At 43.2% G+C, this 59,591-nt stretch overlaps 1 protein-coding gene and 1 long non-coding RNA gene across 3 annotated transcripts; one reads left to right on the top strand and one right to left on the bottom strand.

Annotated features, from left to right (window-relative positions):
* The first annotated feature begins 2,432 nt into the window (after positions 1 to 2,432).
* LOC132396947 (CMP-N-acetylneuraminate-beta-galactosamide-alpha-2,3-sialyltransferase 1-like) lies at positions 2,433 to 59,350 on the top strand. Of its 2 annotated transcripts, none has more exons than XM_059975098.1 (7): positions 2,433 to 2,972; positions 34,346 to 35,077; positions 46,494 to 46,687; positions 48,389 to 48,568; positions 49,106 to 49,151; positions 54,389 to 54,508; positions 54,928 to 59,350. In XM_059975098.1, the coding sequence occupies exons 2-7, from the start codon at positions 34,817 to 34,819 to the stop codon at positions 55,099 to 55,101; spliced, it is 975 nt and encodes a 324-aa protein (XP_059831081.1). In that variant the 5' UTR covers positions 2,433 to 2,972; positions 34,346 to 34,816; the 3' UTR covers positions 55,102 to 59,350. The 2 variants fall into 2 exon arrangements, with proteins under 2 accessions (XP_059831081.1, XP_059831092.1); XM_059975109.1 differs by lacking the exon at positions 2,433 to 2,972 and adding an exon at positions 13,081 to 13,545.
* LOC132396973 (uncharacterized) lies at positions 16,438 to 33,688 on the bottom strand. The gene is made up of 3 exons (XR_009513204.1): positions 33,645 to 33,688; positions 21,695 to 21,797; positions 16,438 to 17,238 (listed from the first exon to the last, which is right to left on the bottom strand). It is a non-coding gene; the product is annotated as an uncharacterized LOC132396973 (long non-coding RNA).
* Positions 59,351 to 59,591: the final 241 nt, after the last annotated feature.

Here is a 59,591-nt window from a genome sequence, read left to right as displayed (position 1 = left end):
TTCCACTGTTAAAAAAAGGCTCTAAACATAAACCAGGAAATTACAGGCCAGTGAGTCTGACATCAGTGTGGGGAAGTTATTGGAAGGTATATGGGACCAGATATATAAGTATTTGGATAGACATGGACTGATTAAGTGTAGTCAGCGTGGCTTTGTGCTTGGTAGTTCATGTCTAACTAATCTTATAGTTTTTTGATTAAGTTACCCGGAAAGTGGATGAAGGCGAGGCAGTGGATGTTGTCCACATGGACTTTAGTAAGTCAATTCACAAAGTCCTGCATGGGAGGTTGGTCAAAAAAGGTGCAGTTGCTTGGCATTCAAGACGAGGTAGTAAATTGGATTAAACACTGGCTTTGTGGAGAAGCCAGAGAGTGATAGTAGGTTGCTGCCTCTCTGACTGGATGTCTGTGATTGTTGGTGTGCTACAGGGATCGGTGCTAGACCCTTTGTTGTTTGCCATCTATAACAATGATCATCTGGATGATAATGTGGTTTACTGGATCAGAAAATTTGTGAATGACACAAAGATTGAGGGTGTAGTGGACAGTAAGAAAGGCTATCGTGGCTTGCAGCAGGATCTGGACCAGATGGGAAAGCGGGCTGAAGAATGGCAGATGGAATCGAATGCAGAAAAGTGTGAGGTTTTGCACTTCTGCAGGACCGACCAGAGTAAGCCTTCTACAGCGACCAGTAGGGCACTGAGGAGAGTGCTTGAACATCAGGATCTCAGTAGACAGGTGCATAATTCATAGAAAGTGGTGTCACAGATAGAGAGAATTTGTAACCTCAACTTTTGGCACATTGATCTTCATAAAGCAATGTACTGAGTACAGGAGATAGGATGCTATGTTGAAGTTTATAAGATGGAGTATAATTTGGAGTATTGAGTGCAGTTTTGATCACCAAACTATAGTAAACAAGTTTGAAAGAGTACAGAGAAAGCTTACAAGTTTATTGCCGGGTCTAGGGGACCTGAGTTATAAGAAAGGTTGAATATCTTAGGAACTTATTCCTAAGAACATAGAAGATTGCAAGGAGACTTGAAAAAGGTATACAAAATTATGAGGGGTACAGATAGGGTTTATGCAAGTGGGCTTTTTCCACTGTGGTTGGTTAACCTGGAGGTCATGGGTTAAGGGTGAAAGGTGAAAGGTTTAAGGAGAACATTGGGGAAGGGGAACTTCTTCACTCAGAGTGTTGTGAGATTGTGGACTGAGCTACCAACATGAGGGGTGCATGTGAGCTTGATTGCAACATTTAAGAGAAGTTTTAATAGGTAGAGGTCCACAATCCCTTGTCCGAAATCCTTGGGGCCAGTTGCATTTCAGAATATAGAACCTTTGGATTTCAGAATCCCTCCTTATTAGTTCTGGGAACCCCGCAGATACCAAAAAACACCTATGCTCAAATCCCTTATTTAAGCTGGCTCAGTGCAGGTGGACTTTAGGACCCTGTGGAGCTCCAGACCTATGCACATCCTCCCATATACTTGGTTACCCATAGGGGTATCTGCAGCTCCTTTTGACATTGTCACAGTGAAATTAAACACAAAGTCAACAGTGAACACAAAATATCAGCTAACAACAAATGCACGTGTAACCAGTACGAGCGCTGAGCCGCAACTGATGTCTGGCTGCCTCGGCTAGTGCTGCCACGTCACACCTGGGCTAGTAAGCTCTTCCACTGTTAGCGGGTTGTTCCAGACTCTTTCAATGACAGGAGGTTCTGAGAGATTCTACAGTCTGCAGCTCTTCTGTCATGCGGACTGGCATAGAAGAATCTGCAGATTCTTTAAGTTTATATATGCAAGGATACAGCCAAGCCATCCCCTTTTGAAAAGCTATGCATCACAGAGCTCCCCCAGTGAGCCTCTTGGAGGATTAAGTTGGAGCACATCTCAACCTTCTCCACTGTGTGGATCTTAGATCTGAAGATGATCTTAGGGGATTCTCAAGCAAAGAGCTGGGCTTGTCAGACCTTCACCTCACAGAGTTCCTTCCTCACCTCCACCCACATATTGCAGAAGGAAAAGTTGCTGCAAGTCTGTCTGGAGTTGACACAATTCCCTCCGATTCTGCCTTGCTTTGACCCTTTTGTGGACAAAAAAAAAACTCCTTGGCCACTTCCCACCATTCCATAGGACAATCAAAGAGGGATTACACGGTTCTTCAATCTCCGTAATCCCTCCTTAGTTCTCCATGATCTCAGGGGTCAACAGATCGACATTAAACTTCCAAATCCCCCGCCTGTCTTCTGGTTCTCCTGTAGGAGGCAGTGGACAACTGAAGAGACAACGGTGAATCTGATCACGACTGGCTCCGCTAATTCTACATTAATCCCACCATATTCCAATTCTTCCAGGTACCTTTAATTGACAGCGACGAACTCTCGCGAACTTCTCTACGCAAAGATCACTTTTGACTTCCATGGGAAAGAGTAAACAGTCGACACCTCCCCGAAGTGCCGCCTGCTGACTCCTTTCCGTAGATGCTGTCCCGCCGGATGAGTTCCTCCAGCATTTTGTGTCTGATTTCCAGCCTCTGCAGAGAGTCTCGTGCTTGTTAAACTTTCCATGACTCCATCGTCCCATGTGTGGTCAAGGAAGGATTAGTGCCGCATAGCCCAACTCGCTCGCGAACCGGCCGGGTTTCGAAAAATTTGAACTTCTTACATAGACCGTACAGTTTTGTTGGCAGCTAGGTGGAGCCTGCCTTACGTTCCGCCATTCGTTTCAGGCGATTCAATTTCTTAAGAGAGTGACGGGAGAACCAGAGATACTAAATTCTGGAGATGCTGGAAATCCCGAGCAATACACACAAAATGCTGAAGAACTAATTTCAATGATGAGAAACGATCTCGCCGAGTGAACAAAACCGTTCAGAAGTTTTTGCTGCAAAGTTTAACTTGTATTAACTTCCTGACCTTTATCTCAAAGTGCAGACTGGTTAAGGACTGAAAATTCTCATTGTCGGGTAAGTCCAGCACTTTGTACCACAAAAATCAACTGTTAATTTCCCCCAAACCATTCGCTTTGATAACATTGAATCGTGTTGCATGCGAAATGATTTAGTAGAAACGAATTAAACGAGGCGCCTGACGGTTTAAATGGAGGTTGAAATTGTAAACTTTTGGAGGAAGTAGGGTGGGTCGGTGATCACGATTGAGTCTTGTTTTTCATGTGCCTTGGGCGATAACGGCTCTCCACCCTCGAACGATCCCTCTCAGCGTCAATGATGTCGCGCACATCTAGATCTGTTAGTTTTCACAGTCTCCATATATTTTCTCCTCCGCGTTTGCCCGGCATACGGCCTCGCATTTTATTTCCCCCTTTCTGATGTCATCGCCCAGGAAATTAAGTTTCCTCACATTTAATGATCTCATTAAAGTTCTTTTTATATGGGCACGTTGGAGAATTGTCTGAAAAATCAAGGTCCTATATCTATTCAATGTAACCAGTAAGACTCAGATTAATACAGAAAAAGCGACTATTCTTGGTATTAAATCGTTGCAAGCTCTTTAGCAACCCCGCCCCGCACTCCACCACCATGAAAACTCCCTCCCCTACCTTTAAGGCAGGTGGAGAAGTGGCAGATGGTTCACGCTCCGTGTCGTGTCATGGTAGAATTTTCCACAAGCATCCTCGATGGAATTTTAAAAATGTCACAGGAATGGATCCCCAAATCTATTGCTAATCCATGTCCGCACATTGATGTTGAGGGGCTGTTGCGGTTCCATTTAGAACTTAAAAGAATCAGAATCAGGTTTAACATCAGCGACGTATGCCATGAAATTTGTTCAACTTCAGAGTGCGATTTCCCGCAATGGTACTCGAGTGTGTTGCGGACAGTGATAACGATATTTTAACTTAAACCTGTAAATGGTGTGTTTTATGAAGTGCTGAATATCGGATAATAGTGTATTGCTGTCATAACCCCCCCGTCGACCTCCAAGGGTGTATGTAATACTTTGTTTAGTATTATATTTTGTCTAATCTGTAAACCAAGCTGGGGGGAAGATGCAGAAGATGTGACATTAAAATATGTACTTATGTTATATTATCATGGAGTTTATTTTATTCTATTACAACTTTAAGCAAGTCTACAGGGAGTTTGGCCTCATCATGTAGGATATCAATGGAGTAGCTCCTTAGCCTGATATTATTCACTGTGGTCAGAGGTGGAGACCTGCACGAGGAAGATATTAAAGTGCCACAGGGTGTGTGCCATCCCCAGTGGCACCATCTTCACCATGATGAGGTAAATCCCGGTGGCAAGTGTGAACCCAGGACAACCGGTCCCACATCTTGACTGCAGGAGGCTGCCAGTCCTTGGTTTGTTAAGGCCGGCCTATTGCGCACCCTCTACCAGTACATCACCAAGGCCTGGACTGAGGAGAACATCCCACAGCAATGGAGAAATGCAAACATCATTATAATTTATAAGAACAAGGGTGACAAGACCATCTGCGGCAATGGTCGGGGCACATCACTCCTTTCTGTTGCTGGAAAGGTCCTGGCTAAGGTGATGCTTCAGAGGCTCATCAGCAACGTCACCGAGTCGATGCTGCCCGAATCGCAGTGTGGATTTAGGAAGAACAGGAGCACGATCGACATGAACTTCACAGCCCGGCAGCTTCGGGAAAATTGTTGGGAGCAACACCAAGACCTGTTTATGGCCTTTGTTGACCTCTCCAAAATATTCAACACTGTGCAAAGAGAGTTCTTATGGGATGTTCTCCTCAGGTTTGGCTGTCCCAGTAAATTTGTTAACATCCTCTGCCAGTTCCATGATGGGATGACTGCTCGGGTGACCATAGGAGGACAAGAGTCCGAGCTCTCCCTTGTACGCACAGGGGTGAGGCGGGGGGGGGGGGGGGGGCTGCTAGCGCCAGTGCTCTTTAACATCTTCTTCTTGTGTGTTACCAAGCTTCTTCACAAGGAGATTGAAGACAGCAGCAATGTGGCAGTGAATGTCAGATTAGATAGCAACCTCTTTACCATCAGGAGGCTCCTTGCAACCACCAAACTGCATTGAGAGTGGGTCCTGGAGCTGCAATATGCAGACAACTGTGCTCTTGTTGCCCATACTCAGGAGCATCTTCAGACTGTCCTTGCTGTGGCAGTACAGCAGAATGGGGCTGACTGTCAATTGCACCAAGACAGAAATGGTTTGCCAATGAAGTACCAGTGTCCCACCCACTCAACCTACCTTCACCGTTGGTGATGAAAAGATGTCAATATTGCCATCTTTCAAATATCTGAGGAGCATTCTCTCTGAGGAGAGCGGCATTGACAATGACATCCAGAGCCACATTAAACAGGTGTCAGTTACCTTTGGGAGACTTCAGCGTAGAGTCTTTCAGAACAGGAGCCTTCGTCCCTCCACAAAGGTCGCTGTTTACCAAGCGGTCTGTGTCAGCACCCTCCTTTATGGTTGTGAAGCTTGGGTAACCTACAGCCGTCAACTCAAGTCCTTGGAGCGCTTCCACATCAGCTGCCTTCAGCGCATCCTAGGAATTACTTAGCATGAGCGGGTGCCTCACACGGAAATACTTGTAAAGACCAACTGCAGAAGTATTGAGGCCATGATCACCCAGTGCCATACGGAGCGGCTGGGGCACGTGATAAGGATGCCCCCTTGTCAGCTACCCCACAGAGTGTTATATGGCCAGCTACATCATGGTCGTCGCTCAGCTGGAGGGCTGAAGAAGCACTATAAGGATCAGATGAAGAATGCTTTAAGGAAGTGCAACATCAGACCTGAGGACCTGGAGGATATTGCTGCTGACCGTAACACTTGGCGACAGCTGTGTAGGGATGGGGTTGGTATTCTGGAGATGGAAAGAACAACCAGAAGACAGCAGAAGAGAGCCAGGAGAAATGCAGCCATGGTTGCCATCACTACCACCACCACTACCACATATACATGTCCCACCTCAATAGAGCTTGTGGGTCCAGGATAGTCATCAAAATCTCACCTTTAAAGGAGTGGACATCGTCATCGGATTCCGATGGACAACCGAAGAAGAAGAAGCTCTTTAGCAGCTAGCCAGCTAATTTAAATAACATTTGCTACAGTAATGAATGAATGACACTTGTTAAACTCACATCAACATGTCTTTTACAGTCATTTAACTCACTATGGGCAATAGAAAAGTTACTGTTGCAAACAGTGTAGTGAGCAACACTGTCATTACTTTTGAGGTCGACTGTAAAGCCCGCCCACAGAGAAAACTGATAGGTCTACTTAGCACAACGAGAGACCAATCAGGATGCTCTCTCTTGCTGGCACTCTCCCTCTCCGCCTCAAAAAAATCAATTTCCGGGATATTGCATATAATTTGCAGGCGTCAGGGAGCTGCTATCAATATGCGGGAGACTCCCAGAACTTCTGGGAGAGGTGGGATGTCTGGTAGACCCAGTGATAAAATACTTGTAAAAAGGTGGATTGCATTTATAAAATGTTTCCTTGTAACATTGGGACTTCTCAAAATGTTTTGAGAGCTAATCCAGTCTTGTAAAACGCACAGAACAAAACAGCCAGTTTTAATCGCTACAAATTCAAGATTCAAGACGGTGGCGGGATAGCAGCAGCGGCGGCAGACGGAGGAGGCGGAGGTGGGAGAAACACAGCAGGAACCGTGAGAATGCGTCTCTTCCAAAGGAGGGTTGGACAAGATCTTAAGGATGAAAATGTGTTTTCTGTTATTTTTTCCCAGGAGCCCACCTGCGACTGCAACGTCTGCTCGCAGCCCTCCGCCTCCATGCCCAGGATCAGCAGCCACTGGTGCTGCCACTTTGAGCCCAGGCCCTGCTGCTCCATCCCCGGTGTCCTCGCCACGGTCGCCGGCCGCCGCAACACCCGGTCCGGAGCACGATTACTAATGCATAAAAGGCAGCAGGCATATAAAAAGTCAAGCAATACAATAGCAGTCTGGGAGCAAAAATGTAAACACAGATTTGTAAAATCAAAACATAAACCTGTCCTGAGCAATAGAGAAAAACAATAAATACAGTGAGTGATGTTGGAACTGGAAGACCCACCCCACCCACACAACCCAAAACTAGACGGCTACCAAAAAAAGCAGTTAGCTCGACCAAAAAAATTAACCCAAATATAGCTTCCAGTTCTGTGTCATTAACAGCAGTTCCGTATAAATACTATAGCAAATAGTAACTAGTTTATGCACTAGAAAACATAACTACAAATTGGGACATCTTCTGCAAAAATATAAAACTTAATACAGAGAAAATCGGAAGAAAACCAAAACTAACCTAGCCGCGAAAAATTATGGAAGAATAAAGGAAGAGAAAGGGGAAAAAAAGGGAGGAAGGGGAAAATTATAGATTCAAGAAGAGTACTTATCAACCATTTACAGAGAGGAAAACAAAATCAAAAATTGGAAAAAAGGTCAAACAAACAAATAAATAAATAAATAAATAATAAGAAATAATCTGCAGTTAAACTGTGAACCAACAAACAGGGAGGCCTTCAATAAAGACTTCAAACCTCCAAAACAAGTTAGAGTCAATTGTAGAACTCTATAGATAAAGTTATACAAGAATAAGATAGATTACACAAGTACTATTTAAACAAGAATAAGATAGATTACACAAGTACTATCATAGGGAAACATTAAGCACAGAATGTCTATTTAAAAAAAGACACACCAAATCCAGGGAGAGATTGTCAACAGCCCTTAGAGTTTCAATAAATAGTGTCTGAGTGATTCAAGTAAAGTCTGAGTCCGGAAAAAGTAATTTTACTGCAAGAAGTACTTATCCACCATTTTAGGAGTTCCGATCGGGTTCCGAAGATGGCTGGATAGCCGGAAGACTTGCAACAAATGCCTCAGCCTCCTTCACTGACTTAAACCACTTATATTTTCCAGTATTAAGCGTGATTCGTAAATCGGCAGGATTGCAGAGAGGGTTTAAAACCACGATCAAAAAGCACTTTCATTATGTCTTTAAACTCAGCGCGCATCTTTAAGATCTGGGGTGCAAAATCCTCCACAAAGCAAATGACTGTATTTTGGAAAGTAAAAGTACCTCTGCGACGTGCCTCCATAATCAGACGGTGTTTTACCTGGTGTTGATGAAAGCACAAAATTACCGGTCGCGGGCAGGAGCCCAGAATTCCGGGGGGAGCGTAGACCCTGTGTGCCCTTTCGAGCTCAGGTGGGTTCAGTAGCAAATCTTTCCCGAATATCTCACAGAGAAACTCAGCGAAAAACTTCACGGTTGATCCCTGTTCGGTGGCCTCTGGCAACCCAAGAATTCGAAGGTTACAGCGTCTGCTCTGATTTTCGAGATCCACCATTTTGGAAAGGAGTTTGTTACATTTTCCCTCTAGGCTGGAACAGAGAGTCTCCAAGTATCGAACACGACTTTCTAAATCTTCAGAAGTCGAATCCATGCGAGATAAGTGTTCAGCATGTTTGTCCACTCTATCGTTGATCCATTCCAGTTTGGCTTCCAGCTGTTTGAAAGCGGTTCTAAATTCCTTTAAAATATCATCTCAGTGTTGTTCCAGCGCAGCGAGGGTCTCAGGAGGCAGAGCCGAAACTTCCTTTCTCCCGGATTTAGAACTCTTGTTAGACATTGTAAGGTAGATGTGTTTACAGGCAAGTGAAAGAAACCAAATAAAGTTCCTAACTAAGGTTTAAAAAATGGAGACATTTAGTGCAAAGATAGCAAAAATAGTGGAACAAAAGTTTGGAGCAGCTAAGCAATCGCCATCTTACCGGAAGTCCCGTGATCTCTTTAAACTCATCCGGCAGAAGGCAAAGGCAAACCGCTGCTATAAGCTACCAAGTACATGATTTCTCAATGTGTCAGTCTCAATAAAGGATCAAAACAACAACGTTAACGACAAGTGTCGGCACAGAGCGGCATGGAGGGAAATCGTCCGCCAACTGGAAATTCCAGATGCAACCCTAGCGACGACGACGGCGACAAATTCAAGAAGTTGTCAGATTAATGACTGAATGCACGCTGTGTTTTACCTGCGGGTCCAAAGATAAAGGTTGCTCAGCACGAGAGAACTCCCCTGTTCGTTGTAGAGACGTGCCGTGGAATGGTGTACATAAATTCAAGCTATCTGTGGTGAGATTGGATTAACATTCATTCTGAAAACTGCCACCTCCAATTTCCTCAGTAAATCACAAGGACATTGACCTTAATTATGTGTTCAGAGTGAACTGGGAAGATCTGCTGAGTGCTGAATCAGTCAAAAAATAAAAGAGCAAGTTTGCTAAAACATTATTTCCATAGGGCCCTTTGTAGGCAGTTGTTGATGACATTCAAATTCAGGGTAAATTTACTATCAAAGTATAGTAAGTATATGTCACTATATACTACCCTGAGATTCAGCTTATTGCTAGCATTCACAGTAGAACAAAGAAATACAATAGAAAAACTTCACACAAAGACTGACCAAGGTGCAAAAGAAGAGAATTTGTTCAAATAAGTAAATAAATAATGCCAACGACATGAGTTGTGGAGTACCTGAAAGTGATTCCATAGGTTGTTGAATCAGCTCAGAGTTGTGGTGAATGAAGCTATCCACGCTGGTTCAGGAGCCTGATGGTTGAAGGGTAATAACTGTTCCTGAACTTGGTGGTGTGGGACCTATGATTCCTATACCTGCTTCGTGGTGGCAGCAGTAGGAAGAGAGCATTGCCTGGATGGTGGGGGTTCTTGATGATGCATGCCGATTTCTTGTGGTAGTGCTCAGTAATGGGAAGGGCTTTGACTGTGATGTACTGAGCCTTTCTGTTCCTGGGAATTGGTGTTTCCATAACAAGCTGTGATACAACTTGTCAGGATACTCTCTGCTGTGCATCTATAGAAGTTTGTCAAAGTTTTAGATCTGTGCAAACACCTAAGAAAGTAGTGGTGCTGGTGTTGCTTCTTTGTAATGGTGTTTGCAATGTTCCCAGAAAAATTCCATGATGTGCTAACGCCAAGGAATTTAAAGTTACTGACCCCTTCCACCTCTGATCCCATGTTGCGGATTGAATTGTGAGCATCTGGTTTCCTTCTCCTGGAGTCAACAATCAGCTCTTTGGTTTTGCTGATGTTGACTGGGAGGTTGTTGCTGTGGAACTGTTCAATCAGTTTTTCAATCTCTCGCCGACATACTGAAACATCACCACCCTTGATTTGATCAAGAATAGTGTTATCATCAGCAAACTAAAATATAGCATTGTATCTATCCTTGCGGTCACACGCATGAAGAGAGTAGAGCAGAGGGCTAAGCACACCGATATTGGCTTTGGTCTAAATGAATACATAATATATAATTTTTCTTCATGGCACAGTTCTGCAATGACAGCAACAGAATGTGTAAATGCAGAAGTGAAACTCAAAAAACCTCAGGGGCTGAAAATCTAAATGCTAAATGGAAAATGCTGAAAAGGCAACCTAGATTGAATAGACAGTCAGAGACCTTTTCCCAAGGACGGAAGTGGCTAATAGATGCGGGGATAATTTTAAGGTGATAGGAAAGTGAAAGGGTGGATGGCGGATGAAATTTTTTACACATTGCATGTTGGGGACATTCCGCTAGGGTTGGTGGTAGAGGTAGATACGTTACTGGTATTTAAAAAACACTTAGACGATAGAAAAATAAAGGGCTAGTAGGAGTAAATGGTTAAATTGATCATAGAGTAGTTTATAATGTTGGCATGACATCATGAGCTGAAAGGCCTGTACAAAGCTGCAGTGTTCTATAAGAATAGATCCTCAAATCTATGGCTAATAAATGTCCAGACATTGGTGTTAAAGGGTTGGTGCAGTTAGACTTAAAACTTGAAGGTGGCACTTGAGGCCTTGTTTTAGATCACCTTCAATTCCTGTAGCCTCAGGATTTTCCCAAGGGTTTCAGCAATCAATCCAGTCGTTGTAAAATGTACAGTACAATGGAGCCAATTTGCATCACAGCAAACTCAACATAATAACTGAATAAATATTAAGTTTTACATGTACAATTTTGTTTATTAGTGTTGTCACATGTGCCAAGATTCTGGAATTGCATACCATCCATACTGATCAATTTATGCAATGGCACATTGAGATTGTACAAGGCTAAACAGTAACAGTGCAGACTAAAGTGTTATAGAGAAAGTGCAGTGCAGATACCCAGTAAGGTGCAAGGTCACTACAGGGTAGATTGTATGTCAAGAGTCTATTTTGTCATACCTAGGGAAAGGCTAAGCAGTCTTACAACAGTAGGATAGAAGCTGTCCTTGGACCTGGTGCTGTATGCTTTCAGGCTTTTATATTTTCTACATGACGGGTTAGACAGGGTATGGCAGAAGAGAGGATGACTGGGATGGATGGGATCTTTGATAGTATTAGCTGCTTCACCGATGCACTGAGAAGCACACTCAGAGTCATGGAGGGGAACAACAACACACACAAAATGCTGGTGGAACACAGCAGGCCAGGCAGCATCTATACGGATGTACAATGTCCTGTGTATGTTACTCAGAATGGCTTCTTTGGTCTGTTACGAGTAGGAATGCTTCTTTGTCTGATAAGTGTTTCTCTCGCCGTTGTTTCGCTTTAGAATGGCTGATATGGTAATTGTATTCATTTGTTAATCAATGGGGAATGTTATTGTGTTTTGTGAGGCTGGGAACTTGGGGGAGGGGTTGCGCGGGCTGGTGGTGTGAAGAGAGTCGGGAGGAAGACGCCGAGGAAGGTGGACGTGCACTCGGACGACCACCGGGGAGTCCGGGGTGGAAGACGTGGAAGTCGGAGGCAAGCGACGAGGGGTCGAATGGTTCGATGGTTGAGCTCCAACGAGTTCACTAAACAGACTGAACTTTGATAAGTTGGCGCCTTTTGTTTTTTCCTTGCATATATATATATTGTATTGCCTAATACTCTTTTAATTTTAGTAAACTCTTTAAAGTGTATTTCATAACGGTATTTGTGGTGGCTTTGATACTGTTGGCGGGCGCGAAGCATAAACTCGATTCTCACAGCACCTGTGTGTACGGGGGAGGTGGGGTTAGTGAGTGGCTGGATCTCCTTTTACCCTAGACATATACCAGCCTGTTGGGTAAGTATTACACGGAGAAGCACTGTCGACGTTTTGGGCCAAGACCCTTCGTCATGGAGGGGAGTTTGGTTTCTATGATGTGTTGAGCTATATACAAAACTCTCTGCTGTTTCTTGAGGTCATGGGCAGAGCATTTGCTGTACCAAGCCATGAGGCATCTGGATTGATGGTGCATCAATGAAAATGGGTGAGGGTCAAAGCGAACATGCCAAATTTTTTTAGCTTCTTGAGGAGGTAGAGGTGCTGGCGAGCTTTCAAGCATTAAGGATCAACCTTACTCACCATACACATTTACACGTATTAGAAATTTGCTGTGGTGTGTTGGTGCTACATGCAGCAAAAAGCAACTGTTCAACAGTTATAAAGAATAAAGCATTATATAAAAGTATATAAAAGGTCCTGCAAAGTGAGTTCAGGTTGTTCGATGCAAACACGAAGGACAGGACCTCCAGGGTTGTGATGTCAGGATTGCTACCCAGGCCATGTGCTAGTGCGGCCAGGAGTAGGACGATCATGTAGCTTAACGTGCGGCTAAGGAGATGGTGCAGGAGGGAGGGCTTCAGCTTTTTGGACCATTGGGCTCTCTTCCTCAGAAAGTGGTGTGTTTTCATGCATGCATAATAAAGAATTTCAGTCCCTAGAGGTACACCCGGACCGAAAGTTACGATGCTGAGCAGTTGGCATGTGCACTGGGTTGAGCAGCAGTTCAGTAATAAAATGTTCCTACGTAAACCCACACCAAGTTTGACTTTATTAAGACCAGAAATAGTTTAACACATGACTAAGGAGATGTGCAGGAGGGAGGGCTTCAGCTGTTTGGATTATTGGGCTCTCTTGGGAAAGTGGGACCTGCATAGAAGGTACCGTTTCCACCTGAACTAGAGGGGGACTAATATCCTAGCAGGAAGATTTTCTAGTGCTGCACAGGGAGTGGGGGTTTAAACTAGAGTTGTGGAGAGATCCGAACCAGAACGACGGAACAGATAGTGGAGTGTTGTGGAGAAAGATGTCGTTAAGCCTACCTACAAAGTCAGGAATCAAAAGGTTGAGAATGGTGGGACTAATATTCTGAGCCGTGAACATTTCAATGCAAGGGGTATTGTAGGAATGGTTGCTGATCTTTAGGGCATGGTTCAGCATGTGGAATTGTGAATCATAGTCATTAGTGAGACTTGGTTGCAGGAGGGGCAGGACTGACAGCTCAGTGTTTCAGAGTTCAGTTGTTGTAGATGACGACAAAGTTAGAGGAATTAAAGGGGGAGGAGTGGAATTACTAGTCAGGGAACACATCACATCAGTGTTCAGACAGGACAGACTGGAGAGCTCATCAAGTGAGGCTTTATAGGTAGAGCTGATGAAGAAGCAAAGGTTAATGGGATTATGTTTTCGACTACCCAACAGTTTCTGGGATTTAGAGGGAACATTTGCAGAGAGGCAGCAGACTATTGCAAGAAACATAAGGTTGTGATAGTAGGTAAGTTTAATTTTCTATTTATTGACTAGGACTCCCATGATGTAAAAGGAGCAGATGGGGAAGAGTTTGTCAAGTGTGTTCATGAAGGTTTTCTTAATCAGTACAACGAAGCCCTAACTGGAGAGAGAGAGTGTGATTCTAGATCTATTAGGAAGAGACAGGGCAGGTGACAGAACATGGTGTAGGGAAACACCTTGCATTTAGTTATGGCAATGCAACAGTTTCAGGGTTGAGATTCTTATTTAGAGAAAGACCAATTTTGATTATATCAGAAAAGATATGACAAGTGTGGATTGGGAAAGGTTGTTTTGTGGCAAAGGTGTGCTTGGTAAATCGGAGGCCTTCAAAAGTGAAATGTAGAGAATACAGGGTTTCTATGTTCCTGTCAGAATAAAAGCTAAGGATGACAGGTTTAGGGAACATTGATTTTTGTGTGATACTGAGGCTCTGGTTAAGAAAAAGAAGAGTGTGCATGTCAGGTACAGGCAGGTAGGAACACATGAGGTGCTTATGGAGAATAAGAAATGCAAGAGAACACTTCAGAAGGAAATCAGGAAGTCTAAAAGAAGGCAGGAGTTTGCCTCAGCAGAGAAGCAGAAAAAAGAGATGGAGGAGACTTGTATTGATTTTTTTCAATCAGTATTGAATTAGGCGATGGACACAGAGTTTATAGAAGTGAGGCAATGCAGTAGTGAGGTCATGGACTGTATACATATTACAGAAGTGGAGGCGTTGTGTGTTTTCAGGTAAATTAGGGTGGATAAATCCCCAGGGCCTAACGAGGTGTTCTGTTGGACCCTCTGGACAGTTAATGTAGAAATTGCAGGTGCTTACACAGAAGTACAGGTGTTCCCCTATTTACAAATGTTCACTTTACGCCACTTTGCTTTTACAAAAGACCTACATTAGTGACCTGTTTTCGCATTACAAAGAGGATTTTCGCTCTTACGAAAATTTTTCCCATATAAATTAATGCTTCTTCACTTTATGTCATTTTGGTTTAAGAAAGGTTTCATAGGAACACTCTACCTTTGTAAAGGGGGGAACACCTGTAGCAAAATCATGCTATTCCATTTTTTTAAGAATGGTTCTAAGAATAAGACAGGCAATTATAGGCTGGTCAGCTTGACATCAGTAGTGGAAAAGCTATTCTTAGCGACCAAATATATAAGTCTTTGGATTGACAGGGACTGATTAGAAATTGTTTTATGCATGGCAAGTCATGCCTAACCAATCAGGTAGATTTTTTCGAGCAAGTTACCAGGAAAGTTGGTGAAGGGAAGGCAGTGGATGATGGCTATAGGGATTTTGGCAAGGTCTTCAAAAGGTCCCGCATGAGAGATGGGTCAAGAAGGTTCAGTCGCTTGGCATTCAAGTTGAGGTAGAAGCTTTGTGGGAGAAACCAGAGAGTGGCTCTGACAGAGGGATCTGGGTGGGAATATTGCTCCATAATTCCTTGTAATTCTTTGTAAATCTGTTATTCACGTGTAGCTAGAGTCATAAGGAAAGCTTTTGGCACATTGGTCATCGTAAATAAATGTACTGAGTGCAAAAGTTGGGATCCAAAGTTGAAATGACAGAAGAATCTGGTGAGGCCTAATTTGGAGTATTGTGTGCAATTTTGGCCACCTGCCTCCAAGAAAGGTGTCAATAAATTGAAAGAAGCAGACAAAATTTACAAGAATGCTACCGTGACTTGAGGATCTGACTTAAATGGAAAGGTTGAATAGGTTAATATTTAATTCCCTAAAACGTAGAAGATTGAAGGAACCTAAAAGTAGAAGATTGATAGAGGTATACAAAGTTTTGAGAGATGTAGATAGGTAACTGCAAGCAGGCTTTTTTCACTGAGGTCTGGTGAGGTCATGGGTTAAGGGTGAAAGTGAAATGTTTAAAGGGAAGACGAGGGGAAACCTTTCCACTCAGAGTGAAGGACTGTGATTTGCATTCTCTGATGAAGGGTCTTTGACCTGAAACAGTAACTCTGTTTCCGTAATCGCTAGCTGTGCTGCTGAGTCATAGCCATGGAGCAGTGTAACAGAGAACAGGCCCTTCAGTCCACAAGATCCATGCTGACCTTCTTGTCCAACACTTAGTTATTATTTCAGATCTGCAGTTTTCTTTTTATTTTCTCCAGTTTAACCTTTGCCAGTGAGAATTGTTATGAATTTCTTTGGTGTTTTGAGAAGGAACTCCTAATGCAAATGAGATAAGACATAACAAATTTCCAGTAAACCAGCATGACAGTCTTTTGTTCAGTTCATTCCAATGCCCAGTAGAAGTAGTTTTTAGTAAGGCCAGGCACGGAGTTCTGGCTTTCTTTTTTGTGATAAATATATTTGATGTCATCTTTTTTAATAGTCTTGTTATATGTTTGTAATTTTATGTTTAACTTGCTTTCCCCTTGAGTGATTTATCAATTAATATTTTACTTGCTATGTACATATTAATTTCATGCCTTCAAATTAAATAACTCAAATGAATTAATGTGATCTTAAAATGAAGCTTTTTTGTGATTTTATTCTGGTGAATCAGTATTTGTATTTCTCTGAAATGCTTTGGCTAGGACTGAATATAATGGTATCTAACTAGAACTTGAAATGATTTATATATTGTTTTAGAACATTTGTAAAGATGCAAAGAGTCAAAGTACATTTATTAGCGAAGTACATATGCAGAACACAGCCCCGAGATTCATCTTTGCACACGGTAGCCACAAAACAAAGATTATCATGGAAAATATCAAACTCCCCCAACTCACAAACAAAAACAATACCAATTGCCCAAATAGCAAAAAAAGAGATCAAAAAGCACAGGATATAAAAGACAAAATCAGAAGAGTCCTGGCATATTCAATTCAACCTGGCGCTGTGTCATTTGTTATCTGCAGGTGGTCCTGATCAAAATTGCCCCAAAAAGCAACAAAAAAAGGAGAGACCAGAAACCAGAAACACGTCTTGAACTACAGAGAAGTGATTACAGAGTCCAGTCGGCAAAGCACATTGATTAAACTTTGACCAAAGCCCAGGACTCCGGCACAATTCCCCGGCAGCATCGACTAAGAGGGAGAGAGATAGACCATTCAACCACAGGGAACCTGCTCTGGGAGCAGTGGATGAGAGGGAAAGAGAGTCCATCATACGCAGACTCGTTCTTCTGGCAGTAGATAGTAGATAGTGCTTAAGAGCTGCTTGCGTTCTGCTCTCGGCTCAATTATTTTAATCTTCCTCGATGCTTTCTTTGGTGAGATCAGTGAGAAATGGAGTCATTCATGGGCCCATATCCCATCTCCAGACTTCCTGGCCTTGAGGCCTCATGATTTGCTTGAAACCTCATGAAACACTGTTGGAGACAGCAAAATGCCAGCTCATTCAATCAGCCCAAAAACACAACAACAAAATATAGATCACAGGCTCCAACAGCAGCAGAATCACAATTGAGAGAAAAAGAAGACATAAATGAAAGAAGTAGTTTATTGAACCGTCTGGCAGACGTTGCATTGTTCTCTGTGCCATCTTCTTCAGGAAGAAAGGTTTCTTCCAGTAGCATGATTTGTCTCAAGAAGGAAGGTTGGACAAGCTAAGCTTGATACATTGGAGTTGGAAGAATGAGGTAGACAACAAAACGAAGTCCAAGGTATCACAGTGGATCCTGGTCAGGATGCTTTGTGGAAGAATAGAGAAAGATGGCCCGCTGTGTAAAAATAAAAGTAAATTAGTAAATAGTTTGATTATTGCCACATGTACTGAGGCACAGTAAAAATCTTGATTTGCATACAGATCAGTTCATTACATCAATATGGAAGCATAGTACAAGGGTAAAGCAATATTAGAATATTGTGCGGAATATGGTGTTACAGTTACTGAAAAAGTACAGCACAGGTGGACAGTAAGACCTTTGCCTTTAAAATTATACTGTGTTGCAGTTATTCTTTTATTAAATGGATAATAAAATGTATGATAAGATGGACTCTTGACCTCACATTCTACCTTGTGATGACATTACAACTTACTGTTTAACTGTTTTGCACCTTCACTGTAACTGTAACACTTTCTGCACGGTGAATGTTTTACTTTCTACCACCTCAGTGCACCTTCGCACAGAATTGATCAGTTTGAACATGATGCAATACCGGATTTTCACCTTGGCAGAAGTTGCAATAATAAACTAATTCAGCAATTTACCAAAAAGGTTCAAGACGATGAGAACGTGGATTGTGAGTTCATCTTTTCATACAAGGGATGTTTATTCATTTTATTCTGGTGGGAGAGAAGCTGTCATTGAGTCTAGTAATACCTGTTTTCAGGCATTTGTTTCTTCTGTCTGAAAGGAGGGGTGTTGTTGTGTACGTGGCCTGATTACACAGCAATACTATTAACAAAAACATTGGAGATAGGAGCTAAGGTTCCTGGTTCTTCAGTGGCAGAAAACAAACTTGTCACACACGTACAGATCAATATACGCATGATAGCGCATTCAACGATGTGTTACTAAAAGTAGTCCCTTATTATACTGTAGGCTATACAGTACGGGTGTGAGGAAAAAATATCAGGGTTAGATGGGCCTTTCATTATGTTGACTGCCTTATCGAGATAACAAGAGTGTACATGGTGGGGAGGCTGGTTTCTGTGACGGGCTGATCTGTGTGGATAGCTATTTGCAGTTTCCTGCAGTCCTGGGCGGATCAATTTCCATATCAAATCATGATGTGTCCAGACAGTATGAGTTATATGGTGCATCGATAAAAATTGGTGAAGGGGAGAAAGATGTGTGCTGTGATGGCTGAAGGGCAGAGGGAGAGGCAATGAGGCGGATTTACAGTTCACCAAATTTTATTAAGAAATGGGCAGAACAAAACAACGATTATAAACACCAGGCCTACAAAGCTATTAACTAAAGCTCTCAAATTAAAAGCTAACAGCAACACTGCAGCTCGGAAGCAGTAACTTAATGGTGAATAAATTCCACTCCTTTGCAGCGTCAGTCTGAACTGTGGTCTTCTTTTCCCGAATGAGGACAAAGGTAAACAGGGAGCATTGCTATCACTATGCTTTGGTCAAGACTCGACAAGACTGAAATGAAAGGAAGGGAGTTAAATACAGCCAGAATGAAACACTAATGTGCATTCTTGTGAGTGTGCTTGCTGATCCTGTTCAGCTGCCTGCCTGTGAGGGCACCCAGACTCTGCAGCAGTCTGTGGTTGTGACAGAAGGTCAACAAGAACCAGAACGTGCCAGCACACTCATTCAGAGTCACAGAGAAGAACAGCAAGAAACAGGTCCTCCATCCCATTTAGTCAGTGCTGAACCATTTATGCTGCCTACTCCCGTTGATCTGCAGTGGGACCATAGCTCTCCATATCGCTGGAGTCCATGCACCTATGCAAAACTCTGTTAGACATTGAAATCAAGCTCACATGCAAAGCTTGTGATGAAAGCTTGTTCCACACTGTGTCACAACCCTCTGAGTGAAGAAGTTTCTCTCATATTCCCCTTATTCATATTAATTGCATAATTATAACTTATTCATATTAACTGTATAATTGCAGCATAACCTCCCTGCTCTTAATTCAATCCCTCTAGCAATGAAAGCCAACATTCCATTTGTCTTCTTGATAGCCTGCTGCACCTGCAAACCAACCTTTTGTGATTCATGCACAAGTGCTCCCAAGTCCAGCTGCACAGCAATATGCTGCAATTTTTTTTACCATTTAGTAACTATCTGTTCTTTCATTTTTCCTTTCAAAGTGGATGACCTTGCATTTGCCAACATTGTATTCCATCTGCCAGACCCCTGTCCACTTACTTAATGTATCTCTGTCTCCTGCAGACTCTCTGTATTTTCGGCACAATTTGCTTTTCCACTCAAATTAGTATCATCAGCAAACTTAGACACTCGGTCCCTCTTCCAGATCGTTATTGTATGTCATGAACAACACAGACCCCTGTGGTACACAACTCACCACTGATTGCCAGCCAGAGTATCACCCATGTATCCCATCTATCTGCTATCTATTAGTTAACCAATTCTCTATCCATGCTAATACATCACCCCAACTCTATGCATCCTTATCTTATGGATAAGTCTTTTATGCAGAACCTTATCAAATGCCTTCTGGAATGCAAGTAAATAACACCCATTTGTTCCCCTCTATCCACTGTGCTCATTATATCCTCGAAGAACTCCAGTAAGTGTGTCAAACAGGACCTGCCTTTGCTGAATCCATGCTGCGTCTGCCTGGTGGATCCATTTCTTTCCCGATGCCTCACTATTTCTTCTTTAATGATATGTTCAAGCATTTTTCCAACTACAGATGTTAAACTAACAGGATGTGGACTTTCCACATACTTTCTACACTACCCATAAAATTTGCTTCTTGTTGCGCTCTCATTTTTGTAATTTTCTTTCCAAAATTCTGATACAGTACTCAAGCTTTATGGGTGTTTGTACTTCCACTTCTTGGTTTGTTCCGCTCTGGCTGAATTCCATGTACGAATTCTGCTTTAAAAATCACTTTGTTCCACTATTAAAGCAACTGCAGGTGCTCCACAAAGGGAAGCACCTCCTGTTTCCTCCCTGACCTGACCCGTAGAAATTGTGCAAAATCAAGAGACACCATAGACTGCAGACACTGGAAGATAGAGCAAAAAACAAACTGTAGGAGGAGGAATTTGGGGGGGTCAGGCAACATCTGAGGACACAGAGGATAGTCAATGTTTCACATTCTGAACCTACATCAAGTTTAAATAGACAACATTGGACAAAACTCACATGTCCAATGTATAATCAAGAGATTGCTTCTCTGGTGCTGTCATAGCTGAAGAAAGCCATGAGTGGGATCCTGAAATTCTTTCCACATTTATTTTTCATTCTTCTGATTCTCTTCACCAATTATCACACATCCTAAGTTGGACAATATTAAAGATCTATCAATCTAATCCGACCCTCCACCGCTCAAAGTCCAATCCCTCGCCTCCGTCCTGGGAGGTGGAAACGGGTAAGGCCGGCCTGCAGGGTCTGTGGGGAAGCTGTACAGGTCAATCTCCTGTATGGTGAATGCCCTTGGATTGCAGAACTATTGATGAACTCCAACCATATCAGCATCTCTAGAGGACGATGGAGACAGGAGGTCATTGATGGGCTCCGCTCCACTCAGGAGCTAAGAGCACAAATAAGTAATCTAATCTGACCCTCCAGCACAGATCCACAGCCCTCAGTTCAGGGGTCTTCAAATACTCCTTAAAAATGGCAAGGATTTTCTCATCTACCACGATATCAGTGGGTCCTAAATCTTTACTTCCCTTGAAGTGAAAATATTACAGTTCGTATCCTCTGTGATCTTTCAAAAATTAAATCTGTGTTCCCTGCCTTTGACTTAAGGAAATAAAGATACTCTTGGTGCTCTGCTATGATCAATTTTATAGATCTAGGATCTATAATCAGCAGTTCCTGAGCATAAGAACAGCAACCAATGTTAATTATTCAAATTCTAATAGCAAAGCAGCTTTTATACATTTTGTGGTGTTACATGTGATGTTGTTGTAGCCCACAGACTGCCTGACATTTATCCAAACATATATTGAACACCATCCTAAAGTTCAGACAAGTTTCTTTGTAACAACATGGTCCACTTCCCCGTTTGAAAACAGCATGGTGCCAGACCCTGATCTTTAGTGTCTTTAAAGTCTACTTTAGAATATTTATGTCACGGGACAATTTGGCCCCTTATAGATTGTAAATCAATGAATGTCATTTTAATCTAATTCTACATTCCAGCACTGGGTCCTGGGGGGTCATAATTATTTAAGTACATACATAAAATATTCCTTAAATGTGGTGAAGTATATGGATAGGAAACACTTAGAAGTTTGTAGACCTAATGTGGGAAAATGAGACTAGTTTAGGTGAACACATAGGACAGTTTGAAGCAGTAAAGCTGAAGAGCCTGTGTATTATTCCATGACTCTATCACCCTATCAGTTGTGAGGTCCAGACTTCGGAGTGAAAATATTTTAGCTCATATCTGCTCTGCTCCTTCTAACAGAATCAGAATGAGAATTAGGTATAATATCATTGGCATATGTTGTGAAGGGTAGAAGGAATCAGCTTTAGAAAACACAGCACATTTATTTTTCCTACATTTACACACTTAGTCCAGCGGTCGTGGAGCATCCGGATCCCTTCTTTGTAGAAGTCGGTGTCTTGGACCTCCAGAAGTGGTCCATAGCAGGGGTGATTGATAAGTTCGTGGCCTAAGGTAGAAGGAGATGAGTTATTAACTTTCTGCATTTTCACTCAGAGTTGAATGGCACATGCATGTAACGAGAGCTGTAGAACTCATTTCCTTCCACCTTAGGCCACAAACTTAACAGTGTGTGCGTGTGTGTGTGTGTATCTGTATATACACAAACACACACACGCATGAACACATGATAATATAGAAAAAATAAGTGAATCAATTACAGTAAGTATATTTGTATATTAAATAGTTAACTTAAAATAGTGCAAACTCAGAAATGATAAAAATGAGGTAGTGGTGATGAGTACAAAATCCATTTAGGAATTGGATAGCAGAGGGGGAGATGATGTTCCTGAATCGCTAACTGTGTGCCTTCAGGCTTCTGTACCTCCTTCCTGACAGTAACAAAGAGAAGAGGGCATGTACTGGGTGATGGGGGTCCTGAATGATGGACGCTGCCTTTCTGGGGCACCACTCCTTGAAGAAGTCTTGGCAGAGGCTAGTACCAAGATGAAGCTAACTAATTTTACAACTGTCTGCAGCTTCTTTCGATCCTGTGCAGAAACCTCCTCCCAGCCCCCATACCGGACAGCGACGCAACCTGTCAGAATGCTCTCCTCAGTACATCTGCAGAAGTTTGAGTGTTTTAGATGACAAATTAAATCTCCTCAGACTCCTATTGAAATATAGCCACAGGTTTAAAACTTTCACTTTCTAACCTCAAGAAAATAGCTAACAGGAGCTTCAGGATATTTGCCTTGGGAAGCCTATCCCCCGAGATCAAAACATCTTGCTTGCTGTGATTATTTAGGCTGTTGGAAGTCCATTGGGAATAACGATGATGTCAGTGATGCCTCTGATGACAGTAAAGCCCGAATAGGGAAGCGCAGCTGTGCCCGCAGGTTGGACACATGATGTCCATTGAAGGGTCGGCTCGTCTTTCCTGGCACTCTTGATTGAAGCCCTTTGACTGTGCTGGTACCCTTGTAGACTGTCAGCCACTAGGCCAAGGCCTCCCAATCAGGCACAGGGATATTGCATGCTTTCAAGGAAACTTTGTGGGCCCCCCTTCTTTCTGGTGCCACATGCCAGCTTGGAAAAGAATACCCTCTCTGGAAGGGGATTATCTTCCATCCAGACCTCATGTCTAACCCATTAGAAGCTGACCCTTCATGATCAGCGTCTCTGCGCCAGAGCTCTCAGCCCTCTGTAGTACTTGAGTGGTGGGGACTGTCTTGCCACGAGATGCCCATGATGTTGTGAAGGTCTCACGGGTGGCATTGGTCAAGCCTCCTGATGTGCCAGCGGTATGGGCTCCATGTTTCACAGCCCTACTGCAGAGAAGTCAGGAAGATGGTTCTGTGGACTGCCATCTTGGTCTTCAGCCAGAAGCGACATTCTCCCCACACACGTGTCCATAGCTTGCCAAAGGATGCCCCAGCTTTTGCAAGTCTGATTAAGATCTCTCGATCTAGACTGCAGGAGGTATGTAAGGCAGCTACCCAGGTAGGTGAAGGCATCAACATTGTTGAGCTGTGTGCCTTCAATCTCAATTCATGGCTCTGCAGGGTTGATAGGGGTGCAGGCTGATGGTTAAGCCGAACTTTCTTGCTGCCACAGTGAGGCAGGCAGCAAGCTCCTGCAGGTCCCCTTTACTGTGCACTGCAAGTGGGCAGTCATCTGCAAAGCAGAAGTCATGTATTATTGCTTCTAGCACTTTATTCTTGGCCTTGTGGCACTGCAGATCAAAAAAAGTGCCCATCAGTCCTGCAGGAAATTGTTACTTCCACGTCAGTCTGTGAGAGAGCAGAGAATAACATCATGGCAAACAGCAGACTGAACAGATTAGGTGTGAGGACACAGTCCTGCTTGACACTGTTACTAGGTAGGGGTCAGAGGAGCAGCTGCTTTTGATGACCCTGGTCCTCATGCTGTCGTGGAATGACCTGACAATGCTGACCAGCCTTGGGGGGCTGACTAACTCTGTAAGGATGCGCCGAAGGCCTGTGCAACTGATGGTATCAAATGCCTTCATCAGGTCCACAAAGAGGATGTAGAGATTCGGGTTCTGTTCCTGGCACTTCTCCTGGATCTATCTGACGGCAAAGATCATGTCCACTGCCCCTCTGTTAGATCTGAAACCACCCTGGCTTTCTGAGACAATGTCATCCTGGAGGTGAGAGGTAATCCTGTCCAGTATGATACGGGCAATAATCTTCCAGACTCTGCTCGGGAGAGATATGCCTGTGTGATTGTCACAGGATGCCCTGTCCCCCTTGTTCTTGTACAGGTAGATGACGTTTGCACCCCTAATGTCCCGTGGTACACAGGGTTTCTCCCAGAATACTGCATGAGCTCTGTCAGCCTCTAAAGAAGGGTTTTGCTACACTCCTTGAAGACTTCTGGTGGGATCCCATCTGGGTCAGGGGCTTCCCTGGCTGCAGCTGGTTGACTGACTTCCTAGCTTCTACTAATGTGGGAGTGGGGGGGGGATTATCAAGGGCCTCCAAGTCTGGGCACTGTGGCATGTTTTCTATAACCTGATCATCGATCTGGGATGGCCTGTTCAGCATCTGGAAGATATATACACTGTGTTTTACTCAAGACAAGTCAAGTCAACTTCTATTGTCTTTTCAACCATAACTGCTGGTACAGTGCATAGTAAGAATGAGAAAACGTTTTTCAGGACCATGGTGTTACATGACACAGTACAAAAAACTAGATCGAACTACGTAATAAAAAAACACAACACAGAGAAAGCTACACTAGACTACAGACCTACACTGGACTGCATAAAGTTCACAAAAACAGTGCAGGCAATAAATAATAAACAGGACAATAGGGCAAGGTGTCAGTCCAGGCTTTGGGTATTGAGGAGTCTGATAGCTTGGGGGAAGAAACTGTTACATAGTCTGGTCGGGAGAGCTCGAATGCTTCGGAGCCTTTTCCCAGACGGCAGGAGGGAGAAGAGATTGTATGATGGGTGCATGGGGTCCTTCATAATGCTGTTTCCTTTGCGGATGTAGCGTGTAGTGTAAATGTCCGTGATGGCGGGAAGAGAGACCCCGATGATCTTCTCAGCTGACCTCACTATCCGCTGCAGGGTCTTGCGATCCGAGATGGTGCAGTTTCTGAACCAGGTAGTGATGCAGCTGCTCAGGATGCTCTCAATACAACCCCTGTAGAATGTGATGAGGATGTGGGGTGGGAGATGGACTTTCCTTAGCCTTTGCGAAAAGTAGAGACACTGCTGGGCTTTCTTTGCTATGGAGCTGGTGTTGAGGGATTCTCCGTCAGGTGAACACCAAGAAATTTGGTACTCTTTACAATCTCTACCGAGGAGCCATCGAGGTTCAGTGGGGAGTGGTTGCTCCGTGCCCTCCTGAAGTCAACAACCATCTCTTTTGTTTTGTTCACTTTAAGAGACAGATTGTTGGCTCTGCACCAGTCTGTTAGCCGCTGCACCTCCTCTCTGTAAGCTGACTTGTCGTTCTTGCTGATGAGACCCACCACTGTCGTGTCGTCGGCGAACTTGATGATGTAGTTCGAGCTGTGTGTTGCAGCACAGTCGTGGGTCAGCAGAGTGAACAGCAGTGGACTGAGCACGCAACCCTGGGGAGCCCCCATGCTCACTGTGATGGTGTTGGAGATGCTGCTCCCAATCCGGACTGACTGAGGTCTCCCAGTCAGGAAGTCTAGGATTCAGTTGCAGAGGGAGGTGTTCAGTCCCAGTAGGCTCAGTTTTCCAATCAGATGCTGAGGAATGATTGTGTTGAATGCTGAACTGAAGTCTGTGAACACCATCAAAAAACTTCTTTGTGTTGTTCTGGTGTGTGTAGTGCTGAAGCTCTGTTGCTTCACTGATCACTGATCTTTCATCTTCCCCAGCACTGTCTGGACCTTACTACCGAGGTGCTTCAAGTGGTCATGTTTGGAGGGTGACTGCTTGTCACTGACCCAGCTTGCAAAAGCTTTCTGCTTCTGCTTGAGAAGGTGATGATATCAGAGTTGTTCTCATTGAGCCAATGCTGGTGCTTCCTCTTGGGGTGCCCGAGAATGGCACCTACAGCCCTGTACGGGGTGTCTCTGAACACAGCCCATGCTTTTTCAGGGTCTGCTTCCTCTGGCAGTTGCTTAGTTGTTCCTCCAGTTTGCTGATCAGCTCTTCTTTGATGCTGGGCTCAGCGAGACATTGAATGTTCAGCTTCCGCTTAGTGTCAGCCTGCTGGTGCCTGTGTGCCCTGGCGATCTGAAACGACAGCTTGCTTCTCAGCCGGATGTGGTCAGTCTGCACCCCTCATCGCACTGGTGATGATCACATCCCCGATGTGATCACGTAATCAATCAGGTGCCAGTACTTGGAGCGTGGGCGCATCCAGGTTGCCTTGCGGATGTCTGGAAGCTGGACGGGGGTGTTGGTGATTGTCAGCCCGTTTTCTGCACAGCAGGTGAGTAGTAGCTGCCCATTTGAATTCCCCTTTCCAAGGCCATGCTTGCCAATGGCTTCTGGCCAAGACTGATGGTCACTGCTTACTCGGGCATTAAAGTTGCCAGGTAGCAGGATCTTGTCATCTTTGGGGACAGAGGGTAGTGGTTGGACAAGTTCCTGGCAGAACAGTTCCTCCTGTTCAGCGGTGTAGGTTATGGTGGGTGCGTAGGCACTGATCAGAGGCAGATGAGTCTTGGCTTCCAGAGGCAGCCTCTTTGCCATGAGTCGATCGCTGATGTCTCAGGGGAGGGACTCTAGGTTCCTGACGATGATGGTTTGGATGGCAAAGCCAATTTCGGCTTCATATCCTTTCCATTGCCACTCCAGAAAAATACATGGCCAGCTCCTACTTCTGTGATTTCACCAGTCTGGGCCAGGTGTGTCTCACTGAGCGCTACAATGTCAACATTGTACTTCTGAAGCATGTGTCCTACAAGTGCAGGACTGTCACTGATCTTGTTGTCCATGAAGACCCTGACATTCCATGCCCCAACACAGCTTTTGTTCAGCTTTCTGGTGGTTCTTCTCTCTTTTGTGGTTTTTGAGGAAGTTCAACTGCAAAATAGTTTGCTGACAGGATAGGTGAGGCAAGCTTTCTTTAGGTCTCTTTTTCCAGACCTTTCCCATGAGCAGGGAGCAGCTTGGGCCTGAAGAGGGCTGCTCTTTCGCCACGGTGGCTGCCAAACATTTGGCTGAGAAGAGAGCGACCATCCTGCCTTGGCCAGCTGAGTGTGACGAGCGGCTCCCAGCACCGTCCAGTGTCTGCCACCATCGCCACTCGCCCATCACCTCAGATCTCATGGAGATTGGTGTCACCAGCTCCTGGGTAGGAGGGGTATGAGGACAATGAGTCATGATGCCCCACTCGGTCCAGTCACTGCTGTCAAATGGGATGGCAGGCATAATGATTTAACGATGGCTGAACTTCAGGAGCTGCCAGAATGACATTGAATCAACACCAGACTGCCTTAGGGGTTCAGACGCCAGATTGCTTCCTCGTGGTTTACTCCCGAAGCCTTTCCCATAAGTGGGTATAGCCTCAGGGCAGCGGAGGTTTTAAATCAGAGTTTTCCCTTCTCCTAGGTGTGCTGCCTTCCCAGGCTAATGAGCCCCACTTGGTTTTAAGGTGCCAGTGACCTGCCTTCGCCCCTTTTCCTGTCAGTGTAAACAGTTCTGCCGTGTAAAGGCCAGGAGTTGGACTTGGTTATCAGAGGCTAATTTGAGACACGCCATTGGGAGCACTTTGCAGGGAGTGGGGGCTTACCCCCACTACTACCCCGGATATGACAGGTTAATAATGGGCAATGGGATGACACGGAGTGTTCCACAAAGCTTGCCGGCCTCGTGACCAACAGAAGCTGATTCGCATTCACAATTCATGTGGAAATTTCAAAGCTGTACAGATCTTCTTTGAAAATCTTCTGGTCACCTCATTACAGGAAGGATGTGCAAGCTATGGAGAGGGTGCAGAGGAGATTTACTAGGATGTTGCCTGGTTTGGAGAACAAGTCATATGAAGCAAGATTAGCTTAGAGCAGGGGTGGGCAAACTTTTTGACTTGAGGGCCACAAAGGGTTCTAAAATTTGAAAGGGGGGCCGGACCAGGAGCAGATGGACGGAGTGTTTTGGTAATACACCTCATAAGAGAAAATAAAATATCATGGGATATGTAGAAAACATGTGCTTTAATTTCAATTGAAAATGAACAAATGCATTACAACAAAATATCTGTCTTTGAAGTCCCATGGTATTTAGCTATTTATTGCAATGTCTTTTAAAACACTGAAAATTAAATGAATAAAATACAGCTTTTTTTAATAGTAACAGTTATTATTTTAAAGCACTGAAAATTCTGTTATCCTTCAAGATATTATCATCATCACTCTCCTCCTGACTGTCTTTATTTCAAAAGCGGTAGGAGATGCAGGTCTACTTCTTATTCTTAACTCCTGCTCCTTCTTATTCAATTGTCCCCTGTGCCAAAACTCAACAACGACCCGCACAATGACAGAACAGTGAGAGCACACCAATATGCGGAGCTCTGTGCTCGCAAATCCCCGCAGGCTATCTCCCTTAGCCGGAACGCTGGCTAATTGTGAGCCGGTTCGGATGTGCCAGGAAGTGGGTCGCCACAAGGTCACAAAGTAAAGCGCAAATGTGGAGTAATACGCTGCACCTCAACAAAGGTCAATGTATATAGAGTGCGTCATCTATTGGGAAAACGCCAGAATTGCGGGGAAAAAACGTTAACAAGGTTTATTAATATAATTTCATCAAGTTCTGCGGGCCGGATTAAAAAGCTTAACGGGCCGCATATGGCCCGCGGGCTGTAGTTTGCCCATGCCTGGCTTAGAGCCTTGGAATGCTGTCATCTACCTACGGAACAGAGCCAAGTCCCATTTGGATAAGCAGGGCAGCACTGTGAGGATCATGTTTTTGATTACTCAAGTGCCTTCAACACCATACAGCTCTCACTGCTGGGGGGAAAAGCTCCATTAAATGCAAGTTGACACTTCCCTTGTGTACTGAATAATGGACAACCTGACTGGCAGACCACAGTCTGTATGGCTTCAGAGCTGTGTGTCAGACATGGCTATAAGCAGCACTGGGGCCTCACACCAGACTGTGTTGCCTCCCTTCCTGTTTACCCTGTAAACCTCAGACTTTAGATACAACATGGAATCATGTAATCTGTTGAAATTCTCTGTTGACTCAGCAATAGTTGGGTATATAAAGGGAGGATGGGAGGATGAATACGGGGCCCTCGTGGAGGACTTTGTCAAATGGTACAAGCCAAGTCATCTGCAGTTCAACATCAGTCAGACAAAGGAGATGGCGATGGACTTTAGGAACACTAAGCCTGCTTTGCTCCTTATTGCTATTGCTGGAGAGGACGTGGATGTGGTGAGGACATACAAGTACTTGGGGGTGCTCCTGGATGACAGACTTAAGTGGAGTAGCAACACAGAGGATGTGTACAAGAGGGCCAGAGTCGCCTTTACCTCCTGAAGAGACTGAAGTCCTTTGGAGTATGCAGGCCTGTCTTTCACATGTTCTGCCAGTCAGTTGTCAACAGTACAACCTTCTATGTGGTGGTGTGCTGGGGCAAATGGCATCAACATGGCTGATGCCAACAGCCACAATAAACCGATTAGAAAGACAAGTTCTGTTATAGGAGTTAAACTGGACATACTGGAGGCTGTGGTAGAACAAAAGACCCTACTGAAAACCCTGGCAATTCTGGGCAATATTTCTCACCCTCTGCATGCCACCTTGGCTGAACAGAGGAGCACTTTTAGTAATATACTAAGGCAACTGCACTGCTCCAAAGACCGCTAGATGAGGTCATCCTTACCTTTGGCCATTTGACTTTATAATGAGTCAACCTATAGCTGGGGAAGTGATGGCGCCTCCTGCTAGACTGTCTGAGCTAACTTATTTTTTATTCTTTCTTACTTCTAATATTTGTATATTTGTTCATGTGATGCTACTGAGACACAGGAATTTCCTTTGGGATCAATAAAGTATCTGTCTATCTATCTTGTCTAGCCCTTCCTGTCTATATTCATAACATATCAGTAAACCTCTCATGCCCATCAACATTTTAATAACTTCCTTCTCCCTGGCTCCAACTACGTTATGGACATCAAGTCTTTATAGGTATCCATTTCTTATCAGGAAGGTTTTTGGTCTCTCCCTTCTAGAACAAAGGCCCAACCACTTCCTGTCAATTACTGCTCTCATTTGGCTTGCTTGTCTTCTTCTTACCTCAACAACTTCTCTCTTAATTGCTCCTAGTTCATCAAATCGGAATTGTAGATATGGGTATATCTACATATGTAGATTACACCTTTCTTTTCATCAGTTACGTGGAACAGTCTTTGACCCAAGCATCCTGTACCACACCTTCCCAAATAGTTCTGTACCATTGCTGCACTCTGAACTACAGCACAAATCATCAATCTTCAAAGTCAGTCAAAGTTGAGCTTTTTCTCATGTCTGTGCAGGTGCAATGAACAACTTATTTGTGGCAGCATGGCAGCGCATAGCGTCATATAAGCAGTATTCACAAAAAACAGAAATATTCTGCAACACACACAAAATGCTGGTGGAACGCAGCAGGGAACGCAGCAGGCCAGGCAGCATCTATAGGAGAAGCACTGTTGATGTTTCGGGCCGGGACCCTTTGTCAAGACTAACTGAAAGGAGAGATACTAAGAGAATTGAAAGTAGTGGGGGGAGGGGGGAAATGTGAAATGATAGGAGAAGACCGGAGGGGGTGGGATGAAGCTAAGAGCTGGTAAGGTGATTGGTGAAAGTGATAGAGCTGGAGAAGGGAAAGGATCATGGGATGGGAGGCCTCAGGAGAAAGAAAGGGGGAGGGGGAGGGGAAGCTCCAAAGGGAGATGGAGAACAGGGTGATGGGCAGAGAGAGAGAAAAAAAACAAACAACTAAATATGTCAGGGATGGGGTAAGAAGGGGAGGAGGGGCATTAACACGGTGTTGTTCCTCCAACCTGAGTGTGGATTCATCTAGAGTAGACAGTAGAGGAGGCCATGGATAGACATATCAGAATGGGAATGGGACATGGAATTAAAATGTGTGGCCACTGGGAGATCCTGCTTTCTCTGGTGGACTGAGAGTAGGTGTTCAGCGAAATGGTCTCCCAGTCTGCGTCGGGGCTCGCCAATAGATAAAAGGCCACACCGAGAGCACTGGACACAGTATACCACACCAATCGACTCACAGGTGAAGTGTCGCCTCACCTGGAAGGACTGTCTGGGGCCCTGAATGGTGGTGAGGGAGGAAGTGTAAGGGCAGGTGTAGCACTTGTTCCGTTTACAAGGATAAGTGCCAGGAAGGAGATCGGTGTTGAGGGATGGGGGGGACCGAGTGGACAAGGGAGTTGTGTAGGGAACGATCCCTGTGGAAAGCAGAAAGGGGGAGGAGGGAAAGATGTGCTTGGTAGTGGGATCCCATTGGAGGTGGCAGAAATTACGGAGAATTATACGTTGGACCTGGAGGCTGGTGGGGTGGTAGGTGAGGACAAGGGGAACCCTATCCCGAGTGGGGTGGCGGGCGGATGGGGTGAGGCAGATGTGTAGGAAATGGGAGAGATGCGTTTGAGAGCAGAGTTGATGGTGGAAGAAGGGAAGCCCCTTTGTTTAAAAAAGGAAGACATCTCCTTCGTCCTGGAATGAAAAGCCTCAGCCTGAGAGCAGATGCAGCGGAGATGGAGGAATTGTGAGAAGGGGATAGCATTTTTGCAAGAGACAGGGTGGGAAGAAGAATAGTCCAGGAAGCTGTGAGAGTCTGTAGGCTTATAGTAGATATCAGTAGATAGGCCATCTCCAGAGATGGAGACAGAAAGTTCAAGAAAGGGGAGGGAGGTGTGGGAAATGGACCAGGTAAATTTGAGGGCAGGGTGAAAGTTCGAGGCAAAGTTAATGAAGTTAACGAGCTCAGCATGTGTGCAGGAGGCAGCGCCAATGCAGTCGATGTAGAGAAGGAAAAGAGGGGGCGGATACCTGTATAGAGTTGAAATATGGACTGTTCCACAAAGCCAACAAAAAGGCAAGCATAACTGGGACCCATACGGGTGCCTATGGCTACACCTTTGTTTTGGAGGAAGTGGGAGGAGCCAAAGGAGAAATTATTGAGAGTAAGAACTAATTCCGCTAGACGGAGGTTAGTGGTGGTAGAGGGGAATTGGTTAGGTCTGGAATCCAAAAAGAACTGAAGAGCTTTGAGACCGTCCGGGTGGGGGATGGAGGTATATAGGGACTGGACGTCCATGGTGAAAATAAGGTGGTGGGGGCCAGGGAACATAAAATCATTGAAAAAATTCAAAGCATGGGAAGTGTCACAAACATAGGTGGGAAGAGATTTAACAAGGGTTGACAAGGTATGCAGAAATGAGTTCAGTGGGGCAGGAGCAAGCTGAGACAATAGGTCTACCTGGACAGGCAGGTTTGTGGATCTTGGGTGGGAGGTAGAAACGGGAAGTGCGGGGTGTGGGAACTATGAGGTTGGTGGCAGTGGATGGGAGATCCCCAAAGCTGATAAGGTTGGTGATGGTATAGGAGACAATGGCCTGGTGCTCCTTTGTGGAATCATGATCAAGGGGTAAATAAGAGGAGGTATCAGAGAGTTGTCGCTGTGCTTTGGCCAGGTAGAGTTCAGTACGCCAGACAACAACAGCTCCCCCCTTATCAGCACCCGGCACTTGAAGTAACCATTCCTGTCCCTGAGCCATCCAAGTCTCTGTAATGGCCACCACATCATATCTCCAAGTACTGATCCATGCTCTAAGCTCATCGGGTTTGTTCACAATACTCATTGCATTAAAATAGACACATCTCAAACCTTCAGTCTGAGCGCGTCCCTTCTCTATCACCTGCATATCCTCCCTCTCCTACTGTCTGCAAGCTTTCTCTATTTATGAGCCAACCTCCTCTTCCCCAGTCTCTTCAGTTCAGTTCCCACCCCCAACTATTCTAGTTTAAGCTCTCACCAGCAGCCTTAACAAACCTACCCACCAGGATATTGGTCCCCTGGGATTCAAGTGCAACCTGTCCTTTTTATACAGGTCACACCTGCCCCAAAAGAGGTCCCAATGATCCAGAAATCTGAATCCCTGCCCCCTGCTCCAATCCCTCAGCCACGCATTTATCCTCCACTTCATTCTATTCCAATACTCACTGTCGCGTGGCACAGGCAGTAATCCCGAGATTACTACATTTGTGGTCCTGATTCTCAACTTCCTTCCTAACTCCCTGTAGTATTTTTTCAGGACCTCTTTCCTTTTCCTATCAATGTCATTGGTACCAATATGTACCACGGCCTCTGGCTGTTCTCCCTCCCACCACAGGATATCTTGGACACGATCAGAAATATCCCGGACCCTGGCACCTGGGAGGCAAACTACCATCCGAGTTTCTTTCCTGCGTCCACAGAATCGCCTGTCTGCACCCCTGACTATAGAGTCCCCTATCACTACTGCCTTCCTCTTCCTTTCCCTACCCTTCTGAGCCACAGGGCCAGACTCTGTGCCAGAGGCACGGCACTGTCGCTTCCCCCAGGTAGGCCATCCCCCCAACAGTACGCAAACAGGAGTACTTATTGTCAAGGGGTACAGCCACAGGGGCACTCTCTAGTACCTGACTCTTCCCCTTCCCCCTCCTGACTGTGACCCACTTGTCCGTCTCCTGTGGCCCCAGTGTGACTACCTGCCTGTAACTCTTCTCTGTCACCTCTCATGTTGAGCCAAAGCCCTCACTCTGCCTCCCTCTCACTCCGCTGATGCTGCCCACTGGATGTGACGATCTTCTTTTTAAACCTTTCCCACTCTAATGGCTGACATCACGCACCTGTGCAGTCTTGCCTCTCTTTTACCCCGAGTAGTAAAACTACCCTCACTCCGGAAGGAAGGAAGCTGTTCTGAAACAGTTGTTCTGCACTGCTTATAATTTACCTTGCAAAATGTTGATAGCACTTACTTGGTTAAAGATTCGCAGCTTTTGTAAATATTAAATTTACTGCTCTTTACTGATTCTACCTTTGGATCCAAAGTATGCTTTAAAAGTAGTGTAGAGTATGAGTGTGGTGAGGGGTGGGATTTATTACCCCACCAGTATGAGTGCGGTCAGGGGTGGGATTTATTACCCCACCTGTATGAGTGCGGTCAGGGTTGGGATTTATTATCCCACCAGTAGGTGTGCGATGAGGGGTGGGATCTATTACCCCAGCAGTATGGGTGCGGTCAGGGGTGGGATTTATTACCCCACCAGTATGAGTGCGCTGAGGGGTGGGATTTATTACCCCACCAGTAGGAGTGCGGAGGGTGGGATTTATTACCCCACCAGTAGGAGTGCGCTCAGGGGTGGGATTTATTACCCCACCAGTATGGGTGCAGTGAGGGGTGGGATTTATTACCCCACCAGAATGACGGCGGTCAGGGGTGGGATTTATTACCCCACCAGTATGAGTGTGGTGAGGGGTGGGATTTATTACCACTTGGTGGAATTGGTGATAAAATGGTTATTGTTTGCCTTTGTTTTTCTTCTTTTAGGTGGTCTATTCTTCCATTTTGAAGAAATTTCCCAGTTACAGAGATATAAAATAAATTTGAGGAGAAAGGCAACCTCATTTCTAGACTCCAAACCATCAGTGTATAAAAACATCATCTGACTCAATATAATCGCTGCTCCCCATGCAGTGGTTGTCTGTATTGTATTGTTGATCAATCTGCCTGCCTACTGAAAAACATTAAAAGGTGACTCGATGTCACAGAGACTTTCAAAAGTACTGGCTTGATTTGGAAGAAAACAATGGCCGATTCATCACAATCTTTCTGAAAACTTCAATTATTCTATCACGTAGAGTCTGTTTCATCGAAGTACTCCAGAACAGAGCTGGGGTTACTGCATCCCCCTGTGAGTCATACTGTTTGTTCAGTGCACATTTGCCATTATTCACTGATTCCCTGACGAGGATCCATTCCTTGTTCCTGATTTTGCACTGCTATCAAGCACATTTCAGCATGTTGGCCACGGTGAAGCCTGGGTATTTCTTCTATCTCTTGTCTTTTGCATTGCTGGTGATTACTGCATTTATCACTATCACGAACAAGACGTACCTTTTACAACACCAGTTCATGACACCGAAACAATGCAGCTGCAAACGCTGTGTCTCTGAATTAGGTGTGTCGGAATGGTTTGACAAGCGCTATGTTTCCAACATGATGCCCTTCCTGACCAAAAGTAACAAAACTATTCCCTTGGTGGCTTATAATTGGTGGAAGGTAGGTACACTACGCAAATGATATTGCAAACATTTCTGGACTAAAAATAAATTTAAGAAATGATTGATGATTGAGTCTGGGGGCTGTTTTTTTAATGCATATTTAGTGGGGCTGGTGTTCTTGGTGCCATTTTTTTTGCAAGTGAGCGTGTTGATGTTTTTCTTTGTATGGTTTCATGACAGTCTGGATAAGACGAATCTACCATGGATGTCATCTTAATTTGTTAAGGATGTGACCATGTAGTTATGGATACTGAAACCATTTAAGATATTCAGATTACTTGCAGGGGATCAAGACCCAGGAAGGTGAAAAGAGAATCATGTAATCAACCAAGTACTAAATTCTGATGTTGGGCCCTGATGGTGTACCTGGATGGGCACAGGAAGCCTGTGCCAACCAAATAGTGGGAGTGTTCAAGGACATCTTCAATCTCTCACTGCTGCAGTCAGAGATTCCCACCTGCTTCAAATGAGGAAAAATCATACCAGTGCCCAAGAAAAACAGAATGAACTGAATCAATGACTATCACCAAATTGCACTCACATCTATTGTGATGAAGTGCTTTGAGAGGTTAGTCATGGCCAGGATCAACTCCTGCCTGATCTGGAGCCGCTGCAATTTGCCTGACGCCACAATTGGTTGATAGCAGATGCAATCTCATTGGCTCTCCACTTGGCCTTAGATCACTTGGATAACAGCAATACCTATGTCAGGCTTCTATTTACTGATTACAGCTTAGTGCTCGACACAATCATCCCCTCAATTCTAATCAACAAGCTCCAAAACCTGGGCCTCTGTAACTCCCTCTGCAAATAGATCTTTGACTTCCTCACTGGGAGACCCTGGTCAGTGTGCAGGTAGGAAATATTTCTTCCTCACTGAGAATCAATACTGGAACACCTCAAAGGTATGTGTTTAGCCTATTTATCTACTTTCTATGCACACATAACTGCGTGGCTAGACCAGCTCAAATGCCATCAATAAATACTTCAACTATTGTTGGCAGAATGTAAGGTAGTAACAAAGAGGCGTACAGAAGTGAGATAGATCAGCCTTCTGCACTCCCCTCGATGTTTCAACATCATTAAGAACAAGGAATTGAGGAAGGAGAAGCGGAGGGAACTCACACCAGTCCTCTTTGAGGGATCAGCAGTGGAAAGGATGAACAGTTCCAAGTTCCTTGGTATCAAGGATGTGATGGTGAGACTTTATAAAGCACTGGTGAGGCCTCATGGAGTTTTATGAGCAGCTTTGGGCCCTTTATCTTAGAAAGGATGTGCTGAAACTAGAGAGGGTTCTAAGGAGGTCACGAAAATACAGGAAGAAGACAGGAGATTGGGGCTGAGTGCAAAATTGGAGCAGACTTGATGAGCCAAATGGTCTAATTCTGCCCCTATATCTTATGGTCAACAACCTGAAGATCTATCCTGTGCCCAATCTATTGATGCAATTACAAAGACACAACAGTGGCTCTATTTCTTTAGGAGTTTAAGGAGACTGGATATGCCACCAAAGATTCTCGCAAATTTCCACTGATGTACTGGGGAGAGTATTCTAACTCATAGCATCTCCATCTGGTATAGAGGGGTCACTGCACGGGATTAGAAAATGCTACAGAAATTATAAATGTAGTGAGCTCCATCATGTGCACTAACCTCCACAGCATCAAGGGCACCTTCAAAAGGCAATGCTTCAAAAGAGTGGCATCCATTATTAAGGAACCCCATCACCTAGGACATGCTCTCTTCTCAACGCTACCATCAAGGAGGAGGTACAGGAGCCTGAAGACACATACTCAGTGTTTCAGGAACAGCCTCATTCCCTCTGCCATCAGATTTCTGAATGGACAATGAACACATGAACATTACCTCACTATTTTTTGCTCTCTGTTTGCACTGCTTATTTAATTTTTTAATAAACTTATTGTAATGTTTAGTACTTATTGCTATGTATAAGGATGTACTTCTTTCACAAAACAACAAATTTCATGACATATTCCAGTGATCCTGGTTGTGATTCCACAATTTGAAATTGGGGCAAAAGTTTGAACTTGTTGGAGCAGTTACAACAATTGGAGTTACATCAATTACATCAGTTGGAGCAGTTACCATCATACCAGATCTATTTTCCCTGTAAACCTATATCATTCGTAATGGTTATGTTAGTTAAATTATTGTAGTAACTCGAGCATGGACTATAACCCCAACTGGACACATCAGATTTTAAAAACTTAAGAACTAATTTCGGCAGGTGATTCGTACAAGACTCAGTAAAACGCAGGTAGCAATGAAGTTTGAATTCAATCAGTGCTATGCCTGCAACCATCTCCTTGAGGTTTTACGGGTAAAAATATGGCACGAGTACCAGAGAAATCAAATGTGATTTCCTCTTCCCGACCATCGAGAAGTCTTGTTAATTGGTTGATGAGAAATGGAATTAGAAAATGTGATTGAGACGAAGATAAGCTGATTATAAGGCTAGAGTTTCTTTTATTGATTGTAATACACCAGAAAACAGTTTTAACGTAACCTGAGAAAAAAAATAAAATGGTTGAGTTCTGTAACATTTTCACCAAATTTCAATTATACAGACACTGCAGCTAAAGACTATACTTATATAGCCTACCTTGTGGTTTTGGAGAAGTCAGGGGGAAAAAGTTGCCCTACATTTATGTTGCAAAAAGTTTTATGTTCCTTCAGCATACCTCAATGGAACTGGCTTGGAGCTTTAATGAAATCTTGATATGGGAAGTGATTAAAATTTTAATTGGTGCCAACATTGGAGGCAGTGCTCAAAGTCTGAATGGGAGAATAATGGAAGCCTGAGAGGGAAATGATAGAATAAATAGCCTGGGGGCTGCAACTAATAATTGAACTCTGAAGAGCCGAAGATGTAAGGAAAATACAAGTGAATATGTGAATGTTAATAGTCCAGATCCAAACATTTGCTTGTCATTCATGAAGAGTTATCATGAGCTGCCCTGAAAGAAACAGAAGGTATTTGTTCTGTCTCACGTCTCTAATTGCAGTTTCTTGAAGAGGGTGCAGCAAAGTATGTACATAGGGAGGATCCTTCCCAAATGTAGGGCAGTTTACAAAGTTAAATAGCTAGCTCTAACAGTTGCAGTGAAGATGAGCATAGCACTGTTGGTTTTTTGAAACTGTATAAGGAGTGAACTGACAGATCACCATCTTCCCATTATATAGGTTACAAATGTAACAAGATCCGGGTGATTGTGCATGAAATAATGATGCAGAGAAATGACTATTTCCAACAAGGGGTAGTCTAGCCAATTCAAGTCAAGTCAAGTCAAGTCAACTTTTATTGTCATTTAGACCATAACTGCTGCTACAGTACATAGTAAAAATGAGACAACATTTTTCAGGACCATGGTGTTACATGACACAGTACAAAAAACTAGACCGAACTACGTAATAAAAAAACACAACACATAGAAAGCTACACTAGACTACAGACCTACACTGGACTACATAAAGTGCACAAAAACAGTGCAGGCATTACAATAAATAATAAACAGGTCAGTAGGGCAAGGTGTCAGTCCAGGCTTTGGGTATTGAGGAGTCTGATAGGTTGGGGGATGAAACTGTAATATACTCTGGTCGTGAGAGCCCAAATGCTTCGGAGCCTTTTCCCAGATGGCAGGAGGGAGAAGAGATTGTATGAGGGGTGCATGGGGTCCTTCATAATGCTGTTTCCTTTGCGGATGCAGCGTGTAGTGTAAATTTCCATGATGGCGGTAAGAGAGACCCCGATGATCTTCTCAGCTGACCTCACTCTCCGCTGCAGGGTCTTGCGATCCGAGATGGTGCAATTTCCGAACCAGGCAGTGATGCAGCTGCTCAGGATGCTCTCAATACAACCCCTGTAGAATGTGATGAGGATGGGGGGTGGGAGATGGACTTTCCTCAGCTTTTGCAAAAAGTAGAGACACTGCTGGGCTTTCTTTGCTATGGAGCTGGTGTTGAGGGACCAGGTGAGATTCTCCGTCAGGTGAACACCAAGAAATATGGTGCTCTTTACAATCTCTACCGAGGAGCCATCGAGGTTCAGTGGGGAGTGGTTGCTCCGTGCCCTCCTGAAGTCAACAACCATCTCTTTTGTTTTGTTCACATTAAGAGACAGGTTGTTGGCTCTGCACCAGTCCATTAGCCGCTGCACCTCCTCTCTGTAAGCTGACTTGTCATTCTTGCTGATGAGACCCACCATGGTCGTGTCATCAGCGAACTTGATGATGTGGTTTGAGCTGTGTGTTGCAGCACAGTCGTGGGTCAGCAGAGTGAACAGCAGTGGACTGAGTACGCGACCCTGGGGACCCCGTGCTCAGTGTGATGGTGTTGGAGATGCTGCTCCCGATCCGGACTGACTGAGGTCTCCCAGTCAGGAAGTCTAGGATCCAGTTGCAGAGAGAGGTGTTCAGGCCCAATAGGCTCAGCTTTCCAATCAGTTCCTGAGGGATGATTGTGTTGAATGCTGAACTAAAGTCTATGAACAGCATCCGAACGTATGTGTCTTTTTTGTCCATGTGGATTAGGGCCAGGTGGAGGGTGGTGGCAATGGCGTCATCTGTTGAGTGGTTGGGACGGTACACAAACTGCAGGGGGTCCAGTGAGGGGGGCAGCAGGGTCTTGATATGCCTCATGACGAGCCTCTCGAAACACTTCATGATGATGCAACGGGATGGTAGTCATTTAGGCAGGACACTGAAGACTTCTTCGGCACGGGGATGATGGTAGAAGAGGGTAAGAGGGACACACTCTCTGACCCAACATTACATCACCTTTTTAAATGTTAGTGAGCAAAGATAGAAACAGGAGAATTTCTATAGGAACAATACCCCCACGATGTTTCTTTGAGTTACAGGTAATTTTCCAAGCTCCTTGTTCTTCCCACCAACACACCCAAAATGAATGTTAATTATTGTGATGTCTGTGGCAATTGGATATCTCCTGTTCTGCAATTTGCTCTAAATGCTGTGGTTTCTGTGTCATAATCATGCAATGGGGTGTTCATGCATATGAAGACATTTATCAGCCAATTGGGTGTTTCCTGGTCTGTGATTTATTTAAATACAGCTTCAGGAAATCAAAATTCAAAATTCAATCTACAATCCATGTTCAGATCTGAAGGTTGCTGTTGAAATTGAAATTTGGTATATACCCTAACTCCAGAATACACCATAACACTTGTCACTACCTGAGATTTTACTAATAACAGTGGGGCCATCTGAAAATTTATAGATGGCATTTATGATGTGTTTGGCCATACAGTCATGAGTGTTGTGAGAGTAGAACAGTAGAGCACACATCATTGAGGTGTGCCTGTGTTGATCGCCAGTGATGATCGCAGAGCATAACAAAAGGCCCAAGTGATCCTCAGTGTGCCTAAATTTTCCCACTCAACCTGTCACGGTCGTGATTGTTTATTCCCTAGTCTCCTCTAATTTCCTTAGATTGTGCCATGGTTCTGACCGTTAGTTTTCCAATTGTTTCCAATTTTCTTTGATGATGGCGCATCAGGTTTCTATCAGGACCTGAAGTATAAGAACCCCGGCATTACAAACCCTAGTTGCCAGATCGTTGGTCTTTTTCCTGAGTGATAACTAATGTTTCCCAACCGCTTAGAACCGTTTGTACCAAGTTTAGCTCTAGTTTTAAGGTTTACCTTTGAGACTCTGTCTCTCTGAGTCAAGGCTCTGTATCAGGGCTCTGTGTCAAGAACCCTCCTGTTTGCTGTTCGGCGTTTACACCCATGTAAGCGTCCTAACTCAATCTCCGTGCCTGCATTTGGGTTCGCCTCATTCACCACGTTCCATTGCAACGGAACGAACTGGCCAGCATGAACCCAGCGGACGCGAATACCCTGCAACAAGCCCTCGGCAGCCAGGGCTGCGTACTGGGTCTGCACGATCAACTTCTCCGGGATGTCATGGAGAACCTGTGTTCCCTGTCTGCAAACGTAAAGAAGATCAGTGACCAGGTGGACCAAGTATCCACTCATCTTACCCCATCCACTCCTGGAACTCTGTCAAACCAGCCCAGAGAGCCTGTAGTGGCAACCCCCTACCTGTCAGAAACACGCCTGCCAAAAGAGCTACGCGTAGCTGAACCAGAGCGCTACGCCGGGGATTTGGGGAAGTCCCAGGCCTTCCTTCTGCAATGCTCCTTGGTGCTGGAACAGCAGTCATCCCCGTACTCCACGGACAAGTCAGAGGTAGCTTATATCATGAAGCTGTTGTGGGGAAGTGCCTTAGTGTGTTCTACAGCTGTTTGGGATAATCAGCTGGAAATCAGCTCTTCATTCCCCACCTTTATCACAGAAATGAGAAAGATCTTTGACCATCCCATCCGTGGTAAAGATGCCGCTAAGCGTCTACACACACTCTGTCAGGGCTCACGCAGTGTTGCCGAGTATTCCGTGGAATTCCGGACATTAGCAGCCGACTCGGGCTGGAATGATGAAGCTCTCCAAGGGGTATTTCGGAATGGCCTCAGCAACATGGTGAGAGATGAGTTGGTGGCAAAGAATGACACAGACAGCCAGGATACATTGATCTCCCTAGCCACCAGGTTGGACAGTGGTCTTCGAGAACGCCATAGGGAGAGAACTGGTCATCCACCACTTTTGGCCACTCCATGGCACTCTTTACCATCTCCCATCAGCACAAGCCTCTCTTCACCTCCAACTCCTAGATTAGCTCCCAGCCCGGCCGTTTCCACCACCCCAGGAGAGGAACCAATGCAGCAGGGACGGAACCGTCTTCCTCCCATAGAGCAACTCTGGAGATTGAGAGTGGGGGAGTGTCTCCATAGCGGCCAGTCCGGCCACTTCTGTGCTCTGTGTTCCCTTTGGTCAAAAGGGAGGGCTCCCCAGTAGAAAGGAGGTCCGTGGTGATCCAGACAACACTCCCTTCTGTCCCCTGAACCCGGATGCAGATCCAAGCTACTTTAAGTTACAACCAACAGTCCCTGGCTTAGTCCGTTCTAGTGGACTCCGGCGCTGAGGGAAACCTGTTGGATGAAAACGTAGCTTCCCAGGCCGGAATTCCTCGGGAGCCATTGAGTACCCCTCTGGAAGCAACATAGACACTCCTCAAATATTCATGCTTAGCCTACTGCTCCCTCTCTATAAATTCATGACTGTGTTGCAGGCACAGCTCAAATGCCATCTATAAATTCGCCACTGTTTTTGACAGAATCTTAGATGGCAAGAGGAAGTGTAAGATAAGTTGTGTCAAAAGTTCAACTTTGCACTCAACATCAGTGGGACTAGAATTGATTGTAGACTTCAGGAAGGAGAAGTAAGGAGAACACAAAGCATATATTATTGAGGGGTCACGGTGGAACAGATGAATAGATTAATATTTCATATTGATGTAATCACAAACAAGGCATCTCAGCAGCTATATTTCATTAAGAATTTGAGGAAATTTGGTATGTCACCAAGGACTCCAGCAAATTTCTACAGATGTAATGTGGAGAGCAGTCTGCTTGGTTGCATCACTGCCTGATATGGAGGCTCTGATGGACAGGACCACAAGAAGCTGCACAGGGTCGTGTACTCAGCCAACTCCTTCATGGGCTCTTACCTCCCAGCCATCGAGGACATCTTCAAAAGCCAAGCCTCATGAAGGTAGCATCCTTCATTAAGGACTCCCTTCATCTAGGACATGCGCTCTTCTGATTACTACCCTCAGAGAGGAGGTAAAGGAACCAGAGGATGTATGTTTAATATTTTAAGAACAGCTTCTTCCCCTCTGCCATCGGGTTTCTGAATGACCCATGAATCCACAAACACGACCTCATTATCCCTCTTTTGCATTATTTTTTTTAAAAGACTACCATAGGGTAACTTCTTTATGCCTGGTTCTGTACTGCTGCCACTAAAACATATGTCATGACTTGTGTCAGTGACAATAAACCTGATTCTCATTAATTTATGTACAGTACGTGCAGTCTTCATGAACCCTGACTTACCTCGATTTCTGCTGGGTTTCAGGGTGTTCCTTGCAAATGGATTCTAGAATCCTAAAAGAAATGCTCTCAATGTCAGCTTGAATACTCCTCCATTTCCAACCGTCATGGTCAAGGATTCCCGAGGGATGGTGTGGATTTTACACATTTTCTACAAGGCTTTCAGAACATCCTGGCATCTTTCTCTCGGTCCACCTGGTAACTTGTTGCCTTGATTGAGCCATGCCAAAGTACAGTGGATGTTGAACTGGGAGAGATCATTCATGCTGGTTCTCCTGTTGTGTGAGTAATGTTTTTGCAGTGATAGCATTGGTGTCTTCCTCTCTCTCTCTCTCTCTCCCTCTCTCCCTCTCTCTCCCTCTCTGTCTCTCTCTCTCTCTCTCCCTCTCTGTCTCTCTCTCTCTCCCTCTCTTCCTCTCTCCCTCTCTCTCTCCCTCTCTCTCTCTCTCTCTCTCTCTCTCTCTCTCCCTCTCTCTGTGCCTGCACTACAGCACTGACATCAGTAAATTGGCTTTGGCATCCTGTCGACACACAATCTACAGTGGACGCATGGAAACAGACTTTGCTCCATGCCCCATGCCCCTTGTCATCTCCTACATACCTGTGGACATGCTTGACAGCACAATTACTATCTCTCATCATGAAGGTGTCCTAGCTGTGGCCCTCCCCAGTTTGCTCCAGGGCAGGACAGACATTTGAAGGCCCTCCAGCAAGCCCCATGCTCCAGATTGCCCTTGCCTCCTGCTAGAATGCAGATCACTGGTGCTGCTCGATCACCACGTGGCACTGCTGTGGAATCCACTCGGAACATTACCATCGGAGTGAAACTTTGACGGCTAAATTTGGCCACTTTCACTTCCCACCTGATCCTCTGCCCATCAGTCCCAGGGTGTTTAACTCCTAATTGTTGAGACATCGCTTTTGGCCACCCCATCCCCTTCCCATGTAGGATGTTTTCTCCTATTCCTGTCGATTTTTAAAGGGGTTAATGGAGGATGTTATTCATTTATTGCCTTGATTGACTAGTAATTGGAGCTATGGAGCTGGAAACATAAATGGCAGAGCGCATGTGAAGGTTGTCAATAGTTATGGCAATCTATATTATTAAAACCATTTGTGTGTGCACCATTCCCCCTTCTCCAGCCTTGCATCTGCTTTACCAATTCCCCCTTCTGCAGCCCTGTATCTCCCTCACCAATCAACTATCCAGCTCTTTGCTTCCCCTCCCAGTTACACTTGTTACGTGACCACGGTTTCATTTTTCTACGAGTATCACTTTAAACCGCCTGGATGAGGTGAGACTATGACGTCAGTATAACAAGCTGTGACAGACCACTGGGACTTTAGGAAAGAAGGAGAGAGAGAGAGAGACAGAGATACTTTCCCATTGGATGTGTGACTGTCACTTCATATGATCCATACGTGGTTTTTGTTGGAGTATTCTGTGGCGAACACTTTTGTTAACCCTTACATGGTTTGGGGTACGTTATGTGGTAACCCCCTGTGCTAAGATATATTCTGTGACTGTTACCTTGTGATATTTCTCCGTGGATTTCGGGACAACTCGGCAGATAAGATCTTGGGTGACCGTTATTTCGTTTTCCCAGCGTAGAACCTGTGGAATTCTTTCTGATCGCCTCCTCTGTACATTTTAACATGGATTTACCAGTCCCTCCCCTCGCTTATTCCATGGATTACTGGACCTTACTAGTTTGCCATCTTAAGACTTTAAGAACTGTTCCTAAGCTTGACAGTTTGGGAGCCACACACACATAACACTGTTAACTTCTGTTTATTTTGTTTAATCTCCTATATTTTTGAGTAGATACTATTAAATGTAGTGGTTTTAACATAAAAACTTGACTCAATTTGTGATCTATTGCTGCTGCTGCGTAACACACTTTGTGGTTCTTCCTCCCCTTCCACCACTTTCATACTCTCTCTCCTCATCTTTTTCTCCCAGTCCTGATGATGGGTTTCAGCACAAAACGTCAACTGTTCACTCTTTTCCACAGATGCTGCCTGGCCTGCTGGGTTCCTCTAGCATTTTGTGTGTGTGTCGCTTGGATTTCCAAAGCGTGCAAACATTCCCTTGTTTGTGTCTGTGAGGTGTGTGAGAGTGAGAAGGGGTGGGGGGGGGGGGGGGGGGAGAGAGAGAGAGAGGGGGAGAGAGGGAGAGAGAGAGAGAGTTTCAGTAGAAAGAAGTCTTTACTTTGATTTTACACTTCTCAGATTGACATATCTCAGAAACAGAATCAGAATTAGGCTTATTCGTGTGGAAGCAGTAGAGTGCAAGATATAAAAATAACTAAGTTACAAGAATAAATAAATAGTGCAAAAGTGAAATGGTGTGGTAGTGCTCAATTGTCACGGACAGTTCAGAGATCTGATGGCAGAGAGGAAGAAGCTATTCTTAAAACACTGAGTGTCATTCTGACATTCTGGCACCTGTACTGTACCTCCTCCGTGATGGTAGTAGCGCAAACATGTCCCAGATGATGAAACCCCTTATCGATGGATGCTGCTTTCTTGAGGCCGTGTCTCCGGAAGATTTCCTCGATGGTGAGGAGGCTTGCGCCCATGATAGAACTGGCTGCATCTACAACCCTCTGCAGCTTCTTGTGAGATTTCTGCTCAGGTCTTGTTTTAAAATGTAATTGTGGGTTTGAAAAGTCACTATTGTGTAAAGCTGCTTTCATAACATTTTTACAAGTTGTTTACTGTAAGACAACATTCTGGATTGTGATGTTATCTGTTGCATGTACTTTGTAGAGCAGAGATCCCCAGTATTCAATACCTAGGCATTGTCTTCAGTTTTCATGAAAATAGAAAGAAACAAGCATAAAAGGAGACAGGCTGCATTGACCCAGATTTAGATGGATTTTTCTGCAGTGAACATACCGCTGAATGGGTCAAAACAACTAATCTTTGATACACCTGCTCCAACATAACAGGGAGGTGTCAGCAAAACTCCATACCAAGCTGGTGTAAGGAGTGGCTACTGAGAATTGAAACAGACCTTTCATCCAAAGAATAGTAATGTGAAATACTTCTCTAAATTGCACTTGATAACGTTCTGCCTAATTACAATGATATCCACTATTATCATTTATGCTGAAGGAAGTATTAAATGTAATCTATAAAAGAATAAATGATTAAACAATAGCTTACGGACTCAGAAGAAAGAACAACATTAATCCCAATTGATTTACAAGGGAATACAATTCTCGTTATCAGTAAATTTTAACCCAAACAAGTTTCCAGCACTCTCTCGCAACAAAGAAGCATTCCTATTTTAACAAAGCAAAGAAGCCATTTTAACAAAGGAAAAGAAGAAACCCCCTTTACACTAAATTATTTCAAGATCATTGTTAAAACATAATAAAGTTAGTAATATTTTCTCATATAAAATTATCTTCCGGTAGAGGCTTCAAGGTGGCGCCAATCAACCCAATATCAGCACTGTATTAGAGGAACTATTTGAGGTGTTTCCAGGAGACAGCCTGCTCATGGACGCCGGACCAAAAAGGTGCAGGACATGTGCTGTGGTAGGGAATTCTGGGAATTTGATAGGATCCAAATATGGACCATCGATTGACTCTCACAATCTTGTGATGCGGTAAGTTGCCTGGAGCAGTGGATTTGTTTAAAATATTTGTGCATATAGAATTTACCAAATGACCCCATAAGAATAGTTATTTCCTTAGAATTATGCTAATAGATAGAAAATGGAGGAGGTGAATTAAGAGAAATGTATGTACCTCAAAATTTGATTCTATGCTATTCTGAAGTTTGTTCAGCTTTTAATATAAGATAGTATTTTTGATTTTAAAAAGGTGGGGATATTGAAATCAATAAACTATGGGCTAATTATCTTAGCATCTGTAATAGTGAATGTTTTTAAAGATGCAAAAGAGCACTTAGAAGAAAATAAGGCAATCAAGAAAATGTAGAGGGTTCATCTTTGACCGTTTGATTGCTGTTGATGAAGTTATATCTATTGCGAGGTTGATCATTACTTAATTTCAAGAAAGCTTTGATAAGGTGTCATATCAAATTTTATTGCCAAAAAAAGCAAATAGAGTAGGAACAAATATGTTGGTGTAGATTGAAGAGAAAGCTATTTGCCATACGTGTTTTCTCTAACATGATATAATGAACAGTGTGTCACAGAATCAGTTCTGGACAGAGTAAAGGATTTGCAAAACATGAGTACCCAAACAAGTACAGCAAGCAAATAAGAGTCTAGATAAAATTAAGAATATCTAATAAAAAGTTATTGTTTATTGCATGTGGAAATAAATCCAAAAAAAACACAGGTAATATGTAAGTCATCAGCAAGACCTCATCTGGAGCACTGTGTACAGAACTGACCTTTTTATTTAAGGAACAACATTAATACATTGGAAGCAGTTTAAATAATGCTTACTTTTGTCTTGTTTTCATATGAGGAAAGATTATAGAAAGTAGCCTTGTAATTAATATCCAGAATGGTATGGGGCTTACCTAATTGCAACATATGAGAATCGTAGGACATTTGTGAACGTGTTTTACCTCTTGTGGAGAATCAAGAACTTGGGCGTCAATGTTTAAAAGTAATAGGGTGACTGCCCATTTAGGGAAGAGATTTTTGTTTTTCTTAGAGTCACGAGCTTTGAATAATTGTAAGGCAAATTTAAATAAGTTCTTGATAAGCAACGGGATGAAAGCTTATTAGAAATTGAAAAATTCTAGAGTAGATTCAAGAGGAATAACGGAAAAGAGCTCCAAAAATTCACAACCCTCAGAGTGAAAAGTGGTCAGAATTTGGCTCATTTGCTTCATTTTCATTTTTTCCTATTAAAGTGGACAAGATCACACTTTCCCACATTATGCTCCATTTGCCAGATCTTTGATCACAGAACGAAATATTGACCACGACTCTGGATCTCTACAAAAAGAAGCACCACACTTCCAAATAGTGGTCTAGCATGTGTAACCTTTCCTCATAAGGCAACTTCCCAAAACAAATTTTAGAAAACTTCCTATGAACTCTTTTATTTCCTCCCTTCTATTAGAGTCACCCACTCCTAATTTGTATATTTGGAGTATAGAGGGATATGGACTAAACACTACAAAAGGGGACTAATTCAAGTTATAACTTGGTTAGCGTGGATAGTTTGGAGTGAAGGGTTTGTTTCCACGCAGTGTTTCACTTTGACTCGAAATGTAAATAAATAAACATTGTCTATAGAAACCAATTTAGATCTCATTAAAAGAATGAGCAAGAATTTTCTGTGCATTTGCAAAATGAGCTGCTCTTTTTTTTCTTTTCGTATAGGATGAACCATGCAAAGACCGTTGGCTACGAGGCGGATGTGGGTAGTAAAACCTCACATCAATTCATGTATCCTGAAAGTGCACAAAACCTAGCAGAAAATGTTTCTTTGGTCCTGATACCATTTAAAATATTGGACTTACGGTGGCTAATAAGTGCCTTTACCACGGGGAGGATCACCCGGTGAGTCAGATGTTAATTCTTCCCAAAAGAAATACACATGAACATATAATGATTCCAAGATAGTTAGATGTCCTCCACATTAATGTCACTAATTTTGCTCTTTTTTGCTTCTGTGCCCTGAAAGCATTGACTCATTATGAATTACAGCATTTAATGGGCCTATAGCTCTTTCTTAGCGCACACAAGTAGCCCTTGACAGGCTGTCTGACTTAAATCACCATGGGCTGTCAATGATGTGTAAATTCCACTCTAAAACATACATGATGGTGCTTAATACAATTTAGTGATTCATTGATTACATCCCATTAATTGTCCACACAAAAGCAGTTTAACGGTTGTGGAGGTAACATTGAAATATCCATTGAAAACAACAAATAGTAATTATTACATCAATGGTCCACAACAGGTCACAGATTTTTCAGTAAGTAGGAGGAACCACATTATTTAGATAAAATTGTGATATATTTCTACCTATTTGTGTGCTTGGAATAAGATGAATTGATGAAAAGTTCTACATGATACCTTTTTTATTAACAGTACGTATACTCGAGTGTTGAATAAAATCAAGGCAGATAGAGATAAGGTGAGTTACAATTTATATATGCCGTATTTAGCTGATGGTTAAGCACAGATGTATGATCTTCAGTGACAATGGAAGTGGCTTAGTTGTAGCTTATCTACTTATTTTAATTGAAGAACAGAACTAGATGGTACATATTTGAGTAAATCATTGCAAATATAAATAGAGTACAACAAAAATGATGGAACCACACAGCAGGTCAGTAAGTATCTGTGGAAAGAGAAATAAAATTAAGGTTTCAGGGTTGACGACCACTTATTAAAAAACCAAAAGTGAGAAATGAAAGTTTGTTTTAAAATACAGAGGGATGAATAGAACAAAAGGAACATCTCTCACGCGTCGAGGCCAGGGCTGCTGGGGCTGTGTTTTAGTTAGTATCTTAGTAATGGCAACGAGGGAGAGATTACACCTCAAGTATTCTGTGTAATTTCGGCTTCCGTATCCAAGTAAGGTTACATTTACCATTGAATGAGTACAGCAGAGGCCTAACACATATTGGAGAGAGTGTGACTACCCTATGAAAAAAGATTAGGTCAACTAGGTCAACACACAGAATATGCAGGAGGTTTTGGAGCTCAGTTAGGTTTGCATTTACTAGAGTCTAGAAGAATGAGAGGAAATCTCATTGAAACTGACAGGGTTTAGCAGGCTTGATGTTGGGAGGATCTCTTCTTTACTGGGAGTTCTAAAACCAGTGGTCACAGACTCAGAACATAGGGTGAGACATTTAGGGATAAGATAAGGAAAAGTTCTTCTTTCAGAGGACAGAAACTGCTGGAGTTCCTTCCCACTGAACTCACTGGAGGCCTGATCAGTAAATATAATTAAGAAGGCAATAGATAGATTCTAGACATAAAAAGCACAAAGGGACATTTGGGTGAATAGCGAAACAGTATTGAGAGAGAGGACCAGTCACAATCTGGATTTTACTGGGCGAGGAGAAATGTTAAAAGGTGAATGTGCATATTGATTTATGGTCAGTTTCATTGTGACATCCCAACCAGAGCACAGATCTTCCCTGCATTTACCTAGTCAACCCATAAGAACTCTGTACATTTCAAAGATCACATCTCTATCTGAACTCAAGGAATAAGTCTAGTCACTTATTCTGTCTTCTGTTACTCCATCCAATGGCAACCCCCATAAATTTCTTGTTCTCTAAGTCTATCCTCATAATTCATATATTTGTATGTTCATAAAATGCCTCTTTCTCAACATTAAATTTTATTGACCATAGAACAGTTCAGCAGAGTACAGGCTCTTAAGCCAATGATGTTGTGCTGAAGCTTTAACTTACTTAATGATCAATCTAGCACTCACATAATACTCTAATTTCCTTTCACCCATGTGCTTTTCTGAGAGGCTTGAATATCCCTGATGTATCTAGAGCTACCACCATCCCTGGCAGGGCATTCCACATACCTACTACTGTGTGCCAAAAAAACCCTTCTGGCATCCACCCTGCCCCAGTAGCTTTCTCCCAACCCTCTCCAATCTTCCTGTACTACTCCTATGACCAGTAAAGTTGCAAAGATCATCGTGAAACACACAAGAATCTCTTCCCTCGCTTCCTGTAGCAAAGTGGTATATCCTAGCCGACCCCCTGAACTTAACTTTCCTAATGCTCTTTCTTAGCATTGACATTTTCCAGCCTATCAGCCTGTTCTATGCCTACCACGCATTTATCAATTTCCCTCTCACTGGCAAATACTGAAGCAAATTATTCATTACAAATCTCCCCTAACTCCTCCAACTTTAGGTACATGTTTCCTCTTCTATCCCTGATTAGTCTTACCTTGACTCTAGTTATCCTACAGTCCACATTATATGCAGAACAGCTATCTAATTCTCAACGTCGGAATTGGTGCATTAACCATCTGTCCCACCATATTCCCCTATAAATGGTTCACCTTGCCTCCAGATATTTTGTGTTGTAATTAGTAATTGTGTGCTTATGATCTCCTCTTTAGTAATACCTTCTTTTGCCCAATCCCTGGCCATTAGAAACTGTCCCCATAAGGATATTTTTAATCCTGTGTCTACTTCTCCCAGAAATGGTCTAAAACCCATTGGAATCCATCTTGTGCCTTTAATGGTAAAAAAAACCTGTGTGATGCAGAAATAACAGACATTGAGCATCTGAATGCCCAATTTGGTGTTCTTTAAATTTAGTTGCAGAGCAGTGCCAGCTGGTGGTATAGTGGCATCAGCGCTGGACTTCAAGGCAGTTGGTCCTGAGACCCAGACAGGTCCCAGCCTGTGCAGCCGCAATATCTGTGCGGGAGAAAGGCCTGGAAACCTACTTCCGTATCTTGTCATGAAAACCTTAGGCTCCATGAAGTCATGAAGAGTCAGGCTCAACTTAACAACTAAACAACAAATTTAATTAAAAGCACACAATACAATTTTGATATATTATCATGCATATATTTAACATTTGAAAAACTAACACATGGATGATAGAAAAATGGAGGGTTACATAAGAGGGAAGAGTTCCATTAATCTTAAGGGAAGGTTAAAAAGTTGGCACAACACTGTGGGCCAAAAAGCCTATACTGGGCAATAACATTCTGTCTTTTTTCCTCTCTTGTTAGTCCAATTTAGCTGACAGCTGTATCCTGGAGTACTGAAACCAGTACTTATTTTAGTTAAGAGTCATCAAACTTTGATTTAACACTGTAATCATACCATTTGGAGCTGCACCCAGCCACTGTAACGATACTTGCTTTGCCTGAATGAACTTTAGCAATGGATTTGGAAGTATGGCATAACTTGGCTTGTGGATCTAAGCTTCTGTTATGCTGCCAAAGGTGACATCAGCAAGCTTAAATTAAATGTCAATTCTACAACATTGTGAAATTCTCCTCTGAAAACAATAATTTGACAGAGAAACACCTGAAGCTTATTGCCTAATAAAAGAGTAGTGGAGGGGAGAAGGTCAATGGTTTCAAAAGTAAATCAGAGATGTACTGGAAGGAAATAGAATTGCAGGCACTGGGAAAAGAGCAGAAGACTGCTGTAAAATAGAGACAGCATGTGAGATGGGCTGAATGGTCTGCTGTGCCACAATGTCTATATGAATGGAAATATTCTACCCCTCCAGTGGTTCAACATCAGTGAAAGCGTATACTGTATGTTGCTACATTGATCTTTTATGTGCAAACTGAAGAATGTGACTCTGTCAATATCTGGATAGTGTGCAATCAAAAGAATTGAAAGGCAGGTCAACAACTGTTCAAAGTTCAAAGTAAATTTATTATCATATATGTCACATTAAAAAACCCTGAGGTTCATTTTCTTGTGGGCATCCTCAGTAAATCCAAGAAATGCAATATGAAGGATTGCACCCAACAGGATGGACAAGCAACTAATGTGCAAAAGACAACAAACTACAAATACAAAAAATAATAAGGTTGCTGTAGCGGTTTAACACAATCTGGCTACTTACACAGACACAATCAAGTGGCAAGCATCATACGGATAGGACAAACCATAATAACCGTCTGGATATAATGATACGGGATAAACAGACAAGAACAACTTATTTAATAGATATAGCCATTCCAAAGACACATAATTCACAGAAATCTCTAAGTGAAAACACCAGAAATATGCTGCATTGAAAGAGGAAATTGAAAGATTTTGGTGGAGATAGCTGGGACCCTGACAGATATTCCTTGGACATCCATTAGCTACAAGTGAGGTGCCAGAAGATTATTGGTTGGTTGATATTGGTGCTCCCTTTAAGAAGATCAGCTGATAAGCCAAGTACCAATGACTAATGAGCCTTATGTCAGAAGTGGGAGACCAATGGAAATAATCTTAGGGAGGACTGGTGCACATTTGGAAGGGCAGGGTAAACATAGTCTTTGTAGGTCTTGAGTGAGAATATATAAATATGACAAGCAAGGGGGTAAAAGATTAGTGGGGTATGCAGGAATTGAAATATACAATAGGAGTGATGGTGATACAAGATGGACGAAGTAATGATGGTGTGGAGAAGTATGCTGACAGGAGGAGGAGTTGGGAAAAATTTAAGCCATCGAGCCTGGTGTCATATTTGCTTAATCTTAGTATTCATAGATCTGGAAAATATTAACCCAGCTCATAAACATGCAGCTAGATTTTCTGGGTATGTTCAAGCTTTGCATTTATTTTGCATGTTCACATCCTTGCTCTCCAAGTGCCTCTATTAACCTGTTGGCTCAGTCATTTATATCCCACTGCAACCCTGCCCTCAACAAAGGAAACCACGTTTAAAAAAAAATGTCAAAGCTCCCAGCATGCAGAAAAAAAAGAGCAAGTTGCGCGAATGCCAACCAAAAGGGTGGGGGGGGGGGGGGAGACGAAGAATACAGAATATGAAACACTAAATCACAAAAACGTCAAAGGAGTCCGGGCTCTCCAGCACCATGTCTCTCGTTATCTGCTGGCTGCAGTGTTAATCCACTCCAGTTGAAATCATACAACACAGCAACAAAAAAAAAGAGCATCCAGAAACCAGAGGCACCTCATAATGTGAACTACAGAGTCCAATCCATAAATGGCATCAATTAAACTTTGCCCAAGATCCATATAATTTGGCAACATCAAGCAAGGGGAGAAAGGGAGAGAGGTAGGGAGGGAGAGAGAGAGAGAGAGAGGTGGGGAGGGAAAGTGGGAGGGAGAGGGAGAGAGAGCTCACCCACCCGCCTTCTGCTCTCATGCCCCTTGATTTGAATCTGGATTGATACTTTAAATAGTGGGATCAGTGAGAAACGGAGACCATCTTGGGAGTGCGCTCCATCTCCAGGCTTCTTGGCCTTCAGACCGCACGCCTCACTCGAAACCTTTCTGAACTCCCTCAAAGTTAGTAAAGGGCCAGATTGCTCAGTCAGCCTGAAAACAAAATGTAGATCACAGGCTCCAACAGTAGCAGGACGAAATTTGAAAGAAAAGGATGAAGAAAACAAAGTAAAAGAAGTAGTTTTGTGGTCTGTCGTGAAATATTCCCATCACCTTATTTGCCCTCCCACCCATACACAGTCTGCAATTGAAAGCCAGCTTATTTTCTCTCCTCCCCATTTTTGATGAAAGCATTGAAATGCCTTTACCTGTTTCTATTTGCCTGACCTGCTGAGAGTTCCCAGTATTTCCCGTTATTTCAGATTTTTAAATATAATTTTAAAAACTTATTGTTTGTCTTCCTCTAGACCAAAGACAAATCTCTAAATCAGATTTCTTGATCTTTATATTTTCAGGTATTAGTTGTGAACCCACATTTTTTTAAGTACATTCATAACAACTGGACTGAGAATCACGGGAGGTACTCATCAACAGGAATGATAACCCTAATTTTTGCACTTCATGTCTGTGATGAGGTAAATGTAGTTTCTTATATAAACAAAAGAATGCTTATTAATTTTGAACACCATGATAATACAGAGCGCAACCTGGTAACTAACAAGAGCAACAGTCACAGGCTGTAAATGTCTCCTCACATATCTTTCGGTTGAATTCAGGTTTTCTTTAGTTAATTAATATTCACGGCACACAAGGTTCTGGTGTTCTCTTGTGAATTGATGAATGGTGTTGAAAGGAGCATGGATGTCAACTGAGTCCCAAACAATTGCACTGCCTTCCACATCTCCTCCAGTGCTTCACACATAGTCTGGAAGTCATGCAAGCAGACATTTGCTTTGCAGACTCATTGCATGCCAACAAGGGAAAAGGATGAGAGTAGATGGACACTCCTCACTTGCAGCGTTATTCTAATATCTACAACTTCTCTTGCCTGCAGGTGGATGTTTATGGATTTGGTGCCAACAAATTGGGGCACTGGCATCATTACTGGGAGAAGAATCCGGGAGCAGGTGCTTTCCGAAGAACGAAAGTTCATGATGGAGATTTTGAAGCCAATGTCATCCAGACACTTGCCAATATTAGCAAAATACAGTTTTTCAAAGGTGCTTAAGCCTGCAAGAATGTGACTCATGTCCAGGCAAATGCATATTGTATCTATCTGTATTCATTGAGGTGATGGAAATGGGAACACTATCTTAAACTCAGGCAAATAGAAAGAAAAACTACTCTATACCATAATGTGCTTTAGCTTTAAACTTAAAAGGGCATTCTTACTGTGAGATTTTGGTGTTCTTCCGAGTTTTAGATTCCCTCTATCATTTTGATTCTATCGATTGTAATTCTCAATACCAGCCTAGTAAGATAATTTCATATTGTGTAGCCAGCAACTCAGTTAGCATCATCTCAACTCTTCGCATTCACCCTGAGCTTTGGTGAAGAAAGATTGCCAACCTGGCATGAATTTTAGTTGCAAGTCTAGAAAGATTCAAGATTCATTGGGGTCCTGTGCATGGTTATCTGGTTTTCTGGACAGAATAATTGATTTAAATGTTTCAAAAGGCAGGAGAAAAACTCTCCTCTTGGTTTAGTGCTCAAAAGTTGACTTGGCAACATGTGCACAAAGGCATCTGATGAGGCTGGCGCTGGGACTTCAACATGATTCTTACCATCCAGATTTGCAGTTGGGTGAGATTACCCAGAATCACATATTAGCATCCTGGAATCATATCCTAGGTTGTCCTCAATTCTATAACATTTAGGAGAATAGTGAAGATCAGAGAGTAAGTACAAGGAAGTAAAAAACATGGACACAGTCCTGTCGTGCAACTGCACTATGCCTATATGTTTATAAAAAGGCTACTTCTTAACTGTGATTAAGAATTGTCAGTTAAGCTTTTTCTTCCATTCTTGCTATGAATTACTCAGACAACTTAATTTCAAGACTTTTGAGATCTTGTGCATTGAGGTGTTTATGAGGAAGACTTCCCATTCTGATCTCAGCGTGAAGAAGTATTCCTGTGCTGACTTACGACAGCTGCAAAGGATACTCTTGTAGTTGTAAAGTGAAGGTTAAATCAAAAGAATATTGTTATTCTTCAAAACAACTTGCCTTACGTTCCCTATTAAAGGTTAGCTGAGCATTTAAGCAAATGCATCCTGTGGAAAAGGTATTACATCAGAATTCAACTTCCTCCATAAAAACTTCTGCCAATAGTTTGATTTTCTCCATTGAAGTAATAGCACAAAATATTTATGAAGACAAGTCAGGACTTTGATAGAACTGTAATGTTCACAGGAGAACATCCACCACAGAAAGAATAAAAATTACTTTATGGACAGAAACAGGACTTTTAAAAAGAACAAATGTTAATGTTTCATATGTTAACAGACAAATGGCCTTAAAAGGGTGGTAGAAGGAACTGAATTTACTAGTCCAGTGAAGCTAAATGCATTTGAGGCAAAGAAAGGATCTACTGTGCATCTAATCACAAACAAGAGAAAATCTGCAGATACTGGAAATCCAAGCAACACACTAGAGCAGGGGTCAGCAACCTTTACCACTGAAAGAGCCACTTGGACCCGTTTCCCACAGAAAAGAAAACACTGGGAGCCGCAAAACCCGTTTGACATTTAAAATGAAATAACACTGCATACAACGTTTTGTTTTGCCTTTATGCTATGTATAAACAAACTACAATGTGTTGCATTTATGAAATTGATGAACTCCTGCAGAGAAAACGAAATTACATTTCTGCATGCAACAAAAACATTTTGAACTCCGAAAAAAAGAGGTTGGGTTTCAGGTTACTTTTAAGTAAAATACTCAATGTCTATTTGAGTTCTTCTTGTATTTATGAAAAACGCCAAACTTAAATTTGCCGCCAGCAGCAAACCAAAAATAACGTCAGCCAGCTGTCAACCTGAAAAATAAAAGGACTATTTCACTGAACAATGAAAACATATGAATATACGTAAAATAATAGGCAATTAAAATATTTATCATACTTGTTCAGGTTGACTCACACCTGACAATGCAGTCGTATTCAGTAGGGATGGATCGATGCTTAGGGGAGTGACCGGGAAGGATAATGTGTTTTTTTCCTCTCTGAACTCACAGAAGCGTTTCCCAAACGATGTTTGCATTGCGATGATTGCAGAATGTAAATACTCCGAATTTATCATGTCGTGACCTTGTTTGAACTCTCTCAAATTGGGGAAGTGAGACAATGTGCCTTTCTGTAAATCTCTGGCAAGCACTGTCAACTTGCGCTCGAATGCCAAAACATCCTCCAACATGTGCAGAGCTGTACGTCCTTACCCCGTTGAAGAGCTGTGTTCAGCGTGTTCAGGTGCGCTGTCATGTCTACCATGAAGTGTAGCTTTTCCAGCCACTCTGGCTGTTCCAGCTCAGGAAAGTTGAGCCCTTTGCTGCCCAGGAAAGTTTTCACTTCTTCCAGACACGCGACAAAGCGTTTCAGCACCTCCCCTCTGGACAGCCAGCGATAAAAACACGTTGTAGCGGTGTGCTACACGCAGTCAGTAAACTGCAGTCAAAGATAGCTTTATTCGAACTAAACAGCCTTGCTTTTAAGCCTCCCTCAACCCGCCCCCCCATGGGCGCGGATGCTGCAAAAGACACGTACTCACAAACCCCCGTAGGCTATCTCCCTTAGCCTGATCGCTGGCTAATTGTGAGCCGGTTCGGATGTGTCAGGAAATGGGTCGCCACAACGTCTTATTTAGATTGTACAAGATCACCATAATCTTCACATTTAGATTTACATTTCAAAAACTAACAAACTAACATAAAATACATTTTAATTAAATACTGACCATGTAGCGGTGTGCTACACGCAGCGCTAAAATTACGACACGGAGTCGGTAACTGCAGTCGAAGGAAAAAACTTTATTCGAAATCTTCAGCCTCATTTTTAAGCCTCCCTCAACCTGCCCCCCCATGGCGCAGAGGCTCCAAAGCTCTGTGCTCGCAAACCCCCGTAGGCTATCTAATTGTGAGCCGGTTTGGATGTGCCAGGAAAAGGGTCGCCACAACCAATTATTTCCCAAAGCAACAGGGAGCCGCAGCATAGACGTAAAAGAGCCACATGTGGCTCCGGAGCCGCGGGTTGCCGACCCCCGCACTAGAGGAACTCAGAAGGCCAGGCAGTATCTATAGAAAAAAGTACAGTTGATGTTTCAGGCCAAGACCCTTCAGCAGGACTGGAAAAAAAATGAGGAGTAGGATTAAAAGATGGGGGAGGGGAGAGACAAACACAAGGAACCTCCCTCTGGTGCTCCTCCCCCCTTTTCTTTCTTCCATGGCCTTCTGTCTCTTCAATCAGATTGCTCCTTCTCCAACCCTGGATCTCTTTCACCAATCAACCTCCCTGCTCTTTACATCATCCCTCTCCCTTCAGCTTTTACCTGTCACCTTATGTTTGTCTCTTCCTCCACCTTTTACACATCAAGAGAGTTCATATTGAAATAAGGTCTACCCTCATAGGAACCTACTCAGATTCACACAGACCCGTTGGGTCTTCAGAGTTAATTCCCTGAATTAACCTTTAAAAGCCTAGAGATGAAGAAGTCGCTAACTAAACTTAACCATTTTTCAGTGGAGGGGTATTGTCACTAATTTAGATTCCAGGTAAATTCTGACTTCACTGGTGAACAAGTAATTTTCTATCAAACATATTGTTGAGAGCCAACTTGACTTCTGTGGGTCCGTGAATTATTCTCAGAATCAAAGGCTTTTACGGAATTATTTTTTAGTTTAAACTTAATAATGGATGGAATGAAAAGTAGGGTCCAGTTTTTGAAGTTGAGGTGATAGGGGTGTAATAATTCTGAATTCTCTTGAATTTTGTATTCTATTGTATATTGTTTACTATTTAGGATTCAAGACACAAACCTATATTAGTAATATTTTAGCATTACAATAAGTTTAATATATAATCTATTTAATTATCTCTAATTATTCATCGCCTACTTTGGTGTTACTTTTTTGAATAATAATATGGGAAATTACTTCATAAATTAGTTTAAAATCAAAGTAATTATATTGTGCAGAGAAGTCCATTTGTAAATGAATCATATAGAACAGGGCTGTTCCAGCCCTTGTCCAATTTTGAAATGATGATAATATCATTCATGTGAAACGTGATAATACTGCCCTGTCAGGTGTCTGGTTTTGATTAATGTCCAGAAAGACTTCATTGCAAGCTGTTGAATTGAGAATCAGTTATATACAACTAGGTAGAAAACAAAGAATTCTACCAGCTTGTTGTAACTCTATGACACTACTCTCTGGCTGTAACAATACAGAATGAGACCCTGGAAAATATTGACTGTGTCTCTTATTTCATGAGTGATCTTTCAATGAAGGGAGATGTCAGCATTAAACATCATTGTTGCCCTCAATACAGCAACGCAGCTTTCGTGAGCAAAAAATGAAAATTAAGATCTCAAATATAGCACAAAATTCATATTGCAGCAGTGATGGCTGACCTCTGCACACTTAAGATACATGGACTAGCATAACAGGCTATGTAATGGGGAGCTATTATCAATGCTGCTTCTGAAAAATTATCCAAATCTACA

Source organism: Hypanus sabinus, chromosome 1, assembly GCF_030144855.1.
Source record: "Hypanus sabinus isolate sHypSab1 chromosome 1, sHypSab1.hap1, whole genome shotgun sequence".
Classification (NCBI taxonomy): domain Eukaryota; kingdom Metazoa; phylum Chordata; class Chondrichthyes; order Myliobatiformes; family Dasyatidae; genus Hypanus; species Hypanus sabinus.
Note: the sequence above shows the minus strand (reverse complement) of the source record. Positions and strands in the feature narration are given on the sequence as shown.

Excerpts from the sequence above, each read along its gene's own strand:
- LOC132396947 (XM_059975098.1), top strand. The coding sequence starts at position 34,817 with ATGTTGGCCACGGTGAAGCCTGGGTATTTCTTCTATCTCTTGTCTTTT. Across the intron at positions 48,569-49,105 it reads ACCACGGGGAGGATCACCCG|TACGTATACTCGAGTGTTGA; the intron begins GTGAGTCAGATG and ends TTTTATTAACAG. Across the intron at positions 49,152-54,388 it reads TCAAGGCAGATAGAGATAAG|GTATTAGTTGTGAACCCACA; the intron begins GTGAGTTACAAT and ends TTATATTTTCAG.